Source organism: Phyllobates terribilis, unplaced genomic scaffold (genome assembly GCF_046119375.1).
Source record: "Phyllobates terribilis strain yellow unplaced genomic scaffold, ASM4611937v1 Scaffold_4__5_contigs__length_816908805, whole genome shotgun sequence".
Classification (NCBI taxonomy): Eukaryota; Metazoa; Chordata; class Amphibia; order Anura; family Dendrobatidae; genus Phyllobates; species Phyllobates terribilis.
The window spans coordinates 17,372,229-17,444,317 of NW_027362764.1; positions in this window are offsets into that span (position 1 = coordinate 17,372,229).

Sequence of the window (72,089 nt, forward strand, 5' to 3'; positions counted from 1 at the left end):
ATAGATCCCTCTGCGTGTAATGACTATATATAATAGATCCCTCTGCGTGTAATGACTCTATATAATAGATCCCTCTGCGTGTAATGACTCTATATAATAGATCCCTCTGCGTGTTATGACTCTATATAATAGATCCCTCTGCGTGTAATGACTCTATATAATAGATCCCTCTGCGTGTAATGACTCTATATAATAGATCCCTCTGCGTGTAATGACTCTATATAATAGATCCCTCTGCGTGTAATGACGCTATATAATAGATCCCTCTGCGTGTAATGACTCTATATAATAGATCCCTCTGCGTGTAATGACGCTATATAATAGATCCCTCTGCGTGTAATGACTCTATATCATAGATCCCTCTGCGTGTAATGACTCTATATAATAGATCTCTCTGCGTGTAATGACGCTATATAATAGATCCCTCTGCGTGTAATGGCTCTATATCATAGATCCCTCTGCGTGTAAGCACTCTATATAATAGATCCCTCTGCGTGTAATGACGCTATATAATAGATCCATCTGCGTGTAATGACTCTATATAATAGATCCCTCTGCGTGTAATGACGCTATATAATAGATCCCTCTGCGTGTAATGACTCTATATGATAGATCACTCTGCGTGTAATGACTCTATATAATAGATCCCTCTGCGTGTAATGACTCTATATGATAGATCCCTCTGCGTGTAATGACTCTGTATAATAGATCCCTCTGCGTGTAATGACTCTATAATAGATCCCTCTGCGTGTAATGACTCTATATAATAGATCCCTCTGCGTGTAATAACTCTATATAATAGATCCCACTGCGTGTAATGACTCTATATAATAGATCCCTCTGCGTGTAATTACTCTATATAATAGATCCCTCTGCGTGTAATGACTCTATATAATAGATCCCTCTGCGTGTAATGACGCTATATAATAGATCCCTCTGCGTGTAATGACTCCATGTAATAGATCCCTCTGCGTGTAATGACGCTATATAATAGATCCCTCTGCGTGTAATGACTCTATATAATAGATCCCTCTGCGTGTAATGACTCTATATAATAGATCCCTCTGTGTGTAGTGACTCTATATGATAGATCACTGTGTGTAATGACTCTATGTAATAGATCCCTCTGCGTGTAATGACTCTATATGATAGATCCCTCTTTGTGTAATGACTCTATATGATAGATCCCTCTGTGTGTAATGACTCTATATGATAGATCACTGTGTTTAATGACTCTATGTAATAGATCCCTCTGCGTGTAATGACTATATATGATAGATCCCTCTGTGTGTAATGACTCTATATAATAGATCCATCTGCGTGTAATTACTCTATATAATAGATCCCTCTGCGTGTAATGACTCTATATCATAGATCCCTCTGCGTGTAATGACTCTATATAATAGATCCCTCTGTGTGTAGTGACTCTATATGATAGATCACTGTGTGTAATGACTCTATATAATAGATCCCACTGCGTGTAATGACTCTATATAATAGATCCCTCTGCGTGTAATGACTCTATATAATAGATCCCTCTGCGTGTAATGACTCTATATCATAGATCCCTCTGCGTGTAATGACTCTTTATAATAGATCCCTCTGCGTATAATGACTCTATATCATAGATCCCTCTGCGTGTAATGTCTCTATATCATAGATCCCTCTGCGTGTGATGACTCTATATAATAGATCCCTCTGCGTGTAATGACTCTATATCATAGATCCCTCTGCGTGTAATGACTCTACATAATAGATCCCTCTGCGTGTAATGACTCTATATCATAGATCCCTCTGCGTGTAATGACTCTATATAATAGATCACTCTGCGTGTAATGACTCTATATCATAGATCCCTCTGTGTGTAATGACTCTATATCATAGATCCCTCTGCGAGTAATGACTATATATAATAGATCCCTCTGCGTGTAATGACTCTATATAATAGATCCCTCTGCGTGTAATGACTCTATATCTTAGATCGCTCTGCGTGTAATGACTCTATATAATAGATCCCTCTGCGTGTAATGACGCTATATAATAGATCCCTCTGCGTGTAATGACGCTATATAATAGATCCCTCTGCGTGTAATGACTCTATATCATAGATCCCTCTGCGTGTAATGACTCTATATAATAGATCCCTCTGCGTGTAATGACTCTATATGATAGATCCCTCTGCGTGTAATGACGCTATATAATAGATCCCTCTGCGTGTAATGACTCTGTATAATAGATCCCTCTGCGTGTAATGACTCTATATAATAGATCCCTCTGCGTGTAATGACTCTATATAAAAGATCCCTCTGCGTGTAATGACGCTATATAATAGATCCCTCTGCGTGTAATGACGCTATATAATAGATCCCTCTGCGTGTAATGACGCTATATAATAGATCCCTCTGCGTGTAATGACGCTATATAATAGATCCCTCTGCGTGTAATGACGCTATATAATAGATCCCTCTGCGTGTAATGACTCTATATGATAGATCCCTCTGCGTGTAATGACTCTATATAATAGATCACTCTGCGTGTAATGACGCTATATAATAGATCCCTCTGCGTGTAATGACTCTATATGATAGATCCCTCTGCGTGTAATGACTCTATATAATAGATCACTCTGCGTGTAATGACTCTATATAATATATCCCTCTGCGTGTAATGACTCTACATAATAGATCCCTCTGCGTGTAATGACTCTATATAATAGATTCCCTCTGCGTGTAATTACTCTATATAATAGATCCCTCTGCGTGTAATGACTCTATATAATAGATCCCTCTGCGTGTAATGACGCTATATAAGAGATCCCTCTGCGTGTAATGACTCTATGTAATAGATCCCTCTGCGTGTAATGACGCTATATAATAGATCCCTCTGCGTGTAATGACTCTATATAATAGATCCCTCTGCGTGTAATGACTCTATATAATAGATCCCTCTGTGTGTAGTGACACTATATGATAGATCACTGTGTGTAATGACTCTATGTAATAGATCCCTCTGCGTGTAATGACTCTATATGATAGATCCCTCTTTGTGTAATGACTATATGATAGATCCCTCTGTGTGTAATGACTCTATATGATAGATCACTGTGTGTAATGACTCTATGTAATAGATCCCTCTGCGTGTAATGACTATATATGATAGATCCCTCTGTGTGTAATGACTCTATATAATAGATCCATCTGTGTGTAATGACTCTATATAATAGATCCCTCTGTGTGTAATGACTCTATATAATAGATCCCTCTGTGTGTAATGACTCTATATAATAGATCCCTCTGTGTGTAATGACTCTATATAATAGATCCCTCTGGGTGTAATGACTCTATATAATAGATCCCTCTGCGTGTAATGACTCTATATAATAGATCCCACTGCGTGTAATGACTCTATATAATAGATCCCTCTGTGTGTAATGACTCTATATCATAGACCCCTCTGCGTGTAATGACTCTATATAATAGATCCCTCTGCGTGTAATGACTCTATATAATAGATCCCTCTGCGTCTAATGACTCTATATAATAGATCCCTCTGCATGTAATGACTCTATATAATAGATCCCTCTGCGTGTAATGACTCTATATAATAGATCCCACTGCGTGTAATGACTCTATATAATAGATCCCTCTGCGTGTAATGACTCTATATAATAGATCCCTCTGCGTGTAATGACTCTATATCATAGATCCCTCTGCGTGTAATGACTCTTTATAATAGATCCCTCTGCGTATAATGACTCTATATCATAGATCCCTCTGCGTGTAATGTCTCTATATCATAGATCCCTCTGCGTGTAATGACTCTATATAATAGATCCCTCTGCGTGTAATGACTCTATATCATAGATCCCACTGCGTGTAATGACTCTATATAATAGATCCCTCTGCGTGTAATGACTCTATATCATAGATCCCTCTGCGTGTAATGACTGTATATAATAGATCCCTCTGCGTGTAATGACTCTATATCATAGATCCCTCTGCGCGTAATGACTCTATATAATAGATCACTCTGCGTGTAATGACTCTATATCATAGATCCCTCTGTGTGTAATGACTCTATATCATAGATCCCTCTGCGTCTAATGACTATATATAATAGATCCCTCTGCGTGTAATGACTCTATATCATAGATCCCTCTGTGTGTAATGACTCTATATAATAGATCCCTCTGCGTGTAATGACTCTATATCATAGATCGCTCTGCGTGTAATGACTCTATATAATAGATCCCTCTGCGTGTAATGACGCTATATAATAGATCCCTCTGCGTGTAATGACTCTATATCATAGATCCCTCTGCGTGTAATGACTCTATATAATAGATCCCTCTGCGTGTAATGACGCTATATAATAGATCCCTCTGCGTGTAATGACTCTATATAAAAGATCCCTCTGCGTGTAATCACTCTATATAATAGATCTCTCTGCGTGTAATGACTCTATATAATAGATCCCTCTGCGTGTAATGACGCTATATAATAGATCCCTCTGCATGTAATGACTCTATATGATAGATCCCTCTTTGTGTAATGACTCTATATAATAGATCCCTCTGCGTGTAATGACTCTATATCATAGATCCCTCTGCGTGTAATGACTCTATATAATAGATCCCTCTGCGTGTAATGACTCTATATCATAGATCCCTCTGTGTGTAATGACTCTATATAATAGATCCCTCTGCGTGTAATGACTCTATATCATAGATCCCTCTGCGTGTAATGACTCTATATAATAGATCCCTCTGCGTGTAATGACTCTATATCATAGATCCCTCTGCGTGTAATGACTCTATATAATAGATCACTTTGCGTGTAATGACTCTATATCATAGATCCCTCTGTGTGTAATGACTCTATATCATAGATCCCTCTGCGTGTAATGACTCTATATAATAGATCCCTCTGAGTGTAATGACTCTATATCATAGATCCCTCTGTGTGTAATGACTCTATATAATAGATCCCTCTGCGTGTAATGACTCTATATCATAGATCCCTCTGCGTGTAATGACTCTATATTAAAGATCCCTCTGCGTGTAATCACGCTATATAATAGATCCCTCTGCGTGTAATGACTCTATATCATAGATCCCTCTGCGTGTAATGACTCTATATAATAGATCCCTCTGCGTGTAATGACGCTATATAATAGATCCCTCTGCGTGTAATGACTCTATATAATAGATCCCTCTGTGTGTAATCACTCTATATAATAGATCTCTCTTTGTGTAATGACTCTATATAATAGATCCCTCTGCGTGTAATGACGCTATATAATAGATCCCTCTGCATGTAATGACTCTATATGATAGATCCCTCTGCGTGTAATGACTCTGTATAATAGATCCCTCTGCGTGTAATGACTCTGTATAATAGATCCCTCTGCGTATAATGACTCTATAATAGATCCCTCTGCGTGTAATGACTCTATATAATAGATCCCTCTGCGTGTAATGACTCTATATAATAGATCCCTCTGCGTGTAATGACGTTATATAATAGATCCCTCTGCGTGTAATGACTCTATATAATAGATACCTCTGCGTGTAATGACGCTATATAATAGATCCCTCTGCGTGTAATGACTCTATATAATAGATCCCTCTGTGTGTAATGACGCTATATAATAGATCCCTCTGTGTGTAATGACTCTATATAATAGATCCCTCTGTGTGTAATGACTCTATATAATAGATCCCTCTGTGTGTAATGACTCTATATAATAGATCCCTCTGCGTGTAATGACTCTATATAATAGATCCCTCTGTGTGTAATGACTCTATATGATAGATCACTGTGTGTAATGACTCTATGTAATAGATCCCTCTGCGTGTAATGACTCTATATGATAGATCCTTCTGTGTGTAATGACTCTATATAATAGATCCCTCTGTGTGTAATGACTCTATATAATAGATCCCTCTGTGTGTAATGACTCTATATAATAGATCCCTCTGTGTGTAATGACTCTATATAATAGATCCCTCTGGGTGTAATGACTCCATATAATAGATCCCTCTGTGTATTGACTCTATATAATAGATCCCTCTGGGTGTAATGACTCTATATAATAGATCCCTCTGCGTGTAATGACTCTATATAATAGATCTCTCTGGGTGTAATGACTCTACATAATAGATCCCTCTGCGTGTAATGACTCTATATAATAGATCCCTCTGCGTGTAATGACTCTATATAATAGATCCCGCTGGGTGTAATGACTCTATATAATAGATCCCTCTGCGTGTAATGACTCTATATAATAGATCCCTCTTCGTGTAATGACTCTATATAATAGATCCCTCTGCGTGTAATGACTCTATATAATAGATCCCACTGCGTGTAATGACTCTATATAATAGATCCCTCTGCGTGTAATGACTCTATATCATAGATCCCTCTGCGTGTAATGACTCTATATAATAGATCCCACTGCGTGTAATGACTCTATATAATAGATCCCTCTGCGTGTAATGACTCTATATAATAGATCCCACTGCGTGTAATGACTCTATATAATAGATCCCTCTGCGTGTAATGACTCTATATAATAGATCGCACTGCGTGTAATGACTCTATATAATAGATCCCTCTGCGTGTAATGACTCTATATAATAGATCCCACTGCGTGTAATGACTCTATATAATAGATCCCTCTGCGTGTAATGACTCTATATAATAGATCCCTCTGCGTATAATGACTGTATATAATAGATCCCTCTGCGTGTAATGTCTCTATATCATAGATCCCTCTGCGTGTAATGACTCTATATAATAGATCCCTCTGCGTGTAATGACTCTATATCATAGATCCCTCTGCGTGTAATGACTCTATATAATAGATCCCTCTGCGTGTAATGACTCTATATCACAGATCCCTCTTTGTGTAATGACTCTATATAATAGATCCCTCTGCGTGTAATGACTCTATATCATAGATCCCTCTGCGTGTAATGACTCTATATCATAGATCCCTCTGCGTGTAATGACTCTATATAATAGATCCCTCTGTGTGTAATGACTCTATATCATAGATCCCTCTGCGTGTATTGACTCTATATAATAGATCCCTCTGCGTGTAATGACTCTATATAATAGATCCCTCTGCGTGTAATGACTCTATATCATAGATCCCTCTGCGTGTAATGACTCTATATCATAGATCCCTCTGCGTGTAATGACTCTATATAATAGATCCCTCTGTGTGTAATGACTCTATATCATAGATCCCTCTGCGTGTAATGACTCTATATAATAGATCCCTCTGCGTGTAATGACTCTATATAATAGATCCCTCTGCGTGTAATGACTCTATATCATAGATCCCTCTGCGTGTAATGACTCTATATAATAGATCCCACTGCGTGTAATGACTCTATATAATAGATCCCTCTGCGTGTAATGACTCTATATAATAGATCCCACTGCGTGTAATGACTCTATATAATAGATCCCTCTGCGTGTAATGACTCTATATAATAGATCGCACTGCGTGTAATGACTCTATATAATAGATCCCTCTGCGTGTAATGACTCTATATAATAGATCCCACTGCGTGTAATGACTCTATATAATAGATCCCTCTGCGTGTAATGACTCTATATAATAGATCCCTCTGCGTATAATGACTGTATATAATAGATCCCTCTGCGTGTAATGTCTCTATATCATAGATCCCTCTGCGTGTAATGACTCTATATAATAGATCCCTCTGCGTGTAATGACTCTATATCATAGATCCCTCTGCGTGTAATGACTCTATATAATAGATCCCTCTGCGTGTAATGACTCTATATCACAGATCCCTCTTTGTGTAATGACTCTATATAATAGATCCCTCTGCGTGTAATGACTCTATATCATAGATCCCTCTGCGTGTAATGACTCTATATCATAGATCCCTCTGCGTGTAATGACTCTATATAATAGATCCCTCTGTGTGTAATGACTCTATATCATAGATCCCTCTGCGTGTATTGACTCTATATAATAGATCCCTCTGCGTGTAATGACTCTATATAATAGATCCCTCTGCGTGTAATGACTCTATATCATAGATCCCTCTGCGTGTAATGACTCTATATCATAGATCCCTCTGCGTGTAATGACTCTATATAATAGATCCCTCTGTGTGTAATGACTCTATATCATAGATCCCTCTGCGTGTAATGACTCTATATAATAGATCCCTCTGCGTGTAATGACTCTATATAATAGATCCCTCTGCGTGTAATGACGCTATATAATAGATCCCTCTGCGTGTAATGACTCTATATAATAGATCCCTCTGCGTGTAATGACGCTATATAATAGATCCCTCTGCGTGTAATGACTCTATATAATAGATCCCTCTGTGTGTAATGACGCTATATAATAGATCCCTCTGTGTGTAATGACTCTATATAATAGATCCCTCTGTGTGTAATGACTCTATACAATAGATCCCTCTGTGTGTAATGACTCTATATAATAGATCCCTCTGCGTGTAATGACTCTATATAATAGATCCCTCTGTGTGTAATGACTCTATATGTTAGATCACTGTGTGTAATGACTCTATGTAATAGATCCCTCTGCGTGTAATGACTCTATATGATAGATCCTTCTGTGTGTAATGACTCTATATAATAGATCCCTCTGTGTGTAATGACTCTATATAATAGATCCCTCTGTGTGTAATGACTCTATATAATAGATCCCTCTGTGTGTAATGACTCTATATAATAGATCCCTCTGGGTGTAATGACTCTATATAATAGATCCCTCTGTGTGTAATGACTCTATATAATAGATCCCTCTGGGTGTAATGACTCTATATAATAGATCCCTCTGCGTGTAATGACTCTATATAATAGATCTCTCTGGGTGTAATGACTCTATATAATAGATCCCTCTGCGTGTAATGACTCTATATAATAGATCCCTCTGCGTGTAATGACTCTATATAATAGATCCCGCTGGGTGTAATGACTCTATATAATAGATCCCTCTGCGTGTAATGACTCTATATAATAGATCCCTCTTCGTGTAATGACTCTATATAATAGATCCCTCTGCGTGTAATGACTCTATATAATAAATCCCACTGCGTGTAATGACTCTATGTAATAGATCCCTCTGCGTGTAATGACTCTATATCATAGATCCCTCTGCGTGTAATGACTCTATATAATAGATCCCACTGCGTGTAATGAGTCTATATAATAGATCCCTCTGCGTGTAAAGACTCTATATAATAGATCCCACTGCGTGTAATGACTCTATATAATAGATCCCTCTGCGTGTAATGACTCTATATAATAGATCCCACAGCGTGTAATGACTCTATATAATAGATCCCTCTGCGTGTAGTGACTCTATATAATAGATCCCTCTGCGTGTAATGACTCTATATAATAGATCCCTCTGTGTGTAATGACTCTATATAATAGATCCCTCTGCATGTAATGACTCTATATAATAGATCCCTCTGCGTATAATGACTCTATATAATAGATCCCTCTGCGTGTAATGTCTCTATATCATAGATCCCTCTGCGTGTAATGACTCTATATAATAGATCCCTCTGCGTGTAATGACTCTATATCATAGATCCCTCTGCGTGTAATGACTCTATATAATAGATCCCTCTGCGTGTAATGACTCTATATCACAGATCCCTCTGTGTGTAATGACTCTATATAATAGATCCCTCTGTGTGTAATGACTCTATATCATAGATCCCTCTGCGTGTAATGACTCTATATAATAGATCCCACTGCGTGTAATGACTCTATATAATAGATCCATCTGCGTGTATTGACTCTATATAATAGATCCCACTGCGTGTAATGACTCTATATAATAGATCCCTCTGCGTGTAATGACTCTATATAATAGATCCCACTGCGTGTAATGACTCTATATAATAGATCCCTCTGCGTGTAATGACTCTATATTATAGATCCCTCTGCGAGTAATGACTCTATATAATAGATCCCTCTGTGTGTAATGACTCTATATAATAGATCCCTCTGCATGTAATGACTCTATATAATAGATCCCTCTGCGTGTAATGACTCTATATAATAGATCCCTCTGCGTGTAATGACTCTATATAATAGATCCCTCTGCGTGTAATGACTCTATATAATAGATCCCTCTGCGTGTTATGACTCTATATAATAGATCCCTCTGCGTGTAATGACTCTATATAATAGATCCCTCTGCGTGTAATGACTCTATATAATAGATCCCTCTGTGTGTAGTGACTCTATATGATAGATCACTGTGTGTAATGACTCTATGTAATAGATCCCTCTGCGTGTAATGACTCTATATGATAGATCCCTCTTTGTGTAATGACTCTATATGATAGATCCCTCTGTGTGTAATGACTCTATATGATAGATCACTGTGTGTAATGACTCTATGTAATAGATCCCTCTGCGTGTAATGACTATATATGATAGATCCCTCTGTGTGTAATGACTCTATATAATAGATCCCTCTGTGTGTAATGACTCTATATAATAGATCCCTCTGTGTGTAATGACTCTATATAATAGATCCCTCTGTGTGTAATGACGCTATATAATAGATCCCTCTGTGTGTAATGACTCTATATAATAGATCCCTCTGGGTGTAATGACTCTATATAATAGATCCCTCTGCGTGTAATCACTCTATATAATAGATCCCACTGCGTGTAATGACTCTATATAATAGATCCCTCTGTGTGTAATGACTCTATATCATAGATCCCTCTGCGTGTAATGACTCTATATAATAGATCCCTCTGCGTGTAATGACTCTATATAATAGATCCCTCTGCATGTAATGACTCTATATAATAGATCCCTCTGCATGTAATGACTCTATATAATAGATCCCTCTGCGTGTAATGACTCTATATAATAGATCCCACTGCGTGTAATGACTCTATATAATAGATCCCTCTGCGTGTAATGACTCTATATAATAGATCCCTCTACGTGTAATGACTCTATATCATAGATCCCTCTGCGTGTAATGACTCTTTATAATAGATCCCTCTGCGTATAATGACTCTATATCATAGATCCCTCTGCGTGTAATGTCTCTATATCATAGATCCCTCTGCATGTAATGACTCTATATAATAGATCCCTCTGCGTGTAATGACTCTATATCATAGATCCCTCTGCGTGTAATGACTCTATATAATAGATCCCTCTGCGTGTAATGACTCTATATCATAGATCCCTCTGTGTGTAATGACTCTATATAATAGATCCCTCTGCGTGTAATGACTCTATATCATAGATCCCTCTGCGTGTAATGACTCTATATAATAGATCCCTCTGCGTGTAATGACTCTATATCATAGATCCCTCTGCGTGTAATGACTCTATATAATAGATCACTCTGCGTGTAATGACTCTATATCATAGATCCCTCTGTGTGTAATGACTCTATATCATATATCCCTCTGCGTGTAATGACTATATATAATAGATCCCTCTGCGTGTAATGACTCTATATCATAGATCCCTCTGTGTGTAATGACTCTATATAATAGATCCCTCTGCGTGTAATGACTCTATATCATAGATCGCTCTGCGTGTAATGACTCTATATAATAGATCCCTCTGCGTGTAATGACGCTATATAATAGATCCCTCTGCGTGTAATGACTCTATATCATAGATCCCTCTGCGTGTAATGACTCTATATAATAGATCCCTCTGCGTGTAATGACGCTATATAATAGATCCCTCTGCGTGTAATGACTCTATATAATAGATCCCTCTGCGTGTAATCACTCTATATAATAGATCCCTCTGCGTGTAATGACGCTATATAATAGATCCCTCTGCATGTAATGACTCTATATGATAGATCCCTCTGTGTGTAATGACTCTATATAATAGATCCCTCTGCGTGTAATGACTCTATATCATAGATCCCTCTGCGTGTAATGACTCTATATAATAGATCCCTCTGCGTGTAATGACTCTATATCATAGATCCCTCTGTGTGTAATGACTCTATATAATAGATCCCTCTGCGTGTAATGACTCTATATCATAGATCCCTCTGCGAGTAATGACTCTATATAATAGATCCCTCTGCGTGTAATGACTCTATATCATAGATCCCTCTGCGTGTAATGACTCTATATAATAGATCACTTTGCGTGTAATGACTCTATATCATAGATCCCTCTGCGTGTAATGACTCTATATCATAGATCCCTCTGCGTGTAATGACTCTATATAATAGATCCCTCTGCGTGTAATGACTCTATATCATAGATCCCTCTGTGTGTAATGACTCTATATAATAGATCCCTCTGCGTGTAATGACTCTATATCATAGATCCCTCTGCGTGTAATGACTAGTGTTGAGCCACCCCCGTAGTGTTCGAGTTCGGTTCGGTTCGTCGAACACCCGTGTGTTCGCCGAACTGTTCGTCGAACTGTTCGTCGAACACCTTCGAACACCGTTAAAACCAATGGCAGGCAAACAAAAACACATAGAAACACATAGAAAACACCTTCAAAGGTGTCCAAAAGCTGACAAACTGCTCAGAAGACACAACTAACACATGGAAAAGTGACAAGTACATATAGTCATGCGAAAAGAAAAGAGGTGGAGGAGTAAAAGGAGGGGGAGACACAGATATAGGCATGTCATGCCCTTCTAAAATCCAAAAAGTGAGAAGCCGAGACGGCCAGTCCGCTCCTGCCCGTGCCACCTCCGTGTCGCCGGGTTTGTGCCAGAGCCGCGGTGAACCCTGACGGCCAGCCCCCCTCTCCCAATACTGGTGCCTGTCCGCTGGTGGGTCGAGAGAGCCCCCCTGTGGTGGAGGCACCTCTAAGCTTTTTAATTTAAATTGTCTCTCTAATTTGAATGAATACACTTTAAATCCATTTACAAGGATCTATTGGAGGGCAAGTCTCATGCCAGCAGCCGCGTAATTCCAGCTCCAGTAGCGTCCACTAAAGCTGCTGCAGTTAAAAAGCTTTTATAAGGATCGAGCTCGGCTGTCCACCGCAAGGCATCCTAGTGCCAGTCCCAGCCCCTATGCCTTGGGGTGCCTCCTGATGCTCTTCACTAAGTATCCCGTGGTCCCGAAGCATTTCCTTTGAAAAAATTAAGTGTCCAAACTACAGGTGGTGTAGCTTGCTTAACAGCCGGGATAATCCGCTGACTAGCAGACACTGCTACTAGGCACAAAGTATTTCCTGGGCTAGATGCAGTTAAAAATTTGTAAGTAGATACTCTCGTTGGATGCTGAGAAAGCATTCCATAGAGTCTCCTGGCACGCCATATATGATTCTCTTAAAAAGCTTGGGGTAGGGGTCTAGGGGACCCTTTTATAGCCAAAATCACGGCCCTGTATCACAATACGTCACCTAGGCTGAAGATAAATGGAACTGTAGCACCGAGGGCTCGGTTGCTACAGACGTATTGCACCTCACCCAGAGGTGTGATATCTCACTCTCAGATAAGGATGGAGTGTGGATCAGGACCCGACACCTGCATGCATTACACCACATTGCCGTGGGGCAGGGCGACCAATATGCCCCTGAGATGGGCACGACAGTCCCTGTCCCTGGCTGGAGTGGGGGGAGGGAACACTGAGGAAGGGGAACCCTGCAGTGCAGGAGCAGGGAGGAAGCAGTTCCTGGGTGCATTGAGAAGGGAGTATAAAAGGTGGGCACCATCTTAGTTCAGTGCAAAGAAGTCTGAGCAGAAGTGGCAGGGAGCAGGGGCTCTGCATGAGCTCTGCTCCGGAGGCGGGCCTAGTAACAGAGGCCCAGGCCTGCAAGAGGGAGAAGGAAGGAAGAGGAGCGGAGAAGGCTCCAGGAACGAGGAATGAAGGGATCCCAGGGGTGCGGACGGGCGAGTCGCCACCGCACGCCCGAATCCACCTGCGTGGAGAGGTCAGGCCAAAGGGGGAGACCGGTCCCCGAACTAGTGGAGGCAGGAAACGACCCTCAGCTAGAAACCGGAGGCTCTGACATTTTATGTGGCGCAGCCCCTTGCTCCACCCGCTAGGAAGGCACCACATAGGGTCAGGGAAACTGGCGCCAAGTTTACCAAGAGGAGGCCCGAGGCAGCCGGACAGAAGTGTTAGTAAGAAAGGCCAGACAAAGGACACACAAAGGGGGTCCTGTGAAGCGCTCCAAAGTTATCTGGGAGTTGTCTGAGCCCCTCACCTGGTGAGCACAGTACGACGTGGGCAGCCGTTACCTGCAGACGTGGTCTGGATAATAAGAACTGTGAGTAAAGGCCCTGGACTGCATCACTGACTCTGTGTCGTTACTGCTGCTGCCCTGCACCATCACCCCCATCCTCCACATACACTGCCCTGAGGCTATACTCCTCCCGTGGGGAGTTATGCTACGCTCTGCTGCACCCACAACACCAGCCTTAGCGGTCTGCCCTGTAGCGGCGGTTCACTCTGACCGCAATCCACGGGTGGCGTAGTCGGACATTTAAACATCAAAACCACATAAATAGTTCCGCCACTGGTTTGACCGCCCTGAGCCACGGAACCGGATCGCCGCCACGAAGACTACAACCACCAGCATCCACCAAAAAGGGTCCGGCTCCGGGTGTCCCAAGGCCCAGGGGGTGCGTCAGAACATTTTCATCACCTTTCACAATCACCAATGGGACAAGGCAGGGATGTCCTCTGTCCCCTCTCTTATACATCCTAGTGACGGAGCACCTGCTCTCATCAATTCGCCATAACCCCAATATTAGGTGGATTGAGGTGGGAGGCACCGAGTACAAGTGCTCTCTATTTGCTGATGATGTCCTAGTATATATCACTCAATCACATATATCCATCCCTGCTGTTATGGCTGAAATAGATCACTTTGTTACATGGTAAAATTTTAAAATCAATGCAGCGAAGTCTGAGGCCCTCGATGTCTCCCTCCCCAAATCCATATAGGATTCCATCCAGTCCAACTTTCCCTTTGCCTGGCCCTCACAGGGTATCAAATACTTAGGAATTCCTATTCATAGAGACCTCTCCCATCTATGTTATCTTAATTTTGGGCCCTTTATTGAACAATTCCATACAGACCACGGTTGGCAAGTTGGAACTGTGAGATTCACTACGTGCACCACTGGTATTTTGTGGAAAAGCACATGTAAGATTCTGCAACAGTCTCTGCTGATACTCCTGCATGCGTGCATCCCTTTCTATGGCAGGAATAATTTCTGCAAATTTACTTTTGTACCGGGGATCTAACAGTGTGGCAACCCAGTAGTCAGGATTATTTCTAATTCTCACAATTCGAGGGTCATGTTGCAGGTAGTGCAGCAAGAAGGCACTCATGTGTGTTGCGCATCCAGGAGCACCAAGTCCCTGTTGTGTTGGTGGCGAGGTAACAATCATGCTTCCTTCCTCTGTCCTCTCCCCCCAACCTCGCACAACAGAAATGTGATCAAGGTCTCCCTCATCTGATGAGTCTTCCATCAGTTCGTCCTCCACTTCTTCCTGGGCTCCTGCACCTTCCTCACTAGTTTGGCTGCTACCATGCGCCCTGGTAAAATCATCTCCCCCACCCTCACATGCCTGCCGCCCTGGTGCTGCCGACCGTCTGGACCTTGCAGATGTTAGCCCTTCCGCATACAACTCCTCCTCCTCTACTTCCTCCACCTCCTCTTGTGCCACCACCTGACTCCGAATTCTGTTTAACATGTGCTCCAGCATGTAAATCACCGGAATAGTCATGCTGATAATGGCATCGTCAGCACTAAACATCTTCGTCGCCATTTCAAAACTGTGCAGAAGGGTGCATAGGTCCCTGATCTGAGACCACTCCTCCAGCGTGATTTGCCCCACCTCTGGATCTCGTTGGCCCAGGCTATACGTCAGAACGTATTGCACCAGGGCTTGTCGGTGCTGCCACAGTCGCTGCAACATGTGCAGAGTTGAATTCCACCGGGTAGGCACATCGCATTTTAGCCGGTGAAGTGGCAGGCCCAACGACTTCTGTAGAGATGTAAGTCGCTGAGCTGCGGGATGCGAATGGCGGAAGTGAGCACACAGCGACCGTGCCCTCTGCAGAAGGCCATCTAGTCTGGGATAGTGGGCTAAAAATTGCTGGACAACCAGGTTCAACACGTGAGCCATACAAGGCACGTGTGTGACATTGCCCCGGCGAAGGGCCGCACCCAGGTTTGCAGCATTGTCGCACACGGCCTTCCCTGGTTTCAGGTCCAGTGGAGACAACCATTCATGAAATTGGTTCTCCAGAGCTGACCACAACTCCTCAGCTGTGTGACTCACATTTCCCAGACATTTCAATGTAAAAACCGCCTGATGACGTTGAGCCCTACTGCCAGCATAGTAAGGAGGTGTGCAGGATCCCTTCTGTGCAGTTAGAAAGCTTGTGGCATGACCAGACAGGCTTTGGGTGCAGGTGGAAGACCGAGAGGAGGTTGAGGAGGCAGAAGCAGTGGAGGAAAAATGACATAAAGAGGATTGACGCACAACTCGTGGGGACGGCAAGACTTGGACAGCAGCCCCTTGTCCTGCTGTCACCATAGTTACCCAGTGCCCAGTCAGCGACATGTAACGCCCCTGTCCATGCCTACTCGTCCAAGTGTCTGTGGTGAAATGCACCCTGTCACACACAGAGTTTCTCAAAGAAGCGGTGATGTTGTGTGCGACATGCTGGTGTAGCGCAGGCACACCTTTCTTTGAGAAGTAGTGCCGACTGGGCATCTGGTACTGGGGCACTGCGACGGACATAAGGTCTCGAAAATCCTCTGTGTCCACCAGGCGGAAAGGCAGCATTTCTGTAGCCAAGAGCTTGCAGATGGTGAAATTCAACCTCTTAGCTTTCTCATGGCTAGGAGGAAATGGTCTTTTACTTGTCCACATCTGAGGGACCGAGGGCTGGCTATTGTGCTTAGACAGGGTTGATAAGGGTGTCCCCGGCAAACTGCCGGTCTGTGAGGAAGATGCAGGCGGACATGTTAGGTTGCCTTGATCCAAAGGTGGTGCTATCGATGTCGGACAGCGCTCAACACCAGCTGGTGTTACCACCTCCAAAGAAAATGATGACCTGCCAATCACGCTGGCTGTTGCGGGTAAAGAGGTGGCAGGTCTGCGCCCCAAAACAGGTGTGACTGCTGTCCCCCAGTCACAGAGGATGAAGAGGCCGCGGATGCACAAGATATGGCAGACGGTGGTTGGCCCGGCCGGCTAGACCGCATTGTAGCACACTGAGCTTCCCACTGCAACTTATGCTTCATGTCCATGTGCCGGTTCATGCATGAAGTACTCAAACTATGTATTTTTTGGCCTCTACTTAGCTTTTGCTGACAAATGTTACAGATAACACGAGTTGGGTCATCTTTATCGATCTGAAAAAATGCCCAGGCTATGCAAGGCTTAGCACCCATGCGACCTGAAGAGCCACCACGACTTGTGGTGAGAGGCAGAGTTGTGTTTGAGGATGCAGTTGTTGACGTGCTTCCAGTACTACGTCTCTGTCCAGGAAGGCGCAACCTGACCTCGTCGTCACTAGCATCTTCCTCCACTTCCTCTGCTGACCTCATCTCTTGGCTGACTGTGGGTTGACAGTAAGTGGGATCTCCGACCTCATCATCATCACCCTGTGCGTTATCACACCCGTCGTCCTCAGAGCCAACCTGTTCCTGCCCTGACAAAAAACTAAAGTTGTCGCTCCAATCAGGTATTTGAGTCTTATCATCGTCTTCCTCATTGTCTCCACCAACAGGAATTACAGTTTGGGAATGAGGGTCTACATTATGGTCAGAACCTTCTGCGTCTGGTCCTGGATCCGACTCATAAAGATTCTGGGCATCAGTGCAGATCATTTCCTCGTCTGGATTCACAGAAGCGCTGGAGTCGACCTCTGATTCCCAGGCTATAGTATGAGTAAACAGCTCTGCAGACTCAACCATCTGTTCTACCTCATACTCAGACGGGCAGCTGGAGATTTGGGAGCTGTGAGGAAGCAAGTGCGATTTGGGTGACACCTTTGAGGACTGGAGTATTTGTGATGTTGAAGTTGATGTGGAGGAGAGCCCACTTAAAGGAGCACTTGATATCCGTTGAAGCACCTGCTGTTTTTGTGCCTCATCTGGAATTTGTAGCGATTGGCGTGGCCGTAAGAAAGGGATCTTATCACATTGTCCGCTAAAAGAAGTAGACATTTTAGTTTGGCTGGAAGATGGTCTTTCTTCTGCACCTACCCCACGGACACAACCTTTTTTCCCCTTCCCAACACGCCTATTCCCCTTTCCACCAGCAGCAGGCCTTTTTCCACTCATTTTGGTGGTTAACTAATTCACAACTCTGGAGTTGTTTGCACAAAAAAACAATGGATGGTAACCGAGCAGAGCTGAGTGGCCAAACTGTGGTATTAGGCCAAAACTATTGGCTGGGTTAGATGCAGAAAAAAATTATTTTTAATTTGCAACCTGATGGAGGTCAGTATAGATGGACTAATAGACCAAGTCCCACACACCGCTAGAAGCCCAAATATTTTTTCAGAGCTAGATGCAGAAAAAAATTATTTTTAATTTGCAACCTGATGGAGGTCAGTATAGATGGACTAATAGACCAAGTCCCACACACCGCTAGAAGCCCAAATATTTTTTCAGAGCTAGATGCAGAAAAAAATTATTTTTAATTTGCAACCTGATGGAGGTCAGTATAGATGGACTAATAGACCAAGTCCCACACACTGCTAGAAGCCCAAATATTTTTTCAGAGCTAGATGCAGAAAAAAATTATTTTTAATTTGCAACCTGATGGAGGTCAGTATAGATGGACTAATAGACCAAGTCCCACACACTGCTAGAAGCCCAAATATTTTTTCAGAGCTAGATGCAGAAAAAAATTATTTTTAATTTGCAACCTGATGTAGGTCAGTATAGATGGACTAATAGACCAAGTCCCACACACTGCTAGAAGCCCAAATATTTTTTTAGAGCTAGATGCAGAAAAAAATTATTTTTAATTTGCAACCTGATGGAGGTCAGTATAGATGGACTAATAGACCAAGTCCCACACACCGCTAGAAGCCCAAATATTTTTTCAGAGCTAGATGCAGAAAAAAATTATTTTTAATTTGCAACCTGATGGAGGTCAGTATAGATGGACTAATAGACCAAGTCCCACACACTGCTAGAAGCCCAAATATTTTTTCAGAGCTAGATGCAGAAAAAAATTATTTTTAATTTGCAACCTGATGGAGGTCAGTATAGATGGACTAATAGAGAAAGTCCCACACACCGCTAGAAGCCCAAATATTTTTTCAGAGCTAGATGCAGAAAAAAATTATATTCAATTTGCAACCTGATGGAGGTCAGTATAGATGGACTAATAGAGAAAGTCCCACACACCGCTAGAAGCCCAAATATTTTTTCAGAGCTAGATGCAGAAAAAAATTATTTTTAATTTGCAACCTGATGGAGGTCAGTATAGATGGACTAATAGACCAAGTCCCACACACTGCTAGAAGCCCAAATATTTTTTCAGAGCTAGATGCAGAAAAAAATTATTTTTAATTTGCAACCTGATGGAGGTCAGTATAGATGGACTAATAGAGAAAGTCCCACACACCGCTAGAAGCCCAAATATTTTTTCAGAGCTAGATGCAGAAAAAAATTATATTCAATTTGCAACCTGCTGGACGTCAGTATAGATGGACTAATAGACCAAGTCCCACACGCTGCTAGAAGCCCAAATATTTTTTCAGAGCTAAATGAAGAAAAAAATTATTTTTAATTTGCAACCTGATGGAGGTCAGTATAGATGGACTAATAGACCAAGTCCCACACACTGCTAGAAGCCCAAATATTTTTTCAGAGCTAGATGCAGAAAAAAATTATTTTTAATTTGCAACCTGATGGAGGTCAGTATAGATGGACTAATAGACCAAGTCCCACACACCGCTAGAAGCCCAAATATTTTTTCAGAGCTAGATGCAGAAAAAAATTATTTTTAATTTGCAACCTGATGGAGGTCAGTATAGATGGACTAATAGACCAAGTCCCACACACCGCTAGAAGCCCAAATATTTTTTCAGAACTAGATGCAGAAATTTTTTTTATTCAATTTGCAACCTGATGGAGGTCAGTATAGATGGACTAATAGACCAAGTCCCACACACTGCTAGAAGCCCAAATATTTTTTCAGAGCTAGATGCAGAAAAAAATTATTTTTAATTTGCAACCTGATGGAGGTCAGTATAGATGGACTAATAGAGAAAGTCCCACACACCGCTAGAAGCCCAAATATTTTTTCAGAGCTAGATGCAGAAAAAAATTATATTCAATTTGCAACCTGCTGGACGTCAGTATAGAAGGACTAATAGACCAAGTCCCACACGCTGCTAGAAGCCCAAATATTTTTTCAGAGCTAAATGAAGAAAAAAATTATTTTTAATTTGCAACCTGATGGAGGTCAGTATAGATGGACTAATAGACCAAGTCCCACACACTGCTAGAAGCCCAAATATTTTTTCAGAGCTAGATGCAGAAAAAAATTATTTTTAATTTGCAACCTGATGGAGGTCAGTATAGATGGACTAATAGACCAAGTCCCACACACTGCTAGAAGCCCAAATATTTTTTCAGAGCTAGATGCAGAAAAAAATTATTTTTAATTTGCAACCTGATGGAGGTCAGTATAGATGGACTAATAGAGAAAGTCCCACACACCGCTAGAAGCCCAAATATTTTTTCAGAGCTAGATGCAGAAAAAAATTATATTCAATTTGCAACCTGCTGGACGTCAGTATAGAAGGACTAATAGAACAAGTCCCACACACTGCTAGAAGCCCAAATATTTTTTCAGAGCTAAATGAAGAAAAAAATTATTTTTAATTTGCAACTTGATGGAGGTCAGTATAGATGGACTAATAGACCAAGTCCCACACACTGCTAGAAGCCCAATATTTTTTCAGAGCTAGATGCAGAAAAAAATTATTTTTAATTTGCAACCTGATGGAGGTCAGTATAGATGGACTAATAGACCAAGTCCCACACACTGCTAGAAGCCCAAATATTTTTTCAGAACTAGATGCAGAAAAAAAATATTTTTAATTTGCAACCTGATGGAGGTCAGTATAGATGGACTAATAGAACAAGTCCCACACGCTGCTAGAAGCCCAAATATTTTTTCAGAGATAAATGAAGAAAAAAAATATTTTTAATTTGCAACCTGATGGAGGTCAGTATAGATGGACTAATAGAATGATGCTATGCCCAAAAGATTTTACTTCACTAGGTGCAGTAAAAAAATTGGTATTCTATACACAGGTGGTATATCTTGCAACACAGATAGGCTACTCCACTGACTAACACACTCTGCAATAGGCCAAAAAGGATTAGCTTTGCTAGATTCAGCCAAATGCTGTGAAAAAAACTTGCACAGCACTGGCACAGACCTGCCTGGCAAAAACTGATAGGAACTGATGTAACCTAGTCCTGAAAAGGACTCCAATTACAATTAGTCTTTACTCCCACAATCTATCTATTTAAGAGCACAGACCTGCCTGATAAAAGTCGTAGGAAATGCTGTAACCTAGTCCTTAAAAGGACTGCAATCACAACTATTCCCTACTCCCAAGCTATCTGTATATTTGTGCGAAAATTGGCTTGAAATTAACAAGGTATAGCGCACACAGCAACAGCGGTGCCGTCTAACACGCAGCTGCAGCAGTGAGAAAATGGTGGCGACGGGGAAAATGGCTGGGTCTTATAGGGCAAGGACATGTGACATACACTGCCAATCACACATGCCCTTGCTTGTGTGAAAAAAAGCACTTCGCTCCGTGTGTGCGCTGCTGATAGGCTGACAGATTGCACCTCCCCACTGTAAATGCGGGAAAGAGAAAAAAAAATGGAGATCTTCATTGTTCCTGCAGAGATCCATCCCCTGCCCCTCCCCCCGCCCCGCTGTACACTCAAACTGCATATTAACATTAATTTTCATCATTACTGAGAAAAAATCCAGTTATGATTTTGGTGCACGAACAGTTATCGAACATAACCTCGAACAGCCGAATTTTTCTCAAATTGTTCGTGTTCGCCGACCGGCTCGAACACCGCCCAAAACAGCTCGAATTTGAGATTGGCGAACAGTTCAAGTAGAACAACGCTCATCTCTAGTAATGACTCTATATAATAGATCCCTCTGCGTGTAATCACGCTATATAATAGATCCCTCTGCGTGTAATGACTCTATATCATAGATCCCTCTGCGTGTAATGACTCTATATAATAGATCCCTCTGCGTGTAATGACTCTATATAATAGATCCCTCTGCGTGTAATCACTCTATATAATAGATCTCTCTGCGTGTAATGACTCTATATAATAGATCCCTCTGCGTGTAATGACGCTATATAATAGATCCCTCTGCATGTAATGACTCTATATGATAGATCCCTCTGTGTGTAATGACTCTATATAATAGATCCCTCTGCGTGTAATGACTCTATATCATAGATCCCTCTGCGTGTAATGACTCTGTATAATAGATCCCTCTGCGTATAATGACTCTATAATAGATCCCTCTGCGTGTAATGACTCTATATAATAGATCCCTCTGCGTGTAATGACTCTATATAATAGATCCCTCTGCGTGTAATGACGCTATATAATAGATCCCTCTGCGTGTAATGACTCTATATAATAGATCCCTCTGCGTGTAATGACGCTTTATAATAGATCCCTCTGCGTGTAATGACTCTATATAATAGATCCCTCTGTGTGTAATGACGCTATATAATAGATCCCTCTGTGTGTAATGACTCTATATAATAGATCCCTCTGTGTGTAATGACTCTATATAATAGATCCCTCTGTGTGTAATGACTCTATATAATAGATCCCTCTGCGTGTAATGACTCTATATAATAGATCCCTCTGTGTGTAATGACTCTATATGATAGATCACTGTGTGTAATGACTCTATGTAATAGATCCCTCTGCGTGTAATGACTCTATATGATAGATCCTTCTGTGTGTAATGACTCTATATAATAGATCCCTCTGTGTGTAATGACTCTATATAATAGATCCCTCTGTGTGTAATGACTCTATATAATAGATCCCTCTGTGTGTAATGACTCTATATAATAGATCCCTCTGGGTGTAATGACTCTATATAATAGATCCCTCTGTGTGTAATGACTCTATATAATAGATCCCTCTGTGTGTAATGACTCTATATAATAGATCCCTCTGCGTGTAATGACTCTATATAATAGATCCCTCTGTGTGTAATGACTCTATATGATAGATCACTGTGTGTAATGACTCTATGTAATAGATCCCTCTGCGTGTAATGACTCTATATGATAGATCCTTCTGTGTGTAATGACTCTATATAATAGATCCCTCTGTGTGTAATGACTCTATATAATAGATCCCTCTGTGTGTAATGACTCTATATAATAGATCCCTCTGCGTGTAATGACTCTATATAATAGATCCCTCTGTGTGTAATGACTCTATATGATAGATCACTGTGTGTAATGACTCTATGTAATAGATCCCTCTGCGTGTAATGACTCTATATGATAGATCCTTCTGTGTGTAATGACTCTATATAATAGATCCCTCTGTGTGTAATGACTCTATATAATAGATCCCTCTGTGTGTAATGACTCTATATAATAGATCCCTCTGTGTGTAATGACTCTATATAATAGATCCCTCTGTGTGTAATGACTCCATATAATAGATCCCTCTGCGTGTAATGACTCTATATAATAGATCCCTCTGTGTGTAATGACTCTATATAATAGATCCCTCTGGGTGTAATGACTCTATATAATAGATCCCTCTGTGTGTAATGACTCTATATAATAGATCCCTCTGGGTGTAATGACTCTATATAATAGATCCCTCTGCGTGTAATGACTCTATATAATAGATCTCTCTGGGTGTAATGACTCTATGTAATAGATCCCTCTGCGTGTAATGACTCTATATAATAGATCCCTCTGCGTGTAATGACTCTATATAATAGATCCCGCTGGGTGTAATGACTCTATATCATAGATCCCTCTGCGTGTAATGACTCTATATAATAGATCCCTCTTCGTGTAATGACTCTATATAATAGATCCCTCTGCGTGTAATGACTCTATATAATAGATCCCACTGCGTGTAATGACTCTATATAATAGATCCCTCTGCGTGTAATGACTCTATATCATAGATCCCTCTGCGTGTAATGACTCTATATAATAGATCCCACTGCGTGTAATGACTCTATATAATAGATCCCACTGCATGTAATGACTCTATATAATAGATCCCTCTGCGTGTAATGACTCTATATAATAGATCCCTCTGCGTGTAATGACTCTATATAATAGATCCCTCTGTGTGTAATGACTCTATATAATAGATCCCTCTGCATGTAATGACTCTATATAATAGATCCCTCTGCGTATAATGACTCTATATAATAGATCCCTCTGCGTGTAATGTCTCTATATCATAGATCCCTCTGCGTGTAATGACTCTATATAATAGATCCCTCTGCGTGTAATGACTCTATATCATAGATCCCTCTGCGTGTAATGACTCTATTTAATAGATCCCTCTGCGTGTAATGACTCTATATCACAGATCCCTCTGTGTGTAATGACTCTATATAATAGATCCCTCTGCGTGTAATGACTCTATATCATAGATCCCTCTGCATGTAATGACTCTATATCATAGATCCCTCTGCGTGTAATGACTCTATATAATAGATCCCTCTGTGTGTAATGACTCTATATCATAGATCCCTCTGCGTGTAATGACTCTATATAATAGATCCCACTGCGTGTAATGACTCTATATAATAGATCCCTCTGCGTGTAATGACTCTATATAATAGATCCCACTGCGTGTAATGACTCTATATAATAGATCCCTCTGCGTGTAATGACTCTATATAATAGATCCCACTGCGTGTAATGACTCTATATAATAGATCCCTCTGCGTGTAATGACTCTATATTATAGATCCCTCTGCGTGTAATGACTCTATATAATAGATCCCTCTGTGTGTAATGACTCTATATAATAGATCCCTCTGCATGTAATGACTCTATATAATAGATCCCTCTGTGTGTAATGATTCTATGTAATAGATCGCTCTGTGTGTAATGACTCTATATAATAGATCCCTCTGCGTATAATGACTCTATATAATAGATCCCTCTGCGTGTAATGTCTCTATATCATAGATCCCTCTGCGTGTAATGACTCTATATAATAGATCCCTCTGCGTGTAATGACTCTATATCATAGATCCCTCTGCGTGTAATGACTCTATATAATAGATCCCTCTGCGTGTAATGACTCTATATCATAGATCCCTCTGTGTGTAATGACTCTATATAATAGATCCCTCTGCGTGTAATGACTCTATATCATAGATCCCTCTGCGTGTAATGACGCTATATCATAGATCCCTCTGCGTGTAATGACTCTATATAATAGATCCCTCTGCGTGTAATGACTCTATATAATAGATCCCTCTGTGTGTAATGACTCTATATAATAGACCCCTCTGTGTGTAATGACTCTATATAATAGATCCCTCTGTGTGTAATGACTCTATATAATAGATCCCTCTGCGTGTAATGACTCTATATAATAGATCCCTCTGTGTGTAATGACTCTATATAATAGATCCCTCTGTGTGTAATGACTCTATATAATAGATCCCTCTGCGTGTAATGACTCTATATAATAGACCCCTCTGTGTGTAATGACTCTATATAATAGATCCCTCTGCGTGTAATGACTATATAATATATCCCTCTGCGTGTAATGACTCTATATAATAGATCCCTCTGCGTGTAATGACTCTATATAATAGATCCCTCTGTGTGTAATGACTCTATATAATAGATCCCTCTGTGTGTAATGACTCTATATAATAGACCCCTCTGTGTGTAATGACTCTATATAATAGATCCCTCTGTGTGTAATGACTCTATATAATAGATCCCTCTGCGTGTAATGACTCTATATAATAGATCCCTCTGTGTGTAATGACTCTATATAATAGACCCCTCTGTGTGTAATGACTCTATATAATAGACCCCTCTGTGTGTAATGACTCTATATAATATAGGAATGTCACTTTTTGGATTGAAGAACTGAAATAAATTAACTTTTTGATGATATTCTAATTTTGTGAGAAGCACCTATATATCTGAGATTAATAGATGATAATCATATTGAAAGGTTCAGTATTGGATATTCCACCATTCATACAATATATGAATAATAAATGTAAAATTTACATATACGACAAACAAAAAGAATATTACTTTCCTTGATTTGGAGCTACCTGGAGAACATGATTCATAAATCCATAGCACCACACACAGAAAACTACTTTCAGGGAGCACTATCCTTCATGCCAATAGTTTCCATCCCCCACATACAGTGAAAGCTATTGGAGCGCTAACAAGAGCAAACAGGAATCAGGAGTGATTAAATCCAGACTTGCAGTTCGTAATTATCCCACTTGGTCATTAAATTGCAATACATAAATTATAGATACGAAACGTCGAAAAAAAACTCCTGGATAAAAAAAAAAATAATAATGAAAACGCAGTAACAAAAATATACCAACTTCAGTACTCACATATAGGACATTTTTTTCAATCCATTTCAGACATAGTCAAACGAAATGTGAATATTTTAAGAGCTGATGATACGATGGACTCTATTTTAGAGAAAATAATAAGAATAGTGTCTCACAAAGCTCCAACTATAGGAAATCTATTATCTCGCACCTTTACAAACCCCCGTCACTCCGGCACAAAGAAACTGGTTGCTAATAAATGGTTTCTACAAATGCGGTTTTACTGCATTTAAAGCATGTTCACACACTAAAAACCCAACATCTACTTATTCTAATAGAAGCAATGACCGTACTTATAATATTAAAAGCTTCCTCAGCTGTAAAACAGATCATATTATTTGTCATAGAGTGACCTTTATGCAATCTGAAATATGTAGGATCCACAACCAGAAACGTGCGAACACATATATGATACAGAGCATAGAATCCTAGAATCCTAGAATGGTAGAGTTGGAGGGGACCTCCTGGGTCATCTGGTCCAACCCCCTGCTCAAAGCAACACGCAATGTATCTAATATTTCTAGACATTTTATTTCCAACCAGAATAGACAATTAAATGGGCTTTCTGTCTATGGAATCGAACATATTCCAAAGAAACCTCATGGTGGAGACGGAGAAATCGCTTCGCAATAGAGAAGCATATTAGATATTTGCATTAAATACCAGAGTCCGAGAAGAGAAATGATGTTACCTTATTAATTCTATTGGTACACTATTGTATTGATTTAGAAGCTTTGTTTCTATCAGTGTTACTTTGTCTGTTTCTTCTGGAATACACTCCTGTTTCCTAATCAGCTGGATATATAGGGGATATATAGGGGATATATAGGGGCCTCCCTACTTACTAGTTCAGATTTATACCAAGTTTAAGAACAAGTGCTGTCTGGTATTCGTAACGCGTCTGGTATTCAGCATTATATCCCATGTTTCCCTAATTCCAGATATGGATTTTTGATTGTTCACACTATCAAGATGGATTTTTTAATATATCTAAAATAAATTTTTGAATTTTAAATTGTAGACGTCTGGTGAGCTGGATCTATTTCTCCTATACCTCTATTACCAGAACACATGTAGGGAAGGAATTTGATTACACAATTTTCATGGTTTCTTGGATTTCATTTACCTTGAGACACTGGCTTTCAGGCCCCCAGAACTCTCATCTTCAGATTTTACTACAGGACTTCTTGTAGCTTTTAATTGTGGAACTTAAACCTGCTGATTGTCTTTCAGGGAGTCTCAAACCCACAGAGCACTTATCTTCAGGGTGATGAGGTGGAGCAGCGTAATCTGCTTTTCTCATTCCTTTCATTTCTATTTATGGGCCACTTGAACCTGGAGGATTCAGTCTTTGTTCAACTACAATTATCTCCACCCTGGGAAGGATTCACTGCTAATGGCTGTCTAGGAATGAGATCAAAGGGATCAGTTTATGTAGAAGTGTTAATGGACGTGAGTCATGAGGTCTGCACGTCTTATTACACACAAGACTCTGGAGAAGCCACAGCCGTCACTTTCATCTCTTACTGCGCAGATCATTATACAGATGATAAAAATTCTCACCATGAAAAAAAAAATAAAGCTACACAAAAGAGAAGAAGGAAAGGGAGGACAGGAAGATGAAAGGGTAGCGAATGAAAAGAGGAAATGAAAGCTGGGGATAGAAGAAGAGTAAAAGGAGGAAGAGACGGAAGAAGAGGAAGAAAAGAAAGGACAGGAAGGAAAGAGGACAACAAGGACAGGTAAATGAAGATATAGGAAAGCATAGAAAGAGGAAAAGAAGAAAAGGATGTTAAGAGGAAATAAATGGAAAGGATATGAAGAAGAAACGAAAGGAAACCATAGGAAAGGATACAAAAAGGTTCAGAAAAGAAAGGCATAAAACAGAAAAGAAAGAATGGAAGAGAAAGGGACACTAAAGGAACAAAAAAATGGGTTATAGAGGTCGTTGGAGTAGTTTGTGCAGAGCCTAATTTTTCTAACAAATGGCAGCACAATATATGAAGGTGTTTATCAGGACTGGACCCATTAGAGTCAAATCATTGCTGTATGGACCAGTATGTAAGTTTTTAGTCCATTCAAGCTATTCACAATGATCTGCTGCCATCACAGACCCTGGCAGTGCAGAATTCATATCTGAAGACCTCACAACTCTGCGAGGCTGAAGCTGCACCTGAAGGAGCATTTGTAGTTATTATTATTTAACGGCCTTCGGCTCAATCTCGAGCCATGACCACTGGATGGATGATCTGCAGGAAGATTGATCTTGTGCAAGCCTAGATAGTTCCATGAGGGTCTTCTCTGCCATTATCTTCATAGTATCCAGCCTTTGGATGGTTGTATTTGTAACAAATAGATAAAAACTGATCAGAAATTATATTGATGTCCAGCAGAACAGTTTTCATAGGGAAAATAACATTTGCATGCACAATTCATTCCTATTTCTCACAATATGGTGTTGTGGCGTTTGGAGGGCAAATAATGCTCTGAAAAAACTAACCTGCCAACTCAATGGACTAAGATCTCAAGGTGCTGATGGGTTGCTACAGATGCGGGGATCTGTTAAAGACCACAGTGCCTGACATCACGGAGCTCTATTGAAACCCTTCCTGTGGTTAGGTGTCAGAGATATCAGCCGAAAGATCCCACAGATCCCACTGCTGCCACAAATTTGTCAAGAAACAACACTCCACTGCCTCCAATTGTCAGGACAATTACGCAATTGGCTGACGAGTGATGGACTAGGCCTTGTCTGTTTTCACTACTAGGCCTGTTATTGGGAAACTCACAGTGAGCGTATGGTATATACACATCCGATTCCGATGCATACAATGTATGTATGTATATATATATATATATATATATATATATACACATATACATATACAGTAATGCTCAAAAAAATATCAGTCCAATATGACTAACCAGATTAATCACTGTTTCTAGTATTAATTATGTTGCCACAAGTCAAACAAATTACCAGTTGGTGCAGTAAATACTAAGAAAACCACGAGACTCCGCATTCATGATCTGCAAGTTTTTGAGTCTGTGTATTTGAATAATTAATTGTACAGGGATGTGTCCAAAATAATAGCAATGTGTATGGATGAGCAAGCACTAAAATGCTCGGGTATTCGTTGCTCGGGTCGAGCACATTGGAATACTCAGGTGCTCGGTCCGAGTAACTAGCCCAATTTAAGTCTATGGGAAACTCAAGCATTTTTCAGGCGGCTCCCCCCCCCCCCCCCCGCGGTCTGCAGAGGGCCTAAAAATTGCCCAAATTGATGGGAACAGTGCTCAAATGACATGGGAGCAGCATGGGGAAGACCCCTGGAACCATTTCTGACTCCCAGGTCACTGCTGTCAACAACATTGTCAGAAGTATTATGCCATTTTTACGGACTCACAATAAAACATACAAAAACAAAACCAAAATGGATTTTCCTGGGAAATATGTTAAGGATCATCCTTTCCAGTGTAACGACTTGTATATAAGGCAAAATAAATAACCAAAAACAAAAATGCTCCTCCACACTTTGGGCTATGTTCACACGTAGCGTTTTTGATGTGTTTTTGCACTTTTGCATTGCTTTCAACCAAGACAAATGCATTCACCGGGAAATGTCATTTTAACATTTTGCAATCTTATCTGGCCATATGGTGTGTGACACATCATCAGACACATCCTGTTTAATTTATGATGGAGGGACTCTGAAAGTCACAAAGTCTGTTTTTATAGGGCCATCAGGCGGCCCTTACTATTCTTAAAGGGCCAAGCAGTCTGCCCTCGCTATTGTTAGAGAGCCATCAGCCGGCTATGCTTTGGTGTTCCCATTATTAACGAGTGGGTTTCCCATACTGTTATTGCGTATGCAGTGACTGAAAGGGCTGCAAAAAATTTGGACGTAACCCAATACCCCTTAGAAGAGACATAGAGGAGGGTTTCAGTAAAAAAAAAAATGTTTCCATTATAAAGAGCGGGTCTCCTATAGTGGTAATGCCCATGCTGTGACTGCAAGGGCTGCCAAAATTTGGGAAAAACCCCACTAACAATTTAAAGACACATTGAGCTGGGCCACAGTGATGAGTACGACATGTTCCCATAAGAAAGGAGAGGGTCTGCTATTCAGTTATAGGGTATGCAGTGAGTGCAACGGCTCTCAAAATTTAGGAAAAACCCTACTAACAATTTAAAGACACATAGAACTGGGCCACAGTGATGAGTACGACATGTTCCCATTAGAAAGGAGAGAGTTTGCTATTCAGTTATAGGGTATGCAGTGAGTGCAACGGCTGCCAAAATTTAGGAAAAACACCACTAACAATTTAATCACACATAGATCTGGGCCACAGTAACGACATGTTCAAATTAGAAAGGAGAGGGTCCCCCATACTGTTTGCCTATCCAGTGACTGCAATGGCTGTCAAAAATTTGGAGGAACTCCAATGCCCTTTGCAAGAGACGTAGAGGTTGGAGGGCCTCCTGAAAACAATCTTCCCATTATTAAGAAGTGGGTCTTCCATACTATTTGCCTATGCAGTGAAGCAACGGCTGCCAAAAATTTGGAGGAACTCCAATGTCCCTTGCAAGAGACGTAGATATGTTGAAATGGTACATATGATGGTGATATGGTGGCGGAGGATGAGGATGCGGAGAAGGAGGAGGACAAGAGCAAATAGACAAAATCAGGAAGCATATACCCATGTCTGGGAGTGAAGACAGAGGTGCATGGGAATAGAGTTAGACCTCCCCAAAAAAAGACACTGTATTTGAGTTTATGTTACGCTGCTATCATTCGGTGGTGTTGAGAAGTCTGGCCCAATCCAGCCCTTGTTCATTTTTATGAGTCAGCCTGTCAGCATTTTCAGTTGACAGGCGGATGCGCTTACCAGTTATAATTCCACAAGCGGCACTAAAAACCCGCTCTAATAAAACGCTGGCGGCAGGGCAGGCCAGGACCTCCAAGGCATAGAGAGCCAGTTCATTCCACGTGTCCAGCTTGGATACCCAATAATTATAAGGCACAGATGAATCACTTAGGATGTTGGTACGGTCTGGAAGGTACTCCCTCAGCATCTTCCGAAACTTTTCCCTCCTTGGGAGAGTACCCCGCGCCTCAGGGCCTGTGCGATGGGAGGGTCTGAGAAAACTGTCCCAGAACTTTGACAGTGTTCCTCTGCCTCTGCTGGATTGCATTTGCGTCTCTCTCGCCTGTACTCCTTGGTTGTCCAATGAACTGTGACCTCTTCCGCTAGCGTTTTCAGATGGGAATTTTTTTAAATAATTCCGCAACAATGGCCTTCTCGTTCTGCCCCATTTTATTAGGCCTGTCCTGCACGGGAATAAGAGACAGAAAGTTCTCCTTGTAGCGTGTGTCTAGAAGTGTCACCAACCAATAATGACTGTCACCCAAAATTTGGACAATGCGAGGGTCACGGGAAAGGCAGCGTAACAAACTGAGCCATGTGTGCCAGACTGCAAAGAGGCAAGACTTCCGTGTCCTTACTAAGAGGATGACTGGCTATGCTCTCATCTTCATCCTCCTCCTCTTCCTTCTGTCTTCAGGCCATCCTTGCTAAACAGACAGTATGACAGTTGTGCAGGTAGTACCGTCTATAGCGCAGGAAACTAGCACCTGTTCCTCCTCCTCTTCCTCATTGTGACCCAACCCACGTTGGGATGAGATGAGGCTGGGCTGTGTGTAATCACCCTGTAGGGTTCCTTGCTCCATCTCATCGTGCTCCGCCTGCAATGACTCCTCTTTAATTGTGATCAGAGAGCGTTTCAGAAGACAGAGAAGCGGGATGGTGACAATAATTATTGCGTCATTGCCGCTCACCATCTTGGTGGAGTTCTCAAAGTTTTGGAGGATGGTACATATGTCTGACATCCATGTCAACTCCTGAGGTTTTGTGTGTAGAGTCTGACATGAATACCGACGGCCTTGTTGATGCTGGTAGTCAACAACTGCCCTCTTCTGCTCACAAATCCTTCCCAACATCTGCAGTGTAGAGTTCCAGTGCATGGGGACATTGCAGATCAGTCAATGAGCTGGAAGCTGCAAACGCTGCTAAGCAAGGCAAGGGCGGCGGAAGCTGTAGCTGACTTTCTAAAATGGGCACACACGCGGCGTACTTTGACAAGCAGATCCGACAGATTCGGGTAGATTTTGAGAAACCGCTCAACCACGAGGTTAAGCACATGGGCCAGGCATGGTACGTGTGTGAGCTCGCCTCGCAGCCGCCACCTGGTTCCGGCCATTGTCACACATGACCATGCCTGGCTGTAGGGTCAGCGGTGTCAGCCACAGATCTGCCTGCTCTTTCAGAGCTGTTCACAACTCTTCAGCATTGTGCGGTTTTTCACCGAAGCATATTAGCTTCAGCACAGCCTGTTGCCGCTTGGCCGAGGCAGTGCTGCAGTGCTTCCAGCTTGCGACTGATGTGGTCATTTCTGAGATGGAGGCTGAAGAGGAGGAGGAGGTGCAGGAGCTGTAGAATGCGGGGGCAACAGTGATTGACCCAGGGCCCGCAATCCTCAGTGTCGGGAGGACATGTTCAGTCCTAAGGTCCGACTGGGTCCCGGCTTTCATTATGTCAACACAGTGTGCCGTCAGCGAGGTGTACTGTCCCTGCCCACAAGCAGTTGTCCACGTGTCCGTGGTTAGGTGGACTTTCCCAGTAACTGCGTTGTTGAGGGCATGTCTAATGTTGTGGGACACGTGCTCGTGTAATGCGGGGACGGCACACCGGAAGAAATAGTGGCGGCTGGGGACCGAGTACCGAGGGATGGCCGCCGCAATCAGGTTGCAGAAAGCTTCCGTCTCCATGAGCCTAAAAGGCAACATTTCCAGCGCAATCATTTGTGAAATGTGTGAATTTAGTAGTGTGGCCTGTGGGGTGTTGGCTGCATATTTGCGCTTGCATTCCAAGGACTCAGGTAGGGACAACTGAATGCTGAGCTCGGACAAGGAAGTGGACGTGCTTGCTGATGATGCTAGTTGAGAGTGTTCAACGACAGATGCAGGGCGGAAGGCATCTTAGCATGCGCCATGGACAGGAAATTTGTGTGCACGCACAACAGTAGAACAAGCAGTGGTGTCACCTGCACACACTGTTGCTGGACCCTGGGGTTCGGCCCACTTAGTCGGGTGTTTTGCTGCCATGTGCCTGATCATGTAGGTGGTGGTCAGGCTGCTAGTTTTGCTACCCCTGCTGATGCTGGCCTGGCAGGTGGTGCAAATGGCCTTTTTGCGGTTATCTGCAGAGTCTTTAAAAAATAACCAGACTCGGGAAGACCTAACAGTTGTACTGGCAACTTCAGTTACAAGGAACGCTTTCCTGCCTTGTGTCTGCGGCCACCACACTTCTTCTTCCTGCCTGTTGTGGTGCTAGGCTTCCCTCCCCTGTGTCCTGCTGTCCTCGCTCTGTATGTCCCCCTGCCAAGTTGGGTCAGTTACTATATCATCCACCACCTTGTCTTCCACTTCCACACCCTGGTCCTCCTCCTGACTTTCTGGCTAGAATAGCACGAGAAAATAGACCTCAAAATTTGTTCAATTTCTCCTGAGTATGTCGATACCCCATATGTGGGGGAAAACTACTGTTTGGGTGCATGGTAGGGCTCGAAATAAAAGGAGCACCGTTTGACTTTTTGAATGCAAAATGGTCTGAAATCAAGAGCTGACACCATGTTGTATTTGCAGAGCCCATGATGGGCCTAAACAGTGGAAACCCCCCACAAGTAACCTCAGTTAGTAAACTAGTCCCTTTAAGGAATTTATCTAGATGTGTGATGAGCATCTTGAAAGCACACATGCTTCACAGAAGGTTGTTACTACACTAAACTGAAAATGAAAAAATAAATATTTTTCCCGCAAAAATGTACGTTTTTCATTTTGACAAGGATAGCAGGAGAAAATGGACCCCATAATTTGTTGTGCTATTTCTCCTGAGTACGCCGATACCCCATATATTGGGGAAAACTACTGTTTGGGTCCACGACAGGGTTCAGAAAGGAAGGAGCCCAGTTTGACTTTTGAAAGCAAAATTGTCTGGAATCGAGAGCGGAAGCCTAATCTCAGTTAGGAAAATAGTTACATCAAGGGATTTATCTAGATGTGTAATGAGCACCTTGAAAGCACAGGTGTTTCACAGAATGTTACTACGTTGAACTGTGAAAATGAAAAAATATATATTTTTCCCACAATAATGTTGTTTTAGCCCCAAATTTTTTCATTTTCGCAAGGATAGCAGGAGAAAATGCCCCCAACCTTTGATGTGTGTATGTTATTAACCCATTGGTGAGAGAAAACTACTGTTTGGGTGCACAGCAGGGCTTGGAAAGGAAGGAGTGACGTTGGAGATCAGACTTTGACGTCATGTCACATTTGGAGAGCCCCTGATGTGCCTAAACAGTGGAAACCCCATACAAGTGACCCTATATTGGAATTTATCTATAGTGTTTTCCTGGTATGTGAATTTTATAATGTGGTGGCATATGTAAGTTATGTTGAGTGCATCAGGTAGGCATATGTAAGTTGTGTACAGTGCATCAGGTTGGCATATGCGAGTTGTGTAGAGTACATCAGGTTGGCATACGTAAGTTGTGTAGATTGCATCAGGTTTTCATACATGAGTTGTACAGAGTGCATTAGGTTGGCATGTGTGAGTTGTTTAAAGTACATCAGGTTGGCATTCGTGAGTTGTGTAGAGTGCATCAGATTGCATATGTAAGTTGTGTAAAGTACATCATTGGCATATGTAAGTTGTGTAAAGTGCATCAGGCTGGCATATGTGAGTTGTGTAGAGTGTGTCAGGTTGGCATATGTAAGTTGTGTAAGTCATAAATAAATTTAGTAGCCCGTGGATGAGTGGTACAGTTTGAAACATTCTTTTACACACAATCCAGGTTTGTTCGGGCAGGTGTCGCATTGATAAGTGGTGTCCTTTATTATCCCTCGTTTGTAACACACTTGGCACTTTTTTCGCACCATTCTTTTCTTTAAAGTTTGAGGGACCTCATCTAGGAAATGTTGCCCTGGTACAATATGGGTACATTCAGTTCCAGAAGAACTGGGGCCCACTCCTTCCTGACTTCCAAATGTTAGGGCCTTGATCGCTACCTCCTGGAACTGAAGAAATGTGGCTGCCTGGACATTGTGACACAAAAGAGTTATACAATGCCATCTGTAGGATGTGCACGGCCAGCTTCTTCTACCACACCGTAGCTTCTCACTTGGCACTATAGGGCAGGAGGGCTTGATCATATTTTTATTGTATCCCAGGACAAAGTCTGGTTTTGTGGATCTGTGTAGAGGTACCTCGTTTAGCGGTCGGAGTGCTGCCACCACCACGTATTGTGGTCAAGAAAAGGACATCCCTCTTGTCTTTGTACTTGACCACCAGCATGTTATCGCTACATTGGGCTCGGCTCTCACCCTTTCTGGGCAGCTGTCCAATTAGTGACCTAGGAAGTCCTCTGTGAAGACCTGGGGTCTTCTGTGGGCATAACGCTACAACACAGGATGTGGATACAAACACATGGCCATGCACACGGTGAACAAGTCTGTAGGACAGTGTTCACACCACCAAAAGACTGAAAAACACAAGGACACAGTAAAACAAACGTATAAAAAGACTCTGTTGTAAAAAGGTAAAAGTAAACAGCAAGTGCTAGTAGAAAGATGATAAAAAACAGGGTATTTGGTTGACATGTTTTTTGCAAAAAATGTATATTAACCCGCTCTACCAACATCAAGGTAACCCACATCAAGGGTGGGCCATGCACATAAATGCCGTTCTCTGCAGCGTGTCCACATGGACATTACCTGTCAGATCTGCTCATATAGGTACTATACACATGATCAGTTTTTAAATACATCAGATAGGGACTGCTCTGATGTGGGTTACCTTGACGTTGGTAGAGCGGCTTAGTATACATTTGTAGCGCCCCGAGGGTTCGGCCGCTACAGGGGTATTGCACCTCTGCCAGAGGTGTGGTATTCCACTCCCGGGTAAGGATGGAGTATGGACCAGGACTCGTTTAGCTGCATGCACCACACACACCCCATTTCCGAGGGACAGCTCAACGGTGCTCCCACTAGACAGAAGTGCAGGCACGACCGACTATGTCCCAGTCTGGAGTGGGGAGGGGGGTGGAATACCCAGTGCTGTAGGAGCAGATAGGGGTTGGTTCCTGAGCGTAGGTAGGAGCCCATTGGTTGCTGGTCACCTGGGCTCATGGTCAGAGGGAGGTATAAAAAGTGGGCACCATCTTAGATCTAGGTTCAGTCTGTGCAGAGAGAGGAGAAGACAGGGAGTAGAGGCTCTGTAGGAGCTCTACTCCAGGAGGGCCTAGTGAGAGGCCGAGGAGGAGGTGAAGGGGAGCTGTGGTGTCTCCTCAGCCCAGCTCCACGAGAAGGGAGGAGAAGAAGGAACAGGAAAGAAGGAGGAGAGACAGAGAAACAGAAGGGCTCAGGAACAAGAAGGCAGAAGGGACCCTAAGAACCCACGAGAATACAGGGTGAAGGGTCAGGCAGATTAAGGGTGCCGGACCCCAAGTTGGTGGAGGAGAAACTACCCTCAGCCAAAGACCGGACGTCGTGACCATTTATTGGTGCGACACCTCATCAAACCTACTAGGAAGGCACCATATAGGACAGCGGAGGACGGGGCCCACGTTTAACCGCACAAGTCCGCGGTAGCTGGACAAAAGTGGGTCACTGGTGAGGCAGGCCAGAGGAAGGATTAAAGGGGGTCCTGAGCCATACTTCTGAGCTGCCTGGGAGTTGACCGAGCCCCTCACCTGGTGGACGTAGCACGGCTCGGGCAGTCATTCCCTGCAGAAGTGACTTGGATATTAACCATGAGTAAAGACCCTGGACTGCAGTACGTTGTCTGTGTGCTTTTTCGTTCCTCCGGCATTACCGGTACTGGGACTCTCACCACCATCACTCCCACCATACACTACACTGCCCTGGGGCCGCACTCTTTCCGTGGGGAGTCACACCATCCCAGCTGCACACATCATCGGCCCCAGCGGTCTGCCCTGCAGTGGCGGTTCCTGATAACCGCAATCCACGGGTGGCATAGTCGGACATTATCTAAAACATCTAAAAGACTGCCACCGGTCTGACCACCCTGAGCCACGGGACCGGGTCGCCACTACTACCCCCATCGTCTCCCTATTGCCCGGTTCCGAGTGCCCCACGGCCCAGGGGGCGAGTCACATTGTTTGCAAAAAGCATGTCAACCAAATACCCTGTTTTTTATCACCTTTTTACTAGCACTTGCTGTTCACTGTTACGTTTTTACAACAGAGTATTTTTATACGTTTGTTTTACTGTGTCCTAGTGTTTTTCAACAGAGTGTGAGGGTAAAACAGAGTGGCAATACTTTATTGAACCACAAAGCGGACAATAAACACATAGAACAGTCCCAGCAAAATACCCAAGATGGTACAACATTACACAGTCTCACCCTTCCTTCTCACCCTGCCTGGGAAAGAACAGCTGCGACTTTGGAGACTTCCAGGCCTGACTACCTCAACCAGTGGCCCCCCGCTTCTGGTGGGCCCCCACGGAGAGAAGGTAGCGGCAAGCTTAGGAAGCTACCAGTCCATCGAGGTACAAGGCCAGGAGACCCGATGGTCCCAACCTGGCCTCTCTGAGAGTTTCCATGGAGGCAGATGACCAGCGGGTCACAAGCTGGCTTCTCCTGAATGTCTCCATGGGTTTCAGGTGACCTATTGGGTCCCTCCTGACAACATATCCATGGGGCCAGGTGACTTCCTAGTCCCACCCTGGTCTCCCCAAAATGTATCCATGGTCTCTCTGATGGTCAGTGAAGCAGATCCGTATCTTTCCAGTTAGGGCCGTACCCTTAGGCTAGAATCATATACAATTCAATTCTGTGTCCCTTTCGGTAATGCCATGCAATCCATTTACTGTCCTGAAGGATGTCTCTCATTCTCCTTGTAAAGTCTTTCTGATGCTCCTTGATTCTGCTTCCCCAGTCTGACTGCTACAAAAACACATGTCTCTTCTGCTTCTCTGGGATCAGCACCCTGAATGGCAGAACTGCTCTCACCATGTCCCCCCAAAGCTAGGTGTGCATTAGTGGAGGTATCTTTCTCATGTCGACCGCATCACCTTGGTCTACAGGTAAGACTGCCTGTGGTGAAGGCTCTGCCGAATCTTCTTTCAACACTTACACAATGGGCCTAGACGATTTTTGAACAATGGTTAGAGACTCCTTAGATACTAATGAGATTAGTGGAAGGCTGGACACTTTACAAGTTAAATTAGTGTACATAAACTGATGATGAAGCAGAACATTATTAAAACACAGCCAGCAATCTCTAATAAAGTACAATATGATATTTATCTTGGATTAACAAATCTAATCTGGCTAATTACAATTTTAAGTTGTATCGTCACATTGCTCCCCGAATCTTAATTAGCGAGACATGACAGGATCCCAATTGTCCTTTTCCACTTATTGGAGGAAGTCCATCATCATGTCTTTAAGCACAGACACGAATGTAAGAGGTCTCATCTTCATGAGAACAAAACTTTGTATCATCCAGTTTCCTCAGAGCATATTCCATGTCTTCCTTGCAAATAAACTCCACACGTAATTGATGAAAACAGACTGGTAAACATTGCATCCATACACGCCGTCCTCAGCATCCTGTGGTTCCTGAATTAAATCTGATGAGTGTCGGTGACCTGGTATTCAATCCGTTGAAGCTGGCACAGCTCCTGTAGTTGCCGTTTCTTGTTGCTGCTGTATATCCTCTCTGGTCACATAGAACAGTCCCAGCAAAATACACAAGATGATAAACACTACACAGTCTCACCCTTCCTTCTCCATCCGCCTGGGATAGAACAGCTGCGACTTTTCAGACTTCCAAAGTTGACTACCTCAATCAGTGGCCCCCCCGCTTCTGAAGGGCCCCCACAGAGAGAAGGTAGCGGCAAGCTTAGGAAGCTAGCAGTCCATCGAGGTACAAGGCCAGGAGACCTGAGGGTCCCAACCTGGCCTCTCCCAGAGTTTCCATGGGGTCAGATGACCGACGGGTCACAATTTGGCATCTCCGAATGTCTCCATGGGTTCCAGGCGACCGTTGGGTCCCTCCTGGCAACCCCAAACATATCCATGGGGCCAGGTGACTTGCTCGTGCCACCCTAGTCTCCCCAAAATGTATCCATGGTGTCAGGGAGATATTGAGGAATACTGAAAGTCTGACATAGATATTGACCATTTCTCTCAGGCCTTTTCTTCACCCCCTCCCTTATCCATCTGTAAGGTGCCCCAGCGAGGTAGTCGTGGGCGAGCTGTAGCCCCCTCTCGCTATGGCACCCTACAGACAATACGTGTCCTCTCTCTGAAGTGTGGCTGTGTATGTAGTGCTCTTCACTTACTTCACGCCATCCGATCGTGGCTGTCTCCAGGCAATTTTCTTCTGGGACTAGGGCAGCAATAATTTCAGAGGACACGAGGTTCTTAACCAGAACTTGGACTTTACTTGGGGAAGAGGAATATTTACAGTATTTACAGTCAGATATAATGGATAAGGCCCGACAGGTAATCATCTCCCTCACAGGCGCCGTTAACTGCTTCAGCCCTGGTTCCCTCTTTAAGCGGAGCATCTCTGTGGCTATAATTCCTGGCCCTAGAGACTCCTTTGTATTAACAGTGAACGGATCCGATATCTCTCCCCCACGTCTTGGCTTGGAGTACTGTTTAGCTTCCTCTGCTGCCTGCAGACCAGAAGTGCCCCGTGTCCTCACTACGCTTTGGTGAGTTTCTACGGCGAGCGAACAGGACTCGTGCTCTTGCGTGGGGAGAACTGCGCACTGGGATCTCACTGTCTGAGGGTTCGGAGCTCCCGTCTACCCTAGCAGCCACTATAGTAAGGCTGTCTCATCAGGTCGCAATCCCTTCTTGTACTACTCTATCACTTCCTGATTCAGGAAATTAAAACAGAGACTTTCCTAATATGCCCACCCTCAGTGAGCTGTCATCACAGAACCTTAACCCATCACTGTCTATAGCTCGGCTAGCAGACTCATCCTGACATCTGCACCCCGAACAGTGGCATCTTGTGGCTGTTTTCAGGTACTACAGCCCAGAAGGAACTATACCAGGAACAAGCTCTATATCTCTCTAGGCTTGATAAGGGCACTAAGTTCCCCCTCTGCTCTACCAACCGGACCACTAAAGCTAACCCCCTTAGCTTGGCCTACCACAGTTGGGGAGGTCTGTCTTCAGGAACTCTTCCTTTTACTCTCTCAGTCTCAAGGGAAGGCTACGCCCTTCCCCACTATTACATTCCCCGACACTTTAATGTTGGTCGTCCCTGACCACACTAGGCAATAAACATCAATCAACAGTTATAAAATTACATTACTAAATTTTACTAAAACATTCTTAGTAAGCGACTGGTCCTGAGGTCATCTTCTTGGATGGAAGACCGGCCCTTCTCGGTTAAGGGCCCTGGAACAGCAATTCAGGACAGTCCACTATCAACTTTTTCAGAGGCACCGGTCCTTCTTGGTAAGGACCCTGGAAACGAAGTGTCCATGTCCACATTTTTAAATCAGGTCAACTCTTCAATAGCCCTTAATCCCCTCCTGGGGCTACATTCTGAGGCACACCGTCACAGGTAACACCCTGTGAGTCTCTTTTCTTCTTGGCCCTAGCGGGGGTCACCGGTTCTTCCCGCTAGGCCGCAAGTCTCTTAGATTCGGAGGATATCCATCCTCAAGGTGTGCCTCAGCAATTTAAATTTCAGCAGAAAAAGGCGCAACAAGCGCAACAAAAAGAAAACAAAAATAAAAACAAAAAGAGCAGCTCTCCCGGGCACGCAACTTTTGGGTGCTGCTTAAGGCCTTCCTGGCCTAGGAGGTAGGGGAACAGTCCTCCATTTTTTTTTTTTTTGTTTCAACTGAAGTCAACATGGGGCACTTCGCCCCCACTGGGTAACAGTCCCAAACTACAGAAAGGACCACCACCGATGGGTCCTAGTAGGAGAAGAAGTGAAAGATCAACGGACCTTTTAGCCCACTTAGCTCACTTCTTCCGGGCCTCCCTCTGTTCCCTCATGAAGGCAGCCCATGCTGCAGATGAAGGTGGCTTCCTTCACTTCCACGGCTGATCGGGGTATCTGCTAGGCCCGGGGTCCTCGTCCGAGGACGTAGCACTGCCACAGCCGACCTGGGTAGGGCCGTAGCTGGTGACAGAAAAATGATGGACCTCCTGGCTAACACCAGCCTGAGTCTCTCTGGCAGCCCCCTGCTCAACTGCCTCAGCCCCTCCTGGGTGTTGTGGTGCCGACTCCTTCTCTGGCACCTCACTAAGGAAATCGGCTTCCTTGCTGCTGGCGACATCCTCCTCCTCGTCGCTCACAATATCTCTCCACTGCCGCCTCCCAGGCTCCTCTGTCGGTGGAGTACTGGCCTTAGGTGGGGACAGAAAGCCTTTAGGGGCTTCCCTAGCCCAGCGTTGCTTAGCCTCTCTTTTGGCCCTCCTCTCGAAGACCTGTCGGTCCTTCTCTAGGACGTCTTCCCATTTATATGGGCGGGTGACCGCAGCCGCATACCACCCGTTTTGGCACTCACATTTTACAAAGTGCACGATGTCCCCCACGTGCAGGTTGTGTAAACGGTCAGGCAGATAGTCCCGTTTTACCGCCTCACGGGACACGAACACCTCGTGCCCGGTCCATTCTTCTTCCAGAAACCCGTACCCCTCATGGATACGGAATTCTATGACCCGCCCCCGGGTCTGAGCTTCCTCCACTGACTCCCTTCTTGCCGCGTTGGACCCCTCCAGCCAGCCTCTCAGGAAGGTATCGGTCCATCGCCGCTGTTCTCGCGCGGTCATCGGGGGGTCCCGGGTAGCCCACTTAGGACTCCTGGGCTCGGCGTACCGCTCTGCCGAGGGGGAATGTAGGGCCTCCAAGGCCAACGACCAGAAATTCTCCCGCGGGGCCTTTCTTTTAGGGGGCTTCCCTTCCGCACCGTCCCCTGAAGGCCTGGGGGCCTCTGTTGCCACGGAAACTACTGGGGCAGGTACCGCAGACGTGACCGGCCGCTGGGGCATGGACCGCTCACCTTCTGTAAGCTTCGCTGCAGCTATTGCTCCGGCCCCACCTGGATGTTCTCCTCTCTCAGCCGAGGGGGACGTTTCCTCCGGCATCCGGCTCCAGCACCACATGTGAAGCTCGTGGACTAGCAGGCCCAGCTCCGGATCAGGCCTAGTGGCCCACTGAACAGCCACTGGGGGTAAAGGCAGCGGATCGCGGGCAGCGCCTGCCGGCGGACGACTTCCAGCCGCGGCCCCTGGTGTAGTGATCTTCAGGGGTTCCTCCTCACCGCTTGCCTCGCGCACGTTGTCAGGCTCTGGGGCTGCCATCCTCTCAGGACGTCTGCTGCCGCACCTCCTTCTCCTTACGTGCCGGACAGAAAATGGCGCCGGTCGCTTACCGGTGACGCGCGTCCTGCGCGTCCAGATCCGCCTCTTCCTGGGCCGGACTTCTGACGCGACCGCCGTGTCACTCGTCACTCTCGGCTGCTCCGCCTTCAGCCGCGCCCCCTCTCTGCGCGCGCTGATACTCACGGGGCCGGACTTCACTTTGCGCCGCACCCTCTTCCTCACTGGACGTCCCATCCTGGGGTGCATCTTCACCGCTGGGCCCATCCCTCTTCGGGCCGGAACTCGTAGGGGCTGGACATCTTTTCGCGCTCTCCAGCGCCGTCCACTCCCACGATGGGCGGTTCTTCTCCCAGACTTTACCGCCGTCGTCACCATCTTGGAATCCATGCTTCGGGCCGCCATCTTGGGCCGCATGCCTTCCAACACTTTCTCCTCAGTGTTCTGTGTCGTCTCTTCCCCGCTTTCTTCATGCGAGGAGCTCGCATCCTGCCGACTACGCCAAATGTAAGGTGCCCCAGCGAGGTAGTCGTGGGCGAGCTGTAGCCCCCTCTCGCTATGACACCCTACAGACAATACGTGTCCTCTCTCTGAAGTGTGGCTGTGTATGTAGTGCTCTTCACTTACTTCACGCCATCCGATCGCGGCTGTCTCCAGGCAATTTTCTTCTGGGACCAGGGCAGCAATAATTTCAGAGGACACGAGGTTCTTAACCAGAACTTGGACTTTACTTGGGGAAGAGGAATATTTACAGTATTTACAGTCAGATATAATGGATAAGGCCCGACAGGTAATCATCTCCCTCACAGGCGCCGTTAACTGCTTCAGCCCTGGTTCCCTCTTTAAGCGGAGCATCTCTGTGGCTATAATTCCTGGCCCTAGAGACTCCTCTGTATTAACAGTGAACGGATCCGATATCTCTCCCCCACGTCTTGGCTTGGAGTACTGTTTAGCTTCCTCTGCTGCCTGCAGACCAGAAGTGCCCCGTGTCCTCACTACGCTTTGGTGAGTTTCTACGGCGAGCGAACAGGACTCGTGCTCTTGCGTGGGGAGAACTGCGCACTGGGATCTCACTGTCTGAGGGTTCGGAGCTCCCGTCTACCCTAGCAGCCACTATAGTAAGGCTGTCTCATCAGGTCGCAATCCCTTCTTGTACTACTCTATCACTTCCTGATTCAGGAAATTAAAACAGAGACTTTCCTAATATGCCCACCCTCAGTGAGCTGTCATCACAGAACCTTAACCCATCACTGTCTATAGCTCGGCTAGCAGACTCATCCTGACATCTGCACCCCGAACAGTGGCATCTTGTGGCTGTTTTCAGGTACTACAGCCCAGAAGGAACTATACCAGGAACAAGCTCTATATCTCTCTAGGCTTGATAAGGGCACTAAGTTCCCCCTCCCTCTGCTCTACCAACCGGACCACTAAAGCTAACCCCCTTAGCTTGGCCTACCACAGTTGGGGAGGTCTGTCTTCAGGAACTCTTCCTTTTACTCTCTCAGTCTCAAGGGAAGGCTACGCCCTTCCCCACTATTACACATCTTTTGAGAGCTGTCTCCATGAAAATATACAGTATCTTCCTGCGAATTATCACTCACAGCCAAAAGGCCTTACACAAACAAATGCCAGCCAATAGGTGTCACCAAACTTCGTTAAGATGCTAGCCTCTTGTCCCTGGCACAGGGGGGTAATTACTGGCAGGATTGCACTAATTTGCTTGTAACTGGGAAAGTTGCTTTCCCGAGCTTAACAAAGAAATCTCCAGACAATCCGACTACGAAACGAAATATGAAATATTGTAAGTTCCATGCGTCTGACAATAATGAGACCCATATTTCTAGTGACAGAAACAGCCGAGGAATGCATACATTGTTTTTCATTGTTGCAAGCCAAATCAGAGCGCTGTAGTGCAAAAACACCAGAATAGAAGACTGCAGCTATGCGATGTGTGGTCCCTAAATGAAGGTAAAATTATAACTGGAAAAATGTCGCTGTCTGCACGCTTCTGCGATCAACGAGTGATGAGTTATTGCAGAAGTTAGCGTTTTTAATAAAATGTACAGGCTGGAGACCGGCCCACATGATGTCACCACAGGGAGCGTGTGGCCAGATCTCCCCTTAGGTATAAGAGAAATCATGGACAGTACAGACTCACTCATTGCCAGGGGGTATAAGGATTATAAGCAACAGGTCCTGTTCGATAACAGCATAATCAAACTGGGGAGCCCCTACTCCACCTATATGAATCATCACAGTGAACTTTATAGTGTAAGTTTCACCTTTTTATCCTGGTTATTTTATGTAACTGCTTATTTTTTTAATGCCTCCTTTGTAACATCCTTGTATATATTTTTCCTAAACACTGCCTCCCTGTCGGATTAAATATAAAATGTAATTGTTCAGTTTCTTTTGTTCTGTAATCGTTCCCTTCCCAGAACCCATATACGCTACCAAAATGCAGGCGTCCGGCCAGGGCTGTATTATATTTCAAACTCGGTCGATGATGGCAGAGAATAATATTAAAATTGGGCTATCGTGAAGCTGACAGTGACCGTCATGCTGCCATGGCTTACCATCTCTCACCATGCAAGACTGCCAACTTATCTACCAGTCCAAGCTGCGCACTATGCTCATCTACTTGCTGTGTGCATGTCTCTTGTCTGCTGGCTTAGGGCGGCAGCGCTGGAACTTCCTGATTCTTAAAGTTACTGTGTGCACAGTCCTAATGCGTCCCCAGCCTATTGCTGTGAGTCACTGGATACTTAAACCCCCTCCACCCAGTGGGAGGTACCTGAGCAACACTTTATTACAGTGTGTTCTGTGCAACTGTGAGTTGCCAGATCCTGTCCTGAATCTTACCTGTTTCTGCCACCCTGGGGGCTGAGTACCTAGGCTCGTATCCGTATCTTGTTCCTGTCTGAACTGTGTCCTAGCCCGTTACCTGTTTGTCTCTATGTCCGATTCTTACCTTTTCCTGCAGTGTCTGAACCTGCACCTAACTCCAACTCATTGTCTCTGTACTTCTGTTTGTGAGTTCTGTGTCCACTCGCTACTTCATAGCAAGTACCTTGTGTGTATCTGGCTCTGCTTGTTCTGTTTCCCTGCCTCCGTATCTACCTATTGTGTTCTAGTTATCATCCTGTGTTTTCCCATCACTGTCTGTTCCATGTGAACAGAGCCCTGTCATGTCTGACCGCTCCTGCAGCATTCCCACCCGTCCGAAACTGCGGCTCTGCTCTGCCCTGCTCTGCTTCTCGTCCGCACCTGCGGCTCTGCCCTGTCTTGCTCTGCTCCGCTTCCCGTCCGTACCTGCGGCTCTGCCCTGTCCTGCTTCCCGTCTGGACCTGCAGCTCTGCTCTGCTTCCCATCCGCACCTGCACAGAATCCACAGAAGGATCACTCCGCTTGAGTGGCACCTGGATCACTTCCATCGTCCCTCCTCAGATCGCGGAGTTGACTGAGCCGCCGTGCGTCCGGGGTCGGATTGGGCGTAGCCCTTAGTTACGCCCTTCCAGGCATTCCTCGGCCCATGGCCCAGTGGGACCACTAACCACGCTCACGCCAAACAGTCCAGGCGTGAGCGTAACAGCGTAAACACAGATTCTGGGCTTTGGAACGCAGAGGTGTGATGCCCTACTCTCACTGGTTGCTTGCCGATAGCCACGTAGCGAGTAGTCTGGATCGCGTGCTTCTGATTCCGGATGAAATACTGACAGCGTGATGGCACAGTGAGATATCGCGTGATCTCCCCGGTGTCGTCGCTGTCTGGAATCCCTGACACATAGTCTCTCTGATGGTCACTGGAGCAGATCCGTATCTTTCCAGTCAGGGCTGTACCCTTACGCTAGAATCATATAGAATCCAAATCTTTGTCTCTTTGGGTAATGCCATGCAATCCATCTACTGTCCTGAAGGATGTCTCTCATTCTCCTTGTAAAGTCTTTCTGATGCTCCTTGATTCTGCTTCCCCAGTCTTACTGCTAAAAAAACACATGTCCCTTCTGCTTCAGTGGGCTCAGCCCCATGAATGGCAGAACTGCTCTCATCCTCCCCCCTACCCCCAAAGCTAAGTGTGCATTAGAGGAGGTATCTTTCTCAGGTCGACTGCATCACCTAGGTCTACATGTGAGACTCCCTGTGGTGAAGGCTCTGCTGGATCTTCTTTTAACTCTTACACAATGGGCCTAGACAATTTATGAACAATGGTTAAAGGCTCCTGAGATACTAATGAGATGAATTATAATAATAATAATTTTTATTTATATAGCGCCAACATACAGTATTCCGCAGCACTTTACAATTAAGTAGGGACATATACAGACAATATAAACAATACAATGTATAACATTTCAACAGTTACATGAGGAGTGAGGGCCCTGCTCGCAAGCTTACAATCTATATGGAAATGGGAGGACACAATAGGTAGAACATGCTCATCAGTCAGTATCTGTCTAAGAGCAGTTACCGTGTGCTTTTTGGTGCATGGAGGATGTGGAGACAGATGAATGTGCAGGGGCAGATTAAGATTAACATTTAGGAGGGGACAGGGGAGAGTTAGGTTGGTGAGTTGAGGTGATAGGCTTGTCTAAACAGGTGTGTTTTTAAAGCGCTAGATATTAGTCGGATCGTTTGGGGCAGAGCATTCCAGAAAACTGGCGCGACAAGAGAGAAGTCTTGGAGACGGAGGTGTGAGGTTCGGATTAAGGAGGATGTTAGTTTTAGATCAGTTGCAGAACGGAGGGCACGGGAGAGTGATAGATAGAAATGAGGGATGAGATATAGGGCGGTGCAGAAATGTGGATAGATTTGTGGGTGAGAGATGAGTTTGTATTGTATTCTGTGGTGAATGGGTAATCAGTGCAATAACTGGCACAGGGTAGAGGCGTCGGTGAAGTGGCCTGATAGAAATACGACCCTGGCTGCTGCATTCAGAATGGATTGGAGAGGAGAGAGTTTGTTTAGAGGGAGACCGATTAGAAGAGAGTTGCAGTAGTCCAGACGAGAGTGAATAAGAGTAACAATAAGAGTTTTTGCAGTATCAAAGGTGAGAAAAGGTCGGATTCTGGAGATGTTTTTAAGGTGCAGATGACATGAACGAGTGAGTGATTGTATATGGGGAAGAAAGGAAAGTTGTGTGTCAAATATGTCTCCAAGACAGCAAGCTTGCTGCTTGGGGGTTATGGTGGCACCACCCAAGGAAATTGAAAAGTCAGATTAGTGGATTGCTGGACACTTTACAAGTTAAATTAGTGGACATAAACTGACGAGCAAGCAGAACATTAATAAAACACAGCCAGCAATCTCTAATAAAACACAATAGTGTATTTCTCTTGAATTAACAAATCTAATCGTCTGGCTAATTAAGTTTTTGAGTTGTATCATCACATCCGCTCTGATTTTTACACACAGCACCGCATGCTGCGGTAGCTGTGGCAGATAGGAACTTGAAGAGTCAGATGTTGGTATAAAAGTTATCTACACAGAGGTGATAACTTTGAGCTATCAGAAGGTGCACCACATCCCACACAATTTTCCCACTGACTCCCAGGACAGGGGGGCATTCAGGGGGTTGAATCCTGTGTCCTCTTCAAAAACCCTAAATGTGTGGGTGTACCCTGGGGTACTCTTGCACAGCTTGTAGAGTTTAATTCCATACCTATCCCTCTTACTGGGCGGATATTGTCAGAATTTGAGCCTCCCCTTGAGATGTATTAGGGACTAGAGATGAGCGAACTCGAACTGTAAAGTTCGGGTTTCGTACCGGACACCTAGTGTCTGGCACTGAACTCTGAACACAGACATTTTACCGGAAGTCCGGTTTACTGTTCAAGTTCGGATGCCAAATAAAGTGTGTCGTAAGCCTGCAGTGCAGCTAATCAACAAGCTTTTAGGCTGTGGACATTTCCGGAGCCATCAAAGCCATGTCAAGTGTTGGCATGGCTATGATTGGCCGGCACATCATGTGACTGGCCTGTATAAATGCGAGATCACTGTTACGATACTGGCGTAGTACTGCTGGAAACCAGTGGCTGAAGAAGCACAAGCAGGAACAGCAAGCGGTAGTAGTTCTTGTATTTAGAAAAAAGAGTTGTAGGAAACAATCCATAGATAGGTGAAAACAATCTAGGTAAGAATGTTCAGGAGCTTGGAGACTGGAAATAGGCTAACAGCTAGACACAATTCTCAAGCAATCAGTGAGAGATCCATGCAGCTCTAAGTAGGCCCAAACAGGAAACAAGATGGATCCCACAGGTTCAGAATCTGCCATCTTAGTAAAGGGCAATTGCAGAACACAACATCAGCCTTCAGTGGTAAGGAGTGGGATTGCAGCACAATTAATAAGGTGAACAATAGCAGCCACTAGTGGTCAAACTGTAGAAGGACAACTGGAATCCTGACAATCACGGGTGCCTTCGCCATTCTGCACTGCTTAACATAGGGGCAGGATGCAGCTGGAATGAGGGACAGTGTTAGGTTCTGTGTGTGGGCACTCTGCAAAAAAAGCCTCTCTGTGTGTGAACTCTTCACCCATGACTGTGGGAGTATTATTTGTAAAAAATATTTTTTATACTCTGCACTCGTGTCTGTGAGAGTAGTGTGCTTAAAAACAAATTTTTCTACTCTGCACCCTTATCTGTCAGACTAGTGTGCCTAAAAACAAATTTTTCGCCTGTGCATCCATGTCTGTGGGAGTACTTTCTGTAAAAAAACAATTTTTCGATTCAGCACCCATGTCTGTGGGACTAGTGTGCCTAAATACAAATTTTTCTAATCTGCACCCATGTCTGTGGGAGTACTGCACATAAAAACACATTTTTCCACTCTGCACCCATGTCTGTGGGAGTAGTGTGCCCAAAAACACATTTTTCCACTCTGCACCCATCTGTTTGAGTAGTATGCCTAAAAACAAATTGTTCTACTCCGCACTCGTGTCTGTGGGAGTAGTGTGCCTAAAACAAGTGTTTCTACTCTGCACCTGTGACTGTGGGAGTAGTGTGCCTAAAAACACATTTTTGCACTCTTCACCCATGTCTGTGGGAGTAATGTGCCTTAAAAAAATTGTTTCTAATCTGCACCAGTGTCTGTGGGAGTACTGTGCGTAAAAACACATTTTTATAATCTGCACCCATGTCTGTGCGAGTACTGCACGTAAAAAAAATATTTTTCTATTCGGCACCCGTGTCCATGGTAGTAGTGTGCCTAAAAACATTTTTTTGCAATTTGCACCCATGTCTGTGGGAGTACTGTGCATAAGAAAAAAAATATTTCTATGTGACGGGGTGTGAGACAAAGCAGGCAGAGACAGCAAGCCGATGAACAATCCAACAATCTTTATTGGGACTAGGGGAATATAACACCAAACGTAGCTATAATTCCTTAGCATCTTCAAGGTAGCCACACAAAAAAGGGACAAATCCGGGGGCGCTACCCGGTAATCCGATGCTATAGACAATGTAACAGTCTCAGACTAAGTCCTCAAATCCAGCAGGGTGGTAAAACATCACAATCCCACATGGCAACTGATCTCCAATCTCCAATAGTCCAATGGATCTCCAATAGTCCATAAACGGCACCAGAATCTGGCCTCAGCAACAGATCCTAGCCCTTCACACAGCACACCACCAACTAACTCCAAACATGTGTCTTATTGTTCTCTTTCTCTTGGGATCAGCCCCCTGGTTGGGCAGAGATACCCACACCCCATCCCCTTAAACATTTACCACAGGTAACTCAAAGAATGAAGAATCTTCTAGAACTCCGGTCTCCAGCAGGTCTGCAGACTTGTGTATTTAAGGGAAATGCAGAGTTGGAGGGGACCTCCTGGGTCATCTGGTCCAACCCCCTGCTCAAAGCAGGATTCACTAAATCATCTCAGACAGATGTCTGTCCAGCCTCTGTGTGAAGACGTCCATTGAAGGAGAACTCACCACCTCTAGTGGCCGCGTGTGCAAAGCAGTCATCAAAGCAAAAGGCGGCTACTTTGAAGAACCTAGAATATAAGACATATTTTCAGTGGTTTCACACTTTTTTGTTAAGTATATAATTCCACATGTGGTAATTCATAGTTTTGATGCCTTCAGTGTGAATGTACAATGTTCATAGTCATGAAAATACAGAAACATCTTTAAATGAGAAGGTGTGTCCAAACTTTTGGTCTGTACTGTATGTCACACAAAATAGTTAATAAATAACATTTCCCACATGTCTACTTTACGTCAGCACAATTTTGGAACCCAAATTTTTTTTTGTTATGGAGCTATAAGGGTTAAAAGTAGACCAGCGATTTCTCATTTTTCCAACAAAATTTACAAAACCATTTTTCTAGGGACCACATCACATTTGAAGTCACTTTGAGAGGTCTTTATGACAGAAAATACCCAAAAGTGACACCATTCTAAAAACTGCACCCCTCAAGGTGCTCAAAACCACATTCAAGAAGTTTATTAACCCTTCAGGTGCTTCACAGGAATTTTTGGAATGTGGAAGAAAAAAATGAACATTTAACTTTTTTCACAAAAATGTTACTTTAGACCCAATTTTTTTTTATTTTCTCAGGGGAAAAAGGAAAAAATGGACCCCAAAATTTGTTGTGCAATTTCCCCAGGGCACACAGATACCCCATATGTGGGGAAAAAACACTGTTTGGGCGCACGGCAGGGCTCAGAAGGGAAGGAGCGCCATTTGAATTTTCGATTGTAAAATTTGCTTGAATAATTAGCGGACGCCATGTTGCGTTTGGAGAGCCCCTGATGTGCCTAAACAGTGGAAACTCCCCACAAGTGACCCCATTTTGGAAACTAGACCCCCCTGGGAACTTATCTAGATGGGTGGTGAGCATTTTGAACCCCCAGGTGCTTCACAAATTAATCCGTAAAAATGAAAAAGTATTTTGTTTTCCAGTTTTTCATTTTTATGAATCAATTTGTGAAGCACCTGGGGGTTCCAAGTGCTCACTATGCATCTAGATAGGTGCCTTTGGGGGTCTAGTTTCCAAAATGGGGTCACTTGTGGGGGAACTCCAATGTTTAGGCACACAGGGGCTCTCCAAACGCGATCTGGTGTCCACTAACAAATTGAATGGAAAATCGGCTCAAATTGTTAGCAGACACCATGTTGCGTTTGGAGAGCCCCTGTGTGCCTAAACATTGGAGCTCCCCCACAAGTGACCCCATTTTGGAAACTAGACATCCCAAGGCACCTATCTAGAAGCATAGTGAGCACTTGGAAACCCAGGTGCTTCACAAATTAATCCGTAAAAATAAAAAAGTGTTTTTTTTCCCCACTTTTTCATTTTTACGAATCAATTTGTGAAGCACCTGGGGGTTCCAAGTGCTCACTATGCATCTAGATATGTGCCTTGGGGGGTCTAGTTTCCAAAATGGGGTCACTTTGTGGGGGAGCTCCAATGTTTAGGCACACAGGGGCTCTCCAAAGGTGACATTGTGTCCGCTAACAAATTGGAACCATGTCGCGTTTGGAGAGCCCCTGTGTGTCTAAACATTAAAGCTCCCCGATAAGTGACCCCATTTTGGAAACTAGACCCCCCAAGGCACCTATCTAGATGCATAGTGAGCACTTGGAACCCCTAGGTGCTTCACAAATTGATTCGTAAAAATTAAAAAGTGTTTTTTTTTCCACTTTTTCATTTTTACGAATCAATTTGTGAAGCACCTGGGGGTTCCAAGTGCTCACTATGCATCTAGATAGGTGCCTTGGGGGGTCTAGTTTCCAAAATGGGGTCACTTGTGGGGGAGCTCCAAATATTTAGGCACACAGGGGCTCTCCAAACGCAACATGGTGTCCGCTAAAAATTTGAGCCGATTTTCCATTCAATTTGTTAGCGGACACCATGTCGCGTTTGGAAAGCCCCTGTGTGCCTAAACAGTGGAAACCCCCCACAAGTGACCTCATTTTGGAAACTAGACCCCTCAAGGATTTTATCAAGGGGTATAGTGAACATTTTGAACCCAGAGGTACGACACAGAATTTGATAACATTAGGTCATCATATTGAATAAGTTGTCATTAGTCTTAAGCGCAAGTGCTCGCTACTTGAGTTTGCATCGGGTACTCAGGTATGCACCATGTACTGTGTGTGCTCGAGTGACAAGCCCGAGTCCCTGTCCCACATGTTTCACGGTTATTAGACACCCAAAAAAAAACATGCGGGGATCGCTCGTGCATGGCAGGCAATCCCCGCAAAGTTTTTTTGGCCGCGAAGCATATGGGGCGGAGACTCGAGCATGTCACTCAAATACCCACGATACTCAATGCATACCAGAGCACCCGATGTAAACTCAAGTAGTGAGCACTTGCGCTCAATGCTAGTCGCCATATCGTCATCTTTTTTTCTTACTTTTGAAAAAAATCCCAACCCCAACCCTAACCCCAACCCCAGCCCTAACCCTAGCACAACCCTAACCCTAGCACAACCCTAACCCGAGAGTTTATTTTTTACGCCGTTCCTCGTGTGGCATAAGTGATTAGACGACTTTATTCTTCGGGTCGGTGCGATTACAGTGATACCAGAATCATATGGGGTTTTTATGATTGACAGCTGTCACACACTAAAAGATGCATTTTTTGTAAAATCTAGTTTTTGCATCGCCATATTTTGAGAGCTATAATTTTTCCATATTTTGGCAGAGTTATGTGATGGCTTGTTTTTTGCGGGATGAGTTGACGTTTTTATTGGTGCCATTTTCAGGCACGTGACATTTTTTGATCGCTTTCTATTCCGATTTTTGGGAGGCAGAATAAACAAAAAACAACAATTCAGGAATTTTTTTTTTTTTTTTCTGTTTCGCGTGTGGTAAAATTGATAAGGCAGCTTTATTCTTCGGGTCAGTATGTTTACAACGGTACCACATTTATATAGTTTTTCTATGTTTTGGCGCTTTTGCACAATAAAAGCTATTTTATAGAAAAAATAATTTTTTTGCATCGCTTTATTCTGAGAGCTATAACATTTTGAGTTTTCGGATGTTGGAGCTGTATTTTTTTACCGTGTTCACTGAAGGGGTTAACTAGTGGGACAGTTTTATAGGTCAGGCCTTTCCGGATGCGGCGATACCAAATATGTGTACTTTTATTGTTTGTTTGCTTTTTTTTTTATAATAATATTTATTGATGGGTACATTATATTTTTATTTTTGGTGGATTATTATTATTATTATTTTTTTATATATTTTTACAAAAAAAATTATTTTTTTTTTCACTTTCTGAGAGTTTTTACACTTTTTTACTTTGTCCCACTCTGGGACTTTAACTTTTTTTATTCTGATCGCCTGCACAGCATAGGGATGGAGCACCGTCCCTGTGCCATGCAGGCAGTCAGCGCTGCACAGTGAGAACATTGTTTGGTCGTGCACTGCGCATGACCAAACAATGTTCCTGCTGCCTGGTGACCAGGATGTTGTCATGATGACATCGGGTCATCATGGCAACACCCGGGAAGCCGCGGCAGACAGCGCTGGAGGCCGGAAGAGGAGGTGAGTATACCGATCACCTCCCCTTGCCACCGCAATGCTGCGATCGACTTCGATCGCAGCATTGCGGGGGTTAATGTGCCGGGAGTGGTGTGGGAGCGCTCCCTGCACATAGTACCGGGTGTCAGCTGTGACAATCAGCTGACACCCGGCGGCGATCGCGCCTGCTCAGCCTGTGTGCGCGCGCGATCGCGATGACGTACTAATAAGGGTCAGGCTCTTAAAGCCCAGGGCACAGACGCGCATTAATACGTCATGGGGTTAATACATCTCAGAATTGTATTTGCCTTTTTGGCTGCTGCATCACACTGTTGACTCATGTTCAGTCTATGATCTATTAGTATACCTAAGTCTTTTTCACATGTACTGTTGCTTAGCTCTATTCCTCCCATTCTGTATATACTTTTTTCATTTTTATTGCCCAGATGTAGGACTTTGCATTTTTTCCTGTAAAAAACCATTCTGTTAGTTGCTGCCCACTGCTCCAGTTTATTTAGGTCTTTTTGAAGCCTCTCTCTCTCTCTCTCTCTCTCTTCTCTAGTGTTAGCTATCCCTCCTAGCTTTGTGTCATCAGCAAATTTAATCAGTTTACCCTCAATTCCTTCATCTAAATCATTGATAAAGATGTTGAACAATACAGGTCCCAAGACAGAGCCCTATGGTACCCCACTTGAGACATTCATCCAACTGGATGTGAAGCTGACCACTCTTTGAGTCCGATCACTAAGCCAGTTATGAATCCACCTAACAGTTGCCTTGTCCATTCCAAACTTGGTCATTTTTTCAATAAGGATGGTGTGAGATACTTTGTCAAATGCTTTGCTGAAGTCAAGATATACTATATCTACAGCATTTCCCTGATCCACCCAGTCAGTGATTCTGTGATGCAGGACATAAAATGCAAATATAGGCCTGATTACAGTATGGTCCATGAAAACAGGCTGGGGGTGGACACTCTGTTACAACTCCTTCCCCTCTCAATTTGTGTACAGACTAGTGACCTCAACAGGTCGCTTGTCAAGTACATGAAGACATGGCAGCTGGGACTCATGTCTCCTCCTGTCTGGACAACCCATCAGCATATTGGTGTTGGTTCTTTTTTGTATATCATACAATAAAGTTACAGGGCTGAAGGCCCGGGATCCGTTTGGCATCCTCTTTGACTTAAACTCTGATTTCTGCCTGCACCCAAAAATCGGCATTGTAACTCTCCCACATCATTTCTCAGGCCACTCATCACCCCAACCACACATTGCTTGACCCCAAAGCCAAAGTCCAGTTCTACATTTGCTTTTGGGATATTCCTCCAATGGCCTCCAGCTAATTCAATGGTAATCCCAGGTTCTTGGCGTATTGCCTCTGGCGAACAACTCTGGGATCAGCTATGGTGAGAAATGTCCCAGAGTCACAAAAACCAAGAACTCTCCGACCATCCAGCACAACCTCCTGTAAGAGCTTTCTTTGATTAGGCTGAGGGGGGGACACTCTGTCACATTCTAATCTATACCAATGTCTGTTGGAGTACTGTTCATAAAAACACATTTTTCCACTCTGCACAATGTCTGTTGGAGTAGTGTGCCTTGAAACAAATTTTTCTACTCTGCAACTGGGCCTGTGTGAGTACTAAGCGTTAAAACAAATATTTCTAATATGTACCCGTGTCTGTGGGAGTAGTGTCCCTAAAAACAATTTTTTTCTAATCTGCACTTGCGACTGTGGGAGTAGTGTGTCTAAATATAAATTTTTCTACTCTGCACTTATGTCTGTGGAATTAGTGTGCCTAAATACAATTTTTTCTACTCTGCACCCGTGTCTGTGGGAGTCATTTTGCACTCTGCACCTGTGTACGTGGGAGTAGTGTGCCTTAAAACAATTTTTTCTACATTGCAATCGTGTCTGCGGGAGTACTGTGCATAAAAAACTATTTTTCTACTCTGCACTCATGTCTGTGGGACTAGTGTGCCTACAAACAATTTTTCTGCTCTGAACCCATGTCTGTGGGAGTAATGTGCCTAAAAACATTTTTTTTCTAATTTACACCTGTGTCTGTGGGAGTACTGTGCGTAAAAATAAATTTTTCTACTCTGCACCTGTGTCTGAGACTAGTGTGCCTAAAAACTAATTTTTCTAATCTGCACCCATGTCTGTGGGATTAGTGTGCCTTAAAACACATTTTTCTACTCTGCAACCATGTCTGTGGGACTAGTGTTCCCAAAAAATGAATTTTCTGCTCTGCACCCATGTCTGTGCGAGTACAGTGTCTAAAAACACTTAAAAAATTGAGGAGAGCACCAAATAGGGGATGTAGATGTGGTGTTGCTGCTGGTGATGGTGATGTAGCTGCTGCTGATGGTGTAGCTGCTGCAGAAATAGAACGCAGTTGTTCTGTTCCTGCTACATGCCCAAATGAAACACCTTCCTCTGCTGCACCCAGGCGAAAGGATGTTCTGCGTGATTTCGTATGGCCGAGTACCGCTCCACGAATGGAGAGGCCAAAATATATTGAGGCAGTGTGGATAGTGGATCGCTGAGAGTGGCTCCAGTTCTTTCATATTATATTCCACCCAATCCCCTGCAGAAAGCACAGAGTTGGTACCAGAGGACCCTAGTCATCCGGATTCCACCTCACCCCCTTACAAATCAGTCAAGCAGTCTGTCAGGATTCAAACCCAGCAGCTCTTGTGCACTAGGAGGCAGCTCTTCCCTCTGAGCTATTTAGCCCGCTGGACAGTTCCTGGCTAACCTAGATTCTAGTACCTGTGTTGTTCCTGAGCGGCTTCATCCTGTGTTGTTCCTGATTGGCTATATCCTGTGAGTTCCTATTTAAATCTGGCCTGACACCTCCTTCCTTGAGAGATTATCGAGCTTCCAGCCTCTAGTCAAGCTCTCCCTTCACCTGCTGCCTCATACAAGATTATACTGCTGTTCCTGTATAAAGATTCCTGGCTTTTCCTAACTGCGCAACCTGCTAAATCCTTCAAGACTTTACTGCTTCTCCTGTGTACCGATTCCTGGCTTTTCCCGACTACACTACCTGCTAAATCCTTCAAGACTTTACTGCTTTTCCTGTGTACCGATTCCTGGCTTTTCCCGACTACACTACCTGCTGATGTTGCCCCTAGTGGTTGCAATACTACTACTCCAACCCAGGTCAGTTTTTAAATGAATAATCAATATGGAGTCTGTTGCAGCCACTCTGAGACAACAAGTTGCTGAATTTCAGAATTTTGGTACCACATACCAAGAAAAATTTTCTAAGTTGCAAACACAGGTGTTGGGTCAGCAAAAAGAAATTATTGAGTTGCAGAGGCAACTTCTGGATTTGTGCAACTCAGGCCCGGAATCAAACGCACACATGAAACTGCCCGCAAAGGTCAGTGGGGATCGTCATCATTACCATGGATTCCTTAATCAATGTTGTATCTATTTCCAAATGCAACCTTCATTTACCAGTGACCGGAAAATGGTTCTTTTCATCGTTAATCTCCGGGCTGATGAGGATCTTGCATGGGCCTCATCTTATGTGGAAAAGAATTGTGACCTCCTAAATGACTTAGTTTCCTTCATCACAGCTATGGATCAAGTGTCTGATGACCCAAATCACTGTGCTACAGCTGAAACCAAGTTGCATAATTTATGTCAAGGGCGGCGCTCTGTAGCTGAATACACCTCACAATGCCGCTGCTGGGTGGCAGACACCACATGGAGTTTAGCTGCCGATAGGAGTCGCCGAGGATTATCAAAGCTAATAAAGAATGACTTTATTCAATTGTGCATCCGAATTAATCAGAGACTCACTGAACGAATAAAGGAAAAACTGCGAGCATTTGGAAACAACCATAACTACTCCTCTACTCAATCAGCATAAAAAAAAACAACAGGAAATGGAAAGTGTGCCTGAACCTATGCAAATTAAGAAGAAAGCCTCCTCTGTTAGAACTCTCCTGTTAGGTTTTTTCTATCTTGCTGGTCACATGACCGTTTTTGCCTATTTAATCCTGCTCCGCCCTTCTGGCCATGCTGGACTTCATTGTAATTTCTACTCTTAAGCTAGCCTGGTGCTTAGTTACCTTTCTCAGTCAGTTTAGCTTGGTCTTTTGACCTTTATGTTCTATGTTGTGTGTTTGTCTTTTTACTGCTACAATTTCTGCTAGGAGGTGTCCATCTTACTCCCAGCCCCTAGTTCTTGTAGGGATCCCTTCCTCACATCTATAGGTCTTCTTTCAGACTAGCTGAGGACTTTAGCAGGTCTGATCGCTGGATCAGGTTCCCCGTTACATCGTAGGGATCTAGCTTAGTTCTTTTGTAGGGACAGATCTCCTGTCTTTCCTTAGTGCTTGTAGCAGATCATAACATCCTCATCATTATGCCCCATTGATCTGCTTCCTGGATCATCCATTCCGTTTGGGCGAATTTACAATCTCTCTGAACCAGAATTGAAGGTACTAATTGGGTTTTCATTTTTTTCTCCCCTTCTTCCCAGTGCCATAACTTTTTTATTTTTTGGTCAATGTGGCCATGTGAGAGCTTATTTTTTTGCGGGACAAGTTGTACTTTTAAACTGCTAAATGGCGGGCACCACTCCAATAAACTACTGGTTCAACCCAATGCATATAAATAATCTAAGCAGGAAAAAAACAAGATATGCAAAAAACGGGGATACCAAGCATTCAATAGTTCCAAATATCAGACCATAATAGAAGAGAGAAAAAACTTTTACTGACATATACTAGCAACATACAGCAAATCGTAAAAACATTTAAAACCGCCCAAAGGCCTGAAAAAACATGGCCAGGTCACAGATAAAGAACCAGACAAATGGCATACACCGAGGATGCAAGTGCTAACTTAAATAGTACACAGCAAGATGAAACACATAAAAACATCTATACCAAATATTACCACTGTGGTTTGTATAAAGACCTTAATCCTAATGGCTGCTGCTTGGAGGAAAACCCATATAAGTACAACAAACAACACAGATACAACACCAGATAGATCATAAAGGTGGATTGATGGCTGCGCTCAAAGCAATCTGGCAATGACAACCGCAGGGGTCTCCTGAAGACCCAGGGTTGTCATGCCAACCCATCAGTGACCCGCGATCATGTGATGGAGTCGCCGATGGGTGGGGCCAATGTCGCGCATCCGGTTTGCCCGAGTTAAATGCCGCTGTCAGAGATTGACAGAGGCATTTAACTAGTAAACAACCACGGGAGGATCGCGAATCCAGGGGCACATGACAGTGACGCGCCCCCTGGGCCTGTGCTGTGCAGGGGGATACCCGGAGCCGGATCGCTGGGGGTTGTAGTCCTCCGTGGCGGTGACCCGGTCCGTGCCCAGGGCGGTCAAACCAGTGGCAGTCTATTGGTATTGTAATTGTCCGACTACGCCACCCGTGGATTGCGGTCAGTGGGGACCGCCGCTGCGCTTCCGACCGCTGAGGCTGATGCTGTTTGCGCAGCCGAGTATGGGATAACTCCCCACGGGAGAAGTATTGCCTCAGGGCAGCTAATGTGGATGATGGGAGTGATGGTGTGAGTGTCCCAGTACTGATGGTGCTGGTGCGGCGATGAAGCACAGAGACTTGTAATTGCAGTTTCCAAAGCTTTACTCACGGTTGTTATTCTGGTCACTTGTGCACATGAGGGACCGCCTGAGCCGTGCTGCGTTCACCAGGCAAGGGACTCGACCAACTCCCAGGCAATTCCAGAGCGTGGCACAGGGCTCCCTTCCTTTCCTTTCTCTGGCCGTCCCCACCAGTGACCCACCTTTGTCCAGCTCCCTCGGGCCTTCTCTGGGCACGCTGATCTCTGCGTCCCTGACCCTATATGGTATGCCTTCCTGGTGGATGTAGTGAGGGGTCGCACCAAGATGTGGTAACAACCTCCGGTCTTTGGCTGAGGAATCTGTTGCCTCCACCAATTTGGGTTCCGGTACCCTGTTCTATCAACCCTTCACCTTGTATCTCCTGGGCATATGGGGTTCCTTCTGTCTTCGTGTCTCTGGGCCTTTCTCTGTGTTCCTTGCTTCCTTTCTCCTCTGTTCCAGTTCCTTTCTTACTTTCCTTTCTTCTCTCTCTCAGGCTCCAGCCTTCTGACAAGGCCTGCCTGCGGAGCAGAGCCCATGCAGAGGCTCTGCTTCCTGTCTTCTTCTCTCACTCTTAACACTGACTCTAAGATGGTGCCCACCTTATATACCTCCTTCTGACACCCGAGCCCAGGTGACTAGCAACCAATGGGCTCCTGCCTATGCCCAGAGACCCACCCCTATCTGCTCCTACACCACTGGGTGTACTTTCCCCTCCCCACTCCAGCCAGGGACAGATGCTGTCGTGCCTGCACTTCTGTCTAGTGGGAGCACCGTTGAGCTGTCCCTCGGAAATGGGGTGTGTGTGGTGCATTCAGCTTACTGAGCCCTAGTCCACACTCCATCCTTACCCGGGAGTGGAATATCACACCTCTGGTTTGAGGTGCAATACCCCTGTAGCAGCCGAGCCCTCGGGGTGCTACAACAGCTGTACAGATCAGCTGTCATGTGACTTGAAAGGTGCAGGCTCAGCGCCGGAGCCTGCACCAAAGGGAGGGAGCTGACATGAGTCATACTATTACAGCACACATTGGAAAGGGGGAGTTTGGATGCAGAAGCACCAAATATATGTCCCAGAATCTGCTCGACTTGAAGTCCTCAAACTTATCCATGATTCAAAACTTGTAGGATTTCCTGGAAACTCAAGAACTATTGCTCCGCTCTTTTTCGTGCACTAATTATAGGAGGGATGTGAGAAAATGTTTCCTCCTGTTTAATATGTGCACGGAGCAAGACGCCACAATCTTCTCCTTTAGGACTCCTTCAACTTCTTCTAGTTCCATCCAGACCTTGGGGATCAATCTCAATGGATTTTACCACCATCTAAGGAAATGACTGTAATCCTTGTCATGGTGGATCGGCCCACAAAGATGGCCCATTTTACTCCAACTAAATGGATTCCTACTGCTGAACAAACCGCAGATTTAATGGTCAGAGATATTCAGGCTGCATGGAATTCCTGACAATGTAATTTGTGATAGGGGTGTTAAATTTACATCAAATGTACATCAAAATTTTGGAAAAGCTTCTGTACAGCTTTAGGAGTTACTGTCAATTTGTCTACTGCCTTCCATCCACAATCCAATGACCAGGCTGAAAGAACTAACTAAACTCTTGAACCAAACCCTCGAATAATATCAGCACTGTTTTATTTCTTACTCGCAGGATGACTGGGCGGACTATTTACCAACAGCAGAATTTGCCTATAATAGAATCATAGAATGGTAGAGTTGGAGGGGACCTCGAGGGTCATCTGGTCCAACCCCCTGCTCAAAGCAGGATTCACTAAATCATCTCAGACAGATGTCTGTCCAGCCTCTGAAGACGTCCATTGAAGGAGAACTCACCATCTCTGGTGGAAGCAAGTTCCACATGTTAATCACCATCATTGTCAAAACTTTTTTTTCTAATAATCTGTGTCTCCTCCCATTCAGTTTCATCCCATTGCTTCTCATCTTTCCTTGTGCAAATGAGAATAAAGCTGATCCCTCTACAATGTGACAGCCCTTGAGATATTTGTAGACAGCTATCTCATCTCAGTCTTCTTTTTTGCAAGCTAAACATTCCCAAATCCTGTAACCGTTCCTCATAGGACATGGTTTGCAGACCACTCACCATTCTGGTCGCTCTTCTCTGAACTTGCTCCAGTTTCTTCATGTCTTTTTTAAGATGTGGTGGCCAGAACTGGACACGGTATTCCAGGACTTGAACACAGCAGTTCTTGTGCACCAGGCAGCAACTCTTCCCTCTGTTTTCAAACAGGCAATCCCTGCCTGTGTCACAGCTGTCTAACAGCCGTGACACATGCCACTGCGGCGACACTAACATAGATGCTGGGCAGGCCGCAAATACTTGGCGAGCACCCGAGAGTGCTTACCGAAAGAGTTAACAATACACGCTCTCTTAACACTACTGACTACACAACCTGCTGAATCCTTCAAGACTATACTGCTTTTCCTGTGTAACGATTCCTGTCTTTTCCTGACTACACAACCTGCTGAATCCTTCAAGACTATGCTGCTTTTCCTGTGTACCGATTTCTGGCTTTTCCTGACTACAAAACCTGCTGAATCCTTCAAGACTACACTGCTTTTCCTGTGTACCGATTCCTGGCTTTTCCTGACTACACAACCTGCTGAATCCTTCAAGACTATGCTGCTTTTCCTGTCTACCGATTCCTGGCTTTTCCTGACTACACAACCTGCTAAATCCTTCAAGACTATGCTGCTTTTCCTGTGTACCGATTCCTGGCTTTTCCTGACTACACAACCTGCTAAGTCCTTTAAGACTATGCTGCTTTTACTGTGTACCGATTTCTGGCTTTTCCTGACTACAAAACCTGCCGAATCCTTCAAGACTATGCTGCTTTTCCTGTCTACCGATTCCTGGCTTTTCCTGACTACACAACCTGCTTAATCCTTCAAGACTATGCTGCTTTTCCTGTCTACTGATTCCTGGCTTTTCCTGACTACAAAACCTGCTGAATGATTCAAGACTATGCTGCTTTTCCTGTGTACCGATTTCTGGCTTTTCCTGACTACAAAACCTGCTGAATCCTTCAAGACTATGCTGCTTTTCCTGTCTACCGATTCCTGGCTTTTCCTGACTACACAACCTGCTAAATCCTTCAAGACTATGCTGCTTTTCCTGTGTACCGATTCCTGGCTTTTCCTGACTACACAACCTGCTAAATCCTTCAAGACTATACTGCTTTTCCTGTGTACCGATTCTTGGCTTTTCCTGACTACACAACCTGCTAAATCCTTCAAGACTATACTGCTTTTCCTGTGTACCGATTCCTGGCTTTTCCTGACTACACAACCTGCTAAATCCTTCAAGACTATACTGCTTTTCCTGTGTACCGATTCCTGGCTTTTCCTGACTACACAACCTGCTGAATCCTTCAAGACTATACTGCTTTTCCTGTGTACCGATTCCTGGCTTTTCCTGACTACACAACCTGCTGAATCCTTCAAGACTATGCTGCTTTTCCTGTCTACCGATTCCTGGCTTTTCCTGACTACACAACCTGCTAAATCCTTCAAGACTATGCTGCTTTTCCTGTGTACCGATTCCTGGCTTTTCCTGAGTACACAACCTGCTAAATCCTTCAAGACTATGCTGCTTTTCCTGTGTACCGATTCTTGGCTTTTCCTGACTACACAACCTGCTAAATCCTTCAAGACTATACTGTTTTTCCTGTGTACCGATTCTTGGCTTTTCCTGACTACACAACCTGCTAAATCCTTCAAGACTATACTGCTTTTCCTGTGTACCGATTCCTGGCTTTTCCTGACTACACAACCTGCTGAATCCTTCAAGACTATACTGCTTTTCCTGTGTACCGATTCCTGGCTTTTCCTGACTACACAACCTGCTAAATCCTTCAAGACTATGCTGCTTTTCCTGTGTACCGATTCCTGGCTTTTCCTGACTACACTACCTGCTTAATCCTTCAAGACTATGCTGCTTTTCCTGTGTACCGATTTCTGGCTTTTCCTGACTACAAAACCTGCTGAATCCTTCAAGACTATGCTGCTTTTCCTGTCTACCGATTCCTGGCTTTTCCTGACTACACAACCTGCTGAATCCTTCAAGACTATGCTGCTTTTCCTGTCTACCGATTCCTGGCTTTTCCTGACTACACAACCTGCTAAATCCTTCAAGACTATGCTGCTTTTCCTGTGTACCGATTCCTGGCTTTTCCTGACTACACAACCTGCTAAGTCCTTTAAGACTATGCTGCTTTTACTGTGTACCGATTTCTGGCTTTTCCTGACTACAAAACCTGCCGAATCCTTCAAGACTATGCTGCTTTTCCTGTCTACCGATTCCTGGCTTTTCCTGACTACACAACCTGCTTAATCCTTCAAGACTATGCTGCTTTTCCTGTCTACTGATTCCTGGCTTTTCCTGACTACAAAACCTGCTGAATCCTTCAAGACTATGCTGCTTTTCCTGTGTACCGATTTCTGGCTTTTCCTGACTACAAAACCTGCTGAATCCTTCAAGACTATGCTGCTTTTCCTGTCTACCGATTCCTGGCTTTTCCTGACTACACAACCTGCTAAATCCTTCAAGACTATGCTGCTTTTCCTGTGTACCGATTCCTGGCTTTTCCTGACTACACAACCTGCTAAATCCTTCAAGACTATACTGCTTTTCCTGTGTACCGATTCTTGGCTTTTCCTGACTACACAACCTGCTAAATCCTTCAAGACTATACTGCTTTTCCTGTGTACCGATTCCTGGCTTTTCCTGACTACACAACCTGCTAAATCCTTCAAGACTATACTGCTTTTCCTGTGTACCGATTCCTGGCTTTTCCTGACTACACAACCTGCTGAATCCTTCAAGACTATACTGCTTTTCCTGTGTACCGATTCCTGGCTTTTCCTGACTACACAACCTGCTGAATCCTTCAAGACTATGCTGCTTTTCCTGTCTACCGATTCCTGGCTTTTCCTGACTACACAACCTGCTAAATCCTTCAAGACTATGCTGCTTTTCCTGTGTACCGATTCCTGGCTTTTCCTGAGTACACAACCTGCTAAATCCTTCAAGACTATGCTGCTTTTCCTGTCTACCGATTCTTGGCTTTTCCTGACTACACAACCTGCTAAATCCTTCAAGACTATACTGTTTTTCCTGTGTACCGATTCTTGGCTTTTCCTGACTACACAACCTGCTAAATCCTTCAAGACTATACTGCTTTTCCTGTGTACCGATTCCTGGCTTTTCCTGACTACACAACCTGCTGAATCCTTCAAGACTATACTGCTTTTCCTGTGTACCGATTCCTGGCTTTTCCTGACTACACAACCTGCTAAATCCTTCAAGACTATGCTGCTTTTCTTGTCTACTGATTCCTGGCTTTTCCTGACTATGCGACCTGCCAGTGCTGCCCCAAGTGGTTGCAATACCACTACTCCAACCGAGGTCCGTTAATAACACAGTCTGAGCCCCAAGTCATGCCGCAGTCTCTTCTGCTTTTTTATGAGTCCGCTGGCTGGGGTCCGTGGCCCCGCCCCAGAAGTGTAAGAGACTGAGTGCATTGATGCCCAACCACTTGTTAGGTTGGAGGATGAGTACGTGGGAGGTCTAGTGCACATGGTCAGTGGACCACCGCAGCACATCTCAGAGGATGATCAATCACAGTTGTCAACTGTAGCATCTTTCTGCAATGTGCCGACCAGTAAGGAGGGCAGGGGTGAGGAGGGGGTGGAAGATGATGTAAGCAGGTGATCAGAACGCAACAGCAGAGGCACAGGCGGAACAAAAGTATATTTCTTTTATTTAACAATTAATATAAATTAGGATGATTATTGAAAGTGGGTTATACAGAAACTATATTCACGTTATCAGGCAATAAAGCAAACAATAATTCACACAGCAGAATGAAATATCGATTAACCCAATGTAAAGAATGTGTTTGAACTCAGGGGTTTATAGTCCAATATTATCCCCTTCGAATATTCGCCGAACATTGCCGAACGCCATTGGATTTAATGGGGGGACAAAACCAAACGCATACACAACACCTTCAAATTAGGGACAGACACCAGGAAAGTGCCATCAATTGACCCACAGTACAAATTTTATCATGGCACAGCAGTAGTCAGCCATGGGCCATGCATGAGGTATCAGGGTCTGGGCCGTGCATGAGGTGTCAGGGTCTGGGCCATGCATGAGGTGTCAGGGTCTGGGCCATGCATGAGGTATCAGGGTATGGGCCAGCATTTACAGCTTTGAATTGAACTTCAAATTAAGAGGTGGGTGAGGGATCGGTGTAGGCCTGCTGTGCTGGGAGCCCTGATACCACATGCAATAGCTCATCCTGCATTTATGCTCAGCCACACTCAGATGGCAGAAAAATCAGCTTCATAGATTAGTATTGGTACAAAAATTTAAGGATAGTAACACGGGTAGTTGACTGAAAGTGAGTGGAGGCCTGCCGGTCTGGGAGCCCTATTGCTACAGGCAGCATACATTAAGGAGACCCAACCAGGAGTCTACACATTTCCAAAAATTAAAGGCTGACACCACCAAAGTAGCATCAATAATAATAGAAATAAAATAACAAAGCCCGATTCTGTTCTTCCTCTGATATCTAACAATAACAAACAGGTCATGCTGGAGAAACTTGCACCTACTGCCACTCAGTGTCTTCAGCTCCTTTGTGAGAAACTAATGTTTGGGCAGTGTAAGGTGGCTAACGGACACATAGGTGATGGGAGGTAAGTATCACAGAGACTTGTCTGTGATGTAATCCTAGAATGTTGCTCTACCGCACGTAAGCACTAAGAGGATTGTTTGGTGCATCTAGGCCCAGGTTTTACGGGTAGCCGGAGAGATGGGTGGGTCTGGCTACCCACATACTTCACCTCTGGGTGTGGATAACAAGGTAAAATGGAGTCCATTGTTTGACACTTTCCAGCCAGTGTGACCAGGACTGGTTCTTAAGAGACTTTGCCTTAAGAACTGTTTACTTTGTTTGCCTGAACTGAAGGCTGTTTATTTTCCTTTGCTTATGACTGGTTTGTAACACGGGTACTTTAAATGCAGTGACACAGAAAAACAGAGCAGCCAGTACAGGGTTAATAAACAGGGGGGATTTATTGTAACAGGGTCAATCTCCATGCAGGGAGTAACAGGGGAAATATGGGGACAACAAGGGGAGTAGCAGGTAACAGACTATAAACAACAATTCACAGTTTGGCTAGATGTAGCAGAGTCGACACGGTTGTAATCGGCAGTTTTACACTTAGCTGACTCTTGTTCCCCACAAGGCAGATGCCGGTGTTGTTTTCTTCTGGCTTCCCCGTCTAAACAATGCTCCGTCTTCTGGCGGCAGCGGGCGGTCTCCGGTTTGACCAGCTGAGCCCCTAGTCCATAACACTGCACCTCACTTGCTCAGCTCCACGTCTTCTGGCGGCAGCGGGCATTCTCCGATTTGACCCGCTGAGCCCCTAGTCCATAACACTGCACCTCACTTGCTCGGCTCCACAGACCCTGCGTCTCTTCTCCCTCTAGTGGGTCTCGACCCCAACTGTCAACTCCCTGCTTTCAAACGCAAAACTCCTTTTTCTCCCTCTTCCTAGACACGCTTCCAGCTCCCTGGTCACCTGACCCCTGAGCTCTGGACACGCCCCCAGCTTCCCGGTCACCTGACTCCTGTGCTCGCAGTCTGTCTTCCCCCTGCAACCAGAGGCACGGCCCCGGCAATTCCGGATCCCTTGCTCTGAAAGTACTTACACCCCGGTCTTCCCCCTTACACTCCCGCTCTCCTTTAACTCGCCATTACACGGGCGAGAGTTCCTTCACCAAATGTTCAAATTCTTGGACTTCCTGGACGATACGTTGCCATATAAACCGATCTTGTTCTTAACGGTGAGGAGGCACTCCTGCTGTTGTCCGTTCTGGATTCCCAATCTCCGCCTGCCCGGTGGCTTCAACCGATGGTGTTCCCTCGCCGCCTGCACTGGGGACTGCAGGTAATCGAGTGCTGGGGCTCGGAGGTAGAATCAACAATTTTTCTTCATCCACATTGTGGCAACTATGACAGGACCCTCTCTAGAAGCAGGTGATCCTTCTTCATCTTCATCATCTTTAGACAGACAGGGCCGCAGCATACTACGGTGAACCACTCTGGTAGGGGCTCCTTCAGCCCCCTCAGGTTAAACTTCATACACAGGTCCTTCAGCGCCAACCCTGCGCTTCACTCGGTGCGGGGTCCGTTTCCACCGCCTACTCAATTTGCCTCGGGGCCGCCTGTCTTGAACCAACACCTGCTACGCGGGCCTCAGAGCTGTCCCTCGAAGAGGCATCTCATGATGTTTGAGCTCCCGAAACTTTTGTTGTACCAACCGTCGGAGGATCTGCAGTCGATGCTGGTGTTCCCGGACCCAGGAAGACATCCCCGATCGTGAGTAGTCCTCCTCGGGGTCCAGCTCTAACTGGGTAATCTCTCGCCCCTTTTGCCCGATTAGTAAGGTATAAGGAGTGAACCCCGTCGTACTATTCACTCGGTTGTTGTAGACCCACACCAGCTTGGCCACAAACTCAGGCCATCATACCTTCCGATCTTCCTCCAACGTGCGGGGCATTTGGATCAGTGTCCGATTAAAGCGTTCACAGGCCCCATTTCCTTGAGGGTGGTAAGGAGTAGTCCGTGACTTCTCAATCCTGTACAACCGGTGCAGCTCTTCCATCACCCGGCCCTGGAAGCAGGCGCCTTGATCGGAATGGATCCTCTTTGGGCAGCCGTACACCCGAATGAAGTCTCGGCAGATGGCCTGCGCAGCAGATTCGGCAGTCTGGTTTCTGGTCGGGGTCACCACCGCAAACTTTGTGAAGTGGACTGTCATCACTAGGCAATGTTCATACCCGAGATGCGCCGGTCCAACAGTCAAATAGTTGATCATCAGCACTTCCTAGCGGGCAGATGTCACAATGGTTTGTATGGGGACCCGCTGCTCCGGGGGCTTAACCAGCTCACAGCTCCGACATCTTCGACAAGTGTCTTCTATTGTTGCTCGCAGTCGGGGGTGATACACCAGCCTCTGCAACCACTGAAATGTCTTCTCTGGTCCGAAGTGAGCCCCTCGTTCATGAGCCTCCTTAGCCACTACTCCAACCAACTTCTCTGGGATCACCACTTGCCAAGTGATCCCGAACTCTTGCAGTAGCTGTACCCGTCGGTACAGCAGCCCGTCTCGCAAAGTCTCTCCCATTGTCCCAGCATTTTCAGGGCCCCCGGGGATAGGGTACTCCTCTCCTTTCGACTGGGGACCTGTCTCAAAGCCAACCATTGATGTAATTGGGCGACTTCTTTGTCAGTCTGTTGAAGTCGGACCCAGTCGTCTCTTGGCTGCCCTAGCACTTGTTCTTCTGACGTCTCTCCAATCTATCCCTGCGCTGCAACCAGCGGTCCCACGAAACTTCGGAAGCTAGGGACCTCATCCGCCTCCAAATCTTCATCGCGGTCATGATCAGGCCGTTCATATGTCACTCTGGAGAGGGCGTCGGCGTGAGTATTCTCTTCCTTAGACCGGTAGGCAATCTATACCAGTACCTGGCCATGCGGGCCACCCATCGCTGCTCCAGGGCCCCCAATTTCGAATTCTCCAGGTGAGCCAGGTGTTATCTGTTCTCACCAGTACTTCGGACCTGGACAAATACTCTGCAAACTTTTCGGTCATTGCCCAAACCAGAGCCAGCAACTCTAATTTGAAAGAGCTATAATTATCTGGGTTCCTCTCAGAGTCGTGAAAGGAGCGACTGGCGTACGCAATCACGAGCTCTTTCTCCTCCTGTACTTGGGATAACACGGCTCCCAGACCATATAGGCTCCCATCAGTGTGGAGTATGAATGGTTGGGAGAAATCCGCATAGGCAAGTATTGGGGCCTCGGTAAGGCCATTTTTAGGACACGGAAGGCCTCTTCCTGGCTGCTTCCCCACCGAATCGCCTAATTCTTGGAGCCCGCCGGCACTCCCTTAAGTAGCTCCAGCAATGGGTTGGCTATGAGGGTGAAGTTCTTCACGAATCTTCAGTAGTACCCAGCAAGTCCCAGGAAGGCCCGAACGTCCTTCACTGTCTTCGGGGTAGGCCACTCCTGTACGGCGGCCACCTTTTCCAGGGTGGGCCTGACTCCTTCACCAGACACAGTATGACCGAGATATTCAATCTGTTTGCGGAACAGGTGGCACTTCTGGGGCTTCACCTTTAGGCCATGACTCTATAGGCGACTCAGTATTTGCTCCAGTTGCTGGAGGTGCTCCTCGAAGGTGGCGGCATAGACAATTATGTCGTCAAGATAATCAATGTCGCCTCGAAGTTCAAATCGCCCAGGCACCTCTCCATCAGACGCTGGAATGCCACGGGGGCATTAGTCAGGCCGAAGGGCATCTGATTGAACTCGAACAGTCCCATAGGTAATATGAACGCCGTCTTCGCACCGTCATGTTCTGCCACGGGCACTTGCCAATACCCGCTGGCCAGATCCAAGGAGAAGTATCTTGCCTTCGCTAAGGTCGACAGGGACTCTTCGATGTGGGGTAGTGGGTAAGAGTCTTGTACTGTACAGGCATTCAGTCGTCTATAGTCCACACAGAACCGCAGGGTCCCATCTTTCTTCCTGACCAGGACAATCTGGGCTGCCCACGGACTCTGACTCTCCCGTGTCACACCATTCTGTAACATATGGGCTAGCATTTCCTTAACCTCTTTATACATCTGGGGAGGTATCTGCCGGAATCTCTCCCGCACTGGGGCAGCGCTCCCCGTGGGAATCTCGTGGGTAATGGCTTTGGTGCAACCAAAATCATTCTCATGGCGAGCAAAGACTTCCTGGTACCGCTCCAGTACCTCCTCAACTGCTGCACATGTCGAGGTGAAAGTCCCGTCAATTCAGCCCGCATTTGTTCTAGGATTCTTCGTCCCCCATTCGCACTAGCACGGTGGGATTCCGGCAGCACGGTGACCGCCAGAGTCCAGGGGTCTCCTCGTACAGTGGACAGCTGTACCACGTCAGGTCGCACCAACTTCTCTGGCAATCCCAGAATCTGGGCTATTTCCGCCCTGGGAGGGAGCAAGAGATAATTGATTAGCTGCCGTGAGTCTAATTACTGGTCCCCATTCAGGCCGCGCTATCTCTGGAAATCGCTGTTGAAAGTAGGCTTCTGTCATCGTAGTCACCTGGGATCCCGTGTCAATCAGGCAGTGAACAGCCCGACCGCTTATTTCGGCCCAGACAGTCGGGCTGGTGGAACCTAGGTCATTGGGACTCATCTTTTTCTTTCCCCTTCCTTAGGCTCCGGGCTGTGACCCCCAAACACAGAGCCTGTTAGTTTAACGGCTGCCGCGACAGGGGCCGCCCTCGGCTTGCACAGCCCCTGGCGTAATGTCCTGCGCCTCCGCACTTCCAGCAGGTCATGTCTCTGTCTGTGTAGGGCTGCCCCACTTCTCTATGAAACTCTTCTGCAGGGCGGAAGAGGGTGCAATTCTTCCCCTAACTGGGGCAATCGATCCGAGTATCTCTGGTGTCGGTGCAGGGGTCTTCTTGAGACTGGACCATTCACCCCGCATCTCCTGTATCTCCTTTCGCATCTCTCGAGCCCATTCCGGTTCAGCTGCAGGCGGGGTTGGTACCTCATTACTCCGGACCATCCCTGCCAGGGCTGTCACCCCCATCTCCTGCTCTCTCATACATGCCTCCGCCCCCACTTCTAGAAAAGTCATACATGGGTTAGCACGCAGGAGCTCCCGCAAGGCCTGCTTCAGCTGCACATCCCTGAGACCTGCCACAAATTGGTCCCTTAAGATCACGTCAGGGGGGCCCATTCCCAAATTCCCCATGTCGTCTTTTCTAGTGATATAGGCATGCACCCTCTGTAATGCATTAAC